This window comes from Myotis nattereri (assembly GCF_964212035.1).
Source record: "Myotis nattereri genome assembly, chromosome: 2".
NCBI classification, from domain to species: Eukaryota; Metazoa; Chordata; class Mammalia; order Chiroptera; family Vespertilionidae; genus Myotis; species Myotis nattereri.
Genome location: NC_138076.1, coordinates 149,228,146 through 149,300,234, shown reverse-complemented (window position 1 = coordinate 149,300,234; position 72,089 = coordinate 149,228,146). Strand labels below are relative to the sequence as shown.

General features: G+C 44.2%; 1 protein-coding gene across 1 annotated transcript; it reads right to left on the bottom strand.

Annotated features, from left to right (window-relative positions):
• Positions 1 to 20,626: 20,626 nt before the first annotated feature.
• Positions 20,627 to 54,640, bottom strand: BEST3 (bestrophin 3). The gene is made up of 7 exons (XM_081082403.1): positions 53,797 to 54,640; positions 44,076 to 44,230; positions 42,356 to 42,433; positions 42,100 to 42,252; positions 38,306 to 38,386; positions 35,026 to 35,177; positions 20,627 to 22,786 (listed from the first exon to the last, which is right to left on the bottom strand). Exons 1-7 carry the CDS (start codon positions 53,957 to 53,959, stop codon positions 21,868 to 21,870), a joined length of 1,701 nt encoding a protein of 566 aa, XP_080938529.1. The 5' UTR covers positions 53,960 to 54,640; the 3' UTR covers positions 20,627 to 21,867.
• Between the last annotated feature and the right edge of the window lie 17,449 nt (positions 54,641 to 72,089).

Sequence of the window (72,089 nt, the reverse complement as noted above, 5' to 3'; positions counted from 1 at the left end):
AGCCGGGGCAGGGGCCTCTGATTCCCGAAGAAGGGAGAACGGAGCCCAGACTCCTCAGCGAGGCTTACAGGACCCTCCAGGACCTGGCCCTGTGCACCGGGGACTATGGGCTTCCTCCTCTGGCTCCTGCTGGGTCACCCACAGGCCAACCTTCCTCCTCAGGGCTTCCCACATGCAGCCCCCTCCCCCACCCCCTCCCACCCCCGCCTGGATGCTCTCCCCACTCGCCACCCTCTCTCTCCTCTGGCTCATCTGTGCTGTACCCCCTCAGGTCACTTCCTGGCCCTCAGACGGAGTTAGTGACGTTACAATGTGCAGTCAGTACTTCTCTGTACACATTTGCTGGCTGCCCATCCTCCACGGGACTGTCGCCTCCAGGAGGCCAAGGTCAGCTGGGCTGCCCTCCTTTGGGACACCCTCCGTTGGGTTGGGTCGTTGGGTCTCTGCCTCAGTGCCTGGCTCCCCATAGGTCCTCAGCCAGCAGGAATAAAGGGGCTGATGCTAGTGAAGCAGGCATTTATTTACACACAGAAAATTATTTTTAAATACTTAAGGATAGCTCCAGAAACAGAAAGACCACACATTTATTGTTCCTCGTTAGTACTGCTACAGATAGTACCCTGGGCAAAAACCTAGTTTTACATATATAGTTGTACATATAATGTGACATATACTAGTAGTATATAGGTAGTTTCACACATAAAAGTTGTCTTTCATTGGGGAAAGGGGAGTAGTGATAATGTTATTTCCCCCTAAATGAAATAAACTTCTAAGCCCATAGGGAAAATTTTCCTTTAATTTGATAAAGTGGGTTGGATAGTAGAGAAATACCTCATATTACCTATACTTTTCAGCGCTTTGGCATTCTTGATTTTCCCAGATCTCCTAGGCAAGTAAAGGGTTGATCATGTAAATGCAGCTTTGGGTCTGGACCTGTGAAAAATAATTATTTTTGTTTTGTTAATCCTCACCTAAGGATATTTTCCCATTGATTTTCAGAGAGTGGAAGGGAGGGGGAGAGACACAGAGAGAGAAAGATTGATGTGAGAGAGAGAAATCGATTGGTTGCCTTCCCACGTGCCTGACCACGGGTGGGGATTGAGCCTGCAACCAAGGCACGTGTCCTTGACTGGAATTGATTCTGAACCTGGGACCCTTCAGTTCATGGACTGATGCTTAACTGCTGAGAAAACCGGCCAGGACTAGACCTGTGAAATTTGAATGGACTATAGATCTTATAAAGGACTCATTAAGTCTCTTCTAAGATGTTGGTTTTGTTGGGGGAGGGGAGGCCGCAGGGGGTGGGTGGATCTTATAATGCATTTTCCAGTGGAAACAATGCTATAAATGGTGGTATCCTGGGTTAATCTACAGGAGTTGGCATAACTGTAGGACAGCAGAAGCACAGTAATAACAGCAATTGCTGTCTTGCTGACTGCTGTGTGTAAGATGGGTTCAACAAGATAAAACTGAGCTGCAGCTCCAGCAGCAGGCCTAGTAGCTGGAGGTGATTTCAGCAGATGGTAGATACTACTAAACTGCGGCCACCTGGAGCTGGGCATGTTGCTGTCTCAGTGCAACCAGGGTCCTAGCAGCAAGGAAGAAAGGAGAGGTTCCATAGAAAACCAGCGGTTTCTGCCATGGGAGCATCTGGTGGGTGCAGCTTGGCAGGTGGTGACCTGAGGTGGCATTTTAGTTCCACTATTTCCTGCCTGTATGGCCTTGGTGAGGTTGCTGAACTTCTTGGGAAGTCCTTCAACATTTGTCAAATGAAGATAATTAACAATGTCACGGTGAGGATTAAATGACAGTAAATGCCTGGAACGCAGTGGGAGCTGAATACATGTCAGCTTTCCCCTCCCATTGTAAACGTCCACTCCTCAATACTTGCCTGAAACTACCCCACGTCTTCAAGAAATGTCAATAGTTGCCCAGACAGGCCACTAACTTGCAACGTAGAACCTCCTGGAATTGAAGGAGCAGCCTCATAACTTTGGAGACTAATGAGCCATCACAAAGCCCGGTGAGTAGTGAGTGGCCACTGGACAAGGACAGTGAGGCTTACCTTGGTGACTCGGGTGTGCCTTCAGGTCCTGGTGGCATGAAGAGCTAGCAGCGGTTCTCAACCTGTGGGTCGCGACCCCTTTGGGGTTCGAACGACCCACCTGTTCACAGGGGTCACCTGAGACCATCCTGCCTATCAGATATTTACATTACGATTCATAACAGTAGCAACATTCCAGTTATGAAGTAGCAACAAAAATAATGTTATGGTTGGGTCACAACATGAGGAACTGAATTTAAAGGGCCAGAAGGTTGAGAACCACTGAGCTAAGGGAACCATGCCACAGCCCGGTGGTGACCTCATCTCTCCTTGACGTCGCCTCTCGTTCCCCACCTGTCTCTGAGCTGATAGTGGGATGAGGTGAATTGACAGTTGGGATGGACTGACGCCACACGCTCGCTCATTCATCCCTCTCTAGCCTTTCAGAGTTTCTTTAAGCGAAGTTCAGGCCAGCAGGCCTCAGCTTGGAGAAGCAGGGACCCTGGAGGAGTTTGGGAAAGACCTCCAGCTGCAGGTTTGCTGGCCGATAGCTGTGATGCTCCCCCCAGGAAGTGCGTGTATAGGAGAGAATGACCAACGAGCAGCTACGTGATGATGTGAGTAGCATGTGAATCTGGCTTGGAAAAGCCGCAAACCACTGACTCCCCAGGGGTCCAGGATGGTCTGTGTGTCTCTCTGGTTGGAAAGTTTCTCCCATCTCCTTTGGGAGAAGGAGTGGCATTGGTTTTTACGTTGCCTTATTGCAGGTGCCTTTCCGACAGCAGGGCTCAGTCTGAACACTTCGCTGAGTCTTGCCCAGATGGAGTCACATGGATGGGGTGGGATGGTGTTGTGGGAAGAGTCCCAGACTCAGACTCTCAAGACCTGTTTGAATTTCTCTAATTGCGGTGGGAACTTGGGCCTGTTGTGTAACTTCTCCGGCTCTCCTTTTCCTCATCTGGAGACGAGAGGGTTGGACTAGGATCCGTGGTCGGCAAACTGCGGCTCGTGAGCCACATGCGGCTCTTTGGCCCCTTGAGTGTGGCTCTTCCTAAGCCTTAGGAGTACCCTAATTAAGTGAATAACAACGTACCTACCTATATAGTTTAAGTTTAAAAAATTTGGCTCTCAAAAGAAATTTCAATCGTTGTACTGTTGATATTTGGCTCTGTTGACTAATGAGTTTGCCGACCACGGGACTAGGTGGTCCCTGGGATTCCCATCAAGCTAGGCAGCAAGGACCTCCCACTGTGTGACTCTGTGTCGCCAACGTGTCACTCAGCTGCAAATGTATGTTAGGGCTGAGGCAAATGGGGAGGGGGCTGTGCTTGAGAAAAGTGTTGTTTTGTTTTAGTTTGAATTCTGGAACACTAAATTGGCAAAGGACCTTGACCCTGCCTTCCTTTTGTGTAACTCCCTCGCCCCTCCCAAAGACACTCAGAGGGGCCAGCATGACAAATGGAAAGAGAATACATGGGCTTTGGAGTTCGAAAAGTTTGAGCTTGCATATCCGCTCTGCCATTGACTAGGGCAAGTTTAACAATTTCCCTGAGCCTCAGTTCACTGTCTGCAAAATTGCAATAATAACACCCACCGCATGGGTTGTCCTGAGGTCTGTAAGATAATGTGCTTAAAGTATCTTGCATGCAAAACGTGCTTGAAAAATGGTTTCTATTATTGTTCTTTTTGTTATTAATGTTATTATTAGCTATTGGGCTGGGATTATTCCAGGGAGTTTTAATGGATGTGCAAGTGAGTTGCGCCCCGAGCCAGCTCTGGGCTGTTTCTCTCAATTCCTGGGGCCCATCTGGCCTCCTGGTTTGGGCTTGGGAGGGTCTAACACAGACCAGGCCAACGCTATATCCTTTTGGGTCACTGTCCCAACGCCCTCCCACCATGATGTATTACATCAGAACTTAATCATGTGGTGGTATTGGCTTCTTACAACAAAAAGGCCTTTTTACTGACCGTGAGGGGTCCTCTTTGACATGCTGGCTACATGCTTTCGTTTGAGCAGGACAATGTCTTATGTCTTCCTTCCTGGGGCAGAAAGCAATACCACACTGGGTACCCCAGCTGGGGAATGAGCTACCATTTTATAAATCCTTTGGTCAAATGCTTTGAATGTTGGTCCACAAACCCACAGAAAATGAGTGGAGTGACTAGATGTTCGCAGGCTGTACCTTGGGACAGAGCTGGCTGGCTCCTTGGTCAGAAGCAGGGCCTTGGAAAGAACGCCTTTCTCTAAAAATAGGGCAGTTAGAGGCATAGCTGCACCAGCAGATAGTCTCCCGGACGGCCTTGGGACAGGCCAGCTGATAAAGCCTTCTGCTCCGCGCTCCCAGATTCCTCACAGCTGTTTTCCAGACCAGAGGACCCTGGGGCTGCTGGCCTCACGCCACCCGTCAAATGCTTTTCATCAAACACTACCCAGGAGGCGGAGGCGGCTTAATCAGCCTTGAAGCCTTCCTGGCTCTAGAAAGGATTAGGGAGGGCTGGGAACCTTAGCTGTAAGCACATTCCAAACCCAGCAATCTCCTTGCTTCACTTTGCATGGGCATACTTTTTTCTTTTTTACTTCTATTAAAAGTTGGATTTCTCCTTCCATTAGAAGTTGGGGGATAGTATAGCATAGTGGTTAAAGGGGTGTGCTCTGAAGCCAAACTTCCTGGGTTAAAAGCCTGTGCTTTTTTTTCTTTTAACTAATATATTTTATTTTTTTAGAGAAGTTTTACGTTCACAGAAAAATAGAGCAGGGAGTTCCCATATACTCCTTCCCCTCCCCGCCACACACACAACCTCGCCTGCTACCGTCATTCACAGCAGTACATTCGTTACAATCAAACCTGCACGGACCCATCATTATCTCCCACAGTCCATGGCTTACTTTGGGGTTCACTCCTGGTGCTATCCATCCCATGAGCGTGAACAAGTGTGTAATGACATGTACCCCTACCGTAGTACTGCACAGAGTAATTTCCCTGCCCGAAAGCCCCCGGCTCTGCCTAATCATCTCTCCCTTCCCCTGACAGGCAACCTCCGATCTTTCACCTGTCTCCATAGTTTCCCGCCAGAATGTCATAACGTTGGAATCACACAGTGTGTAGCCTTTTCAAGTGGGCTCCTTTCACTTAGTAAAATGCATGTGTGTTTCCTCCATGTCTTTTCATAGCTTAATGGCTAATTTCCTTTTTAGCGCTGAATAATATTCCATTGCCTAGATGTACTGCAGTGTATCCATTCATGTGCCGAGGGGCATGTTGGCTGTCTCCAGGTTTGGGCAACTATGAATAAAGCTGTTATAAATACCTGTGCTCAGGCTTTTGTGTGGGCATTAAGTTTTAAACTCCTTTGGGTGAATCAAAGGAGCCTGACTGCTGGATCATTTGGGAAGAACATGTGTAGTTTTGTAAAAAACTGTCTTCCAACGTGGCCGCCCCCTTTTGCAGCGCCCGCAGCGAGGAATGGGAGCTCCTGTTGCTGCACATCCTCGCCAGCGTTGGGTGGTGTCCGCGTTCTGGATTTCTGAAGACGGTGTTTGCTTCCTCTTCGTTTTTGATGGCCTGAGGCAAGTCACCAAACCGCTCTGCCTTGGTTGCCTAGTTTGTGAAAGCTGGGAAACAGTGGCCCCTCCATTGCTGTCGTGAGAATTTAATAAAGTAACTCATGTATGGCATGTAGGACCGACGGGGAATGTGAATTCTCCATATACCTTAGCTATGATGTTTGGAGTAGGTTGGATTTCTTTTCTAAAAAAACATTTGAAATTCTTGGGCACCAAATGATGTTTAGGTTGGGGGTGGATTCCACAAATTTACTTTTATTTATTTACTTTTTTTTAAGGAAGGAATATTTATTTATTTATATTTTTTAAAATATATTTTTTTATTTATCTCAGAGATAGAAACATCAATGAGAGAGAATGATTGATTGGCTGCCTCCTGCACGCCCCCTACTGGGGATCAAGCCCACAACCTTAGCATGTACCCTTGACTGGAATTGAACCCGGAACCTTTCAGTCCTTAGGCTGATGCTCCACTAAGCCAAACTGGCCAGGGCCACAAATTTATTTATTTATTTATTTATTTTTGATAGTAACAAACAATCATTATTTTAATAGGATAGCCATTATATGCATGTGGAAGGGGTTGTTCTTTTAATCCCAAATATATATATATATATATATATATATATATATATATATATATATATTTTAATTAAATCTTTATTGTTCAGATTATTACATTTGTTCCTCTCTTCTTCCCCCCATAACTCCCCTCCTCCCAGTTCCCGCCCCACCCTCCGCCCTCACTCCCCACCCACTGTCCTCATCCATAGGTGCACGATTTTTGTCCAGTCTCTTCCCGCATCTCCCACACCCCTTTCCCCACCAAGAATAGTCTGTCCATTCCCTTTCTATGTCCCTGATTCTATTATAATTACCAGTTCATTCTGTTCATCAGATTATTTATTCACTTGATTCTTAGATTCACTTATTGATAGATGCATATTTGTTGTTCATAATTTGTATCTTTACCTTTTTCTTCCTCTTCCTCTTCTTAAAGGATACCTTTCAGCATTTCATATAATCCTGGTTTGGTGGTGATGAACTCCTTTAGCTTTTCCTTATCTGTGAAGCTCTTTATCTGACCTTCAATTCTGAATGATAGCTTTGCTGGATAAAGTAATCTTGGTTGTAGGTTCTTGGTATTCATCACTTTGAATATTTCTTGCCACTCCCTTCTGGCCTGCAAAGTTTCTGTTGAGAAATCAGCTGACAGTCGTATGGGTATTCCCTTGTAGGTAACTGAGTTTCTTTCTTTTGCTGTTTTTTAGATTCTCTCTTTGTCTTTTGCTCTTGGCATTTTAATTATGATGTGTCTTGGTGTGGTCCTCTTTGGATTCCTTTTGTTTGGGGTTCTCCGCGCTTCTTGGACCTGTAAGTCCATTTCTTTCACCAGGTGGGGGAAGTTTTCTGTCATTATTTCTTCAAATAGGTTTTCAATATCTTGCTCTCTCTCATCTTCTGGCACCCCTATAATTCTGATGTTGGTACGCTTGAAGCTGTCCCAGAGGCTCCTTACACTATCCTCGCATTTTTGGATTCTTTTTTCATTCCGCCCCTCCGGCTGGGTGTTTTTTGCTTCCTCGCATTTCAAATCATTGACTTGATTCTTGTGCTCCTCTGGTCTGCTGTCAGGAGTCTGTATAATATTCGTTATTACAGTCTGTGTATGCTTAATTTCTAGTTGGTTCCCCATCATAACATCGAGGGTCTCATTAGTTTTCTTGTAGATCTCATTAAGTTTATCGGCGGCTTCTAAACAGTTCTTGAGAGACCTTAAAAGTGTGGTTCTGAACTCTATATCTTCCATTGACAATTTTGTCCTGTTTCTTTGTCTCCGCATTTTGTTATGCTTCCTTGGTGCACCCCCTAGTGGTCTTTGTGCGCAGTCTTGTACTTAAGCCTTGATTGTTGAAGCTAATACCAGGGAGGGTTTGACCTCCAGGCCAAGTGGCTGTGAGAATCAGCTGTGTCTGCTGTGAGAGAACTTCTGTCCTCTAGGGAGGTGCTAATCTAGCCTTTGCCTGAGGCTATCCGGCAAATGCCTCTGTGCAGGGCTTGGGCGGGGCGGGTCGCACAGGATCAACAGGGTGGGCCAGAGAGAGCAGTTATGGCCGCTCTCAGTCCTGTCCCCAGGGGCTCTGCCTCTCCGAGTCCCAGCAACCGCTGCAAACCTCGGAGAGAAAGCTGCACTCGCTCTGACCAAAGCCAGACAGTCCCGCTTCTCCCATTTGAGTCTGGGTCCCTAAAGACTCGCCCGTATCTGGAGCTCAGAGTCTGCGACTCCCTCCCGATTGAAAACGCCAACCGCGCCCTCCGCCGCCAGCCGCTCCGCGCACTCCGAACCTCAGAATTTGACTTCAGCACTGCGCCTCCTCTGAGTGTCCGTATGCGTTTCTCTTTCCTCCTAGTTGTAGGACTTCCACTCAGCCAGTGTTCCTGTGGTTCTGGGTGATGTCCATTCCGTCTTTTAGTTTCACTTTTGAAGTAGTTGTTCAAGGCAGCAAACTCCGGCGTTAACCTATGTGCCATCTTGGTTCTCCCACAAATTTATTTTTAATAAGAGTTGAACCCCTGCCATTTACTGTGCTTAGGACTTCGTATGCTGTTTGATTGGAATATCACTACTGTGCTGCAGAGTAGATTCCAGCATTATTATTCATTTTTATTTTATTTTTTATTTATTTATTTATTTTTTAAATATATTTTATTGATTTTTTACAGAGAGGAAGGGAGAGAGATAGAGAATTAGAAACATCGATGAGAGAGAAACATCGATCAGCTGCCTCCTGCATATCCCTCACTGGGGATATGCCCGCAACCCAGGTACATGCCCTTGACCGGAATCGAACCCGGGACCCTTCAGGCCGCAGGCCGACGCTCTATCCACTGAGCCAAACCGGTTTCGGCTTTATCCAGTTTTAGATAAGAAAATTACAGCTCAGAGAGATCGAATTGACCTACCCAGGTCACCCGATTCCGAAGAGGTAGAGTTGGGACTTGAACCTGAATTTATGTGATACCCAAGTCCAACCGTTAGCCCCTTGTGACACTGCCTTCTAACTTGTTCTCCCTGCCAACCTGCACCTTGGGGTTGGAAATTTAGATTTAAGGGGTTATAGTCTTTCCAGGCCATTCTCTAAATAGGCAAGGAGGCAGGCCTATGCGTTAGTATTAATTGCACTTCACATTTGACATATCAAAACGACTGTGTTAAAGTTCATGTCAACTGTTTTGTTATTCTGATGGCTCAGCCAACCTCTGGTCTTTGCATATGTTGCTCCACACTTCTTCCACCTCTCCATTGGGCCCGCTCACACTCAGCCTTCGGTTCTTTGCTTAGACACTACTTCCAGCAATGAGACTTCTAGGTTAGGTGCCCCCTTTTGACCTCTTAGCGCCCTGTCTTTTCCCACCACAGCTCTTATCACCCTTTTTTGTAATTTTATGTTTGGCTCCTCTACTGCACTGAGCCAATGTGTGGAGAGACCCTATGGGTCTTGCTCACTGTTGTATGCACAGCCCACGGGACCGCCCCTGGCAGCTATGTGGGCTTAACAAATATTAGTGGAATGAATGACTGAATGACCGGCCATGAAAGGCTGGTGTTGGGCTGCAACATTGGGTTCGGTGTATTCTTCTTCCGAGCCCAGGACTGTGGCTTTATCAGCATCAGCCCTAACCTCAGGAATTCCCCATGCTGTTTAACTTGGGATTGTCCATCGTCTGGGCCCCTTTCTCCTATTGCATCAGCAAGGCAGGCAGTGGATAGGGATGATTTAACCCTTGAGTAGCCTCCTGAGCTCTAAAGCCCTTCTCCCCGACTCACTCACCCTGCAAGGACCGAATGGGCTTAATCCAGTCTGTGGTCCCCTGCATTCTTCATGGTGGTCCCACGGTGACTTTCTCGGGGTCTCAACTGGTGATAAATCCATAGGTACCTGGTGATTTGGCCATATTGATTTTAAAATGTCAACATACTTCCATATCAGTTGGTCAAGAACCCTTGCCCAGAGCCTGCTGGGCACTCTCTTCACTACCCCAGCTTCCCTGCCCCTCCCCTGGGACCTCTGACCTCCCCACGACCCAGGAACTAAGGTGGTCACACCTGATGCAACAGGAGGCTCCACGCCCTGTGTTAGCACTGCGGCTCATGGATCGCTTCAGCCTGAGTCTTTACATACTGCACTTCGAGCATTCCCCCGGTACAGTCCTTCCTGTGTTCTTGGGAAATGGCACAGGGGAGAGGGGGGAGGCGAGGAGGAGCAGGGGTGGTGCCGGGAGCAGCGGCACCTGCTCAGAACTAAGAGGAGGCAGGAGCTGTTTACACATGGCCTCCCGCTACCTGCTGCACGGACAGCTGCTCTTCACCTTTCTTCACGAGCCGTCTATGTAGAGACAGTTTCTAGAACAACAGCCACCATTCCTGAGTTCTTACCATGTGCTCAGTACTCGGCCAAATGTCCATGTACCTCTCCTAACAACTCTGAGCATGAACAACGCCTATACTGTGCCTGCTGATGAGAAATCGGGTCTGAGAGATTAAGGGGTGCCAGGCCGCGGGATCCTAAGAGGCAGAGTTGGGGGTGTGATTCAGAGGCCGCAGGCCCCCCACCTCCCGCCGGCACCACATGGGTGGGGAGTATCTTAGGGCTCAGGTAGAGGGACAGAGGCTTCAGCAGGGAGGCCCTGTCCCGGGAGAGAGCAGGAAACGGGAAGCAGCCCATGGAGAGCGCTGCCACTTAGCCCCGTCCCTCCAGCAGCCACGGGGACCTTCCCAAGAACCCTGGCCTGTGCTGACTGCCTGGGGCTCCCCACGCCGGGACCTCTGTGCGGACCTCTGTGGAAGCGAGTCAGCCACCAGTTCCTGAACGTGCCCTCTGGGACCGCCCCGGGCAGTGCTCTCCAGGGCCCTGCCTGTCCTGAGGCTTCACTTCACACTCGGTCTCCATAGCAACCCTGGCTCTCCTGGAAGCACAGAGCAGACTGAGATTTTAAGAACTCCCGGCATGGATCTATGGGTCACACTCTTTCTTCCTGGATGTCCCCAAAGCAAATTCCTGTTGTTTTAATTTTAAAAGGGTGGAAATCACGTCTAAGAATAGAAAATTCTTAAAGGAAAAACATCTTTAGGAATATTCTTCCCCTGGTGGCTCAGTTGGTTGGAGCATTGTCTCGTACACCAAAAGGTAGTGGGTTCGATTCCTGTTCAGGGCACATCCTAAATTGTGGGTTTGATCCCTAGTTGGGGTGCGTATGGGAGGCAACTGAACCATGTTTCTCTCTCACATTCATGTTTTTCTCTCTCTCTTTCTCTCTAGTCCTTCTTCTCTCTCTAAAAATGAATAGAAACATATGCTCGGGTAAGGATTAAAAAAAATAAAAAATATTCCTCTATGAAGACTTTATATTATAACTAGGTTGCAATTATGAAAAAAAGATAGAAAGGATAAAAAAGATTGGAAGGAAGCAATTTTAAAATGCTAACAGGGGTTTTGATAACAGGTAGTTTATTTTTCTTCCCATTTTTTCAAAAGGTTTATTTTTATAATGAAAAACATATATGTTTAAATTCCCCCCTTCCTCTGGGATGGCTCTTGTCTGTCCTGAGGAGTTAGAAGGGGTAGATGACCAGGAGGAGACCAGCTGATCTCCTCTCTCCTTTGTCATTCTGAGTAAGTCACCTAACTGCTTTGATCAGGTTAGGATGCTCATTTGTAAAATGGGAAATAGCAGAGCAGTGGGACTTTGTAGAGTTAGGATGAGCGTGAGATGGGATAATCTGGGTGAAGTTTTTTTTTTTTTTTTTAATATATTTTATTGACTTTTTACAGAGGGGAAGGGAGAGGAATAGAGAGTTAGAAACATCGATGAGAGAGAAACATTGATCAGCTGCCTTCTGCATGCCCCCCAGTGGGGATGTGCCCGCAACCAAGGTACATGCCCTTGACGGGAATCGAACCTGGGACCCTTGAGTTCGCAGGCCGACGCTCTATCCACGGAGCCAAACCGGTTCGGCTCTGGGTGAAGTTTTTATTACAATCTGGTTCATGATAAATGCTCACGGTGGTGCTGTCCTCATGAGCATCAGTTACTATGACCAGCAGAGAGCACTCCCGGCCAGGGCGTCCGCCCTTCCTCGGACACCAGGATTCCGTATTGTGCCCTCCGAGGTAGCCGGGTGTGAGGGGACAGCACAGAAATGCCCCTTCCTTGCATGCTGACACCTAAGTTTCCAGCCATGCGATGAGAAAGAAATGAGCTTTAGAGTTGGAAGTGGCTGACTTTCTCCAGCAATAGAAGAAGCTGATCTTGTTGCTCCCAGGAATGCACATTTGATCTTTCCTCTGGAGTTCCTACAGGTAAGGAGGGCAGGCATTCTCTCCTCAGGATGGGACGGGGTGTGTGTGTGTGTGTGTGTGTGTGTGTGTGTGTGTGTGTGGCCTCCCAGGGATGAGGGATCCAGAAGGGGAAGGTGAGTGAGCCCGAGGTCTCTGCTGCTTGGGAGGAACTGTGGGGGTGGAGGAGAGGCGGATGCTCTCTGTTCACTGTTGCTGGCTCTGACAGGCCACACGGAGAGAGGTTGGGGTCTTGGATTAGGTCAGTAGTCGGCAAACTCATTAGTCAACAGAGCCAAATATCAACAGTACAACGATTGAAATTTCTTTTGAGAGCCAAATTTTTTAAACTTAAACTATATAGGTAGGTACATTGTTATTAACTTAATTAGGGTACTCCGAAGGCTTAGGAAGAGCCACACTCAAGGGGCCAAAGAGCTGCATGTGGCTCGCGAGCCGCAGTTTGCCGACCACGGGATTAGGTGAATTCCCAGGCAAGTTAATGTAGTAAAGTGGCCTCATTCTCTGTGAGTCGGTAATCTCCCTGGAGCCCCAACCTTTCCTCTGAGCCAGACTTGTCTGCATAGCCAGTCGTCTATCTGATGTGTCTACTTGGAGGGGGTTTATATAACCAAAATAAAACTATTCCTCCACCAACACTAACTGCTACTACAACGAAAACAAAACAGAAAACAAGGCTATACTCTCAAGAAGTCATTCATTTATAAACAAACACTCCCGTGCCCACAATGGGCCAGCCCCGAAGCAGAGAGTGAAGGAGCAGGCAGGGCTCCTCCTCATGGGCCTCTAGGACTGGAGGCTGAGTGTCTGCAACAGGGAAGCTGACTGTGCTGCCCTACTGTGCACTGGCCACAAAAAACAAACTAAAAAAACGTGGGGAGCCCTGACCGGTTTTGCTCAGTGGATAGAGCGTCAGCCTGCAGACTTAAGGGTCCCGAGTTCGATTCCGGTCAAGGGCATGTACCTTGGTTGTGGGCACATCCTTGGTAGGGAGTGTGCAGGAGGCAGCTGATCGATGTTTCTCTCTCATCGATGTTTCTAACTCTCTATCCCTCTCCCTTCCTCTCTGTAAAAAATCAATAAAATATATTTTAAAAAAACCAACAACAGCAACAACAAAAAACGTGGGGAGTACTGTGCTTGCTTCTGGGTACACATTTGTGTAGGGCCGTTGTGAAATGAGGACACTCCCTCTAGGAGAAGATCAGGATGGTGAAGAGTCTGAAGATCATGAGATGGAAAGAGCTATTTGGTTCCCCCTGGCTGGTGTGGCTCAGTGGTTGAGCATTGTCCCATGCACCGAGGGGTCACTGGTCTGATTCCTGTTTAGGGCACACGCCTGGGTTGTGGGCTCCACAGAGTGTGCAGGAGGCAGCCAATCTCTCTCTCTCTCCCTCTCTCTCTCTCTCTCTCTCTCTCTCTCTCTCTCTCTCTTTCTCTCTCCCCCTCTCTCTCCAAAATAAATAAAAACTTTTTTTTTTTTTTTTTTTTAACGAACAGTTTGGTTTGGCAAGATTTGGTCTCAGGAAAAAGTGTGTGTGTGTGTGTGTGTGTGTGTGTGTCTTTTGGATGCTTACATGCTTACATTGAGGCAGCAAAATGGCATTTTTCAACCGTCTGAGGCTCGTCCTGAGTGAGGAAATGGATGGACTAAGCAGGTGCGGACCCAGAGGCGGAATGAGAGCCAGTGGGCCCGGAGGAGCTTTGGGCTCAATGTGGAGTGTGCTGTTCCGGCCCGCAGTGGTCACCGCGGGAGAGGTGAATGGTCTCTCATCGGAGTGACTCCTGCTGGGTGGGCCTTGGCAGGGAGCGTGCAGAGAGAATCCTTTCACAGGGGGACACTGAGCTGTGACGCCACAATATCCTCCCACCACCAGGTCTGGGAACTGGCCAGCGCGTGACATGGAGACACAAAGTGACTGTTCACAGCCGCCAGCTGGTCCCGGGGGCTCTCGGCAGCCTCTGAGGTCTGCAGGTGAGGAGATCTCTATTCCACAATGTCACATTGATTCAAAAGGCAGACCCGCTGGATATGAGGGGCTCAAGGTGGTGAAGGCTGAGGTCCCTTGCTCTGCTCAGACTGGTGCAGCCTTGCCTCCTGCCCCCTCCTGACCTTCCTCCTCAACCTGACTAAAGTCCCCAGGCGCTGAGCCCACCCGAAGGGCCTGTTGCATCACTTCCTTGATCTCGAATAACACACTTGTCTTTATTGCATTGTTTTCCCTCCTGATAAGACTCTTAGCTATCAATTTCTTGGATTCTCTCTTTGATGAACAACCTATTTGATAGAGATTTTAACTGTTAACAAAAGTTGTAAGGATGTGTGTATGGCTGGACTGTCCTCAGATCCAATATGGTAATGCCTTTTTCAAAAAACATATTTTTATTGACTTCAGAAAGGAAGCTAGAGGGAGACAGAGATAGAAACATCAATGACGAGAGAAAAATCATTGATTGACTGCCTCCTACAGGCCCCCAACTGGGAATCACACCCCACACTGGGGATCCAGCTTGCAACCCAGGCAAGTGCCCTGATTGGGAATCGAACCGTAACCTTCAGGTTCATAAGTCAACGCTCAACCACTGAGCCAGGCCAGCGGCTGATAATGCCTTTGGATTACAAGTGGGTGTTTGGGCTTTCTGTGCAGAATTTAAGAAGGAGGCACTGGGGTTACTGAGTGGGCCTGGGAGATTATGTGGGACACCCCTCCCAATTTCCTTTTCTCCTTTCCTCCTACTCCACCCACACTTCCTTCTTCTACTTCCCCCTTTATCATCTTAGACCCAGGATGTCAGACCCAGGCCCCCAGCAAGCCTTGCTCCCATCCTGCAGGCCCCTCCATTCTTGGAACACCATCCTCTCAAGTTTCACATATTCAAGTCCCTCTCTGGTGCTGGGACTGGTGGAGGCTGGCAATGACCTCCTGGCTGTTGATTTGTCATTGACCCACAGAATACAGCGACTGCTGCCTGCTGGAAAACACGATGGAACGGTGCGTCCTGGTCCCCAGCTCATTGTGCAGTAGCATGGTGCCTGCGTGACCCCCACTTGCTCTTTTTGATTCCAGGAGGGATGGGACTGTGTGTATCAGTAGTTTCAAGTTCTAGAGGTCGACACCCACTCTGGACAGCTCCGGATCTTAGGAGCTGTGTTTATATCCAAACTCTACCCTGTGTTGGATGGGGTAACAACAGAGTGGTGTTTGCAAAAGCCATGGGTGGAGGTGGCATTGATCCCCTTGGCCTCAGGTAAAAGAGGCGAGGCAGCTGCAGAGAACTGCCCCTGTGGCCAGAGGCCAGACCCCACCGATGCTGATGGGACAGCTGAGGAAGAGTGTCATTTCTTTCCTTTAATAAAAGATTTAGTTTTTAATTCTTTGTTTGTTTATTTGTTTGTTTGTTTGTTTTTAGAGAAAGGAAGGGAGAGGGAGAGAAACATTGATCATTGATTGGCTGCCTCTTGCACAACCCCTACCAGGGATCGAGCCTGCAACCAGGGCATGTGCTCTCACTGGGAATTGAACTGGCGACCCTTCAGTGCACAGGAGGATGCCCAGCCAACTGAGCCACCCTGGCCACTGTGAGTGTCATTTTGGGTCTGATGTTGGGCTTCCTACTGCTTATGCTCCGACTCCTCGGGGCTTCTCCCACAGGCTCTCGGAGTAGCCCTTGAAGTGTAGTCTGAGGAAAGCGACTCTGGACAGGAGTGTTCTTGCCTCTTGCAATTTGGTGTTTCACCTCAGATCAGTCTTTTATCAACTTCTGATCCTTTATGGCTTTCAGAGATTTTGTTTCCCAAGCACTGAACAAGTCTGATGTTTTTCCCAGCCGTCTCTTCCTCACACCAGCAGGGTTCACCAACTTAGCTGTTTCTTCTTCCTTTACTTACTGACTTGTCCTTTTGTTAGGAGAATGAAACTAACTTTAAAAATTTACATATTAAAAAAAATTTACATATTTTGCCCTGGCCAGTGTGGCTCAGTTGGTTGTAGCATTGTCCTGTGTACTGAAAGGTCACAGGTTCGGTCCCTGGTCGGGGCACATGTGGGAGGCAACCAATCGATGTTTCTCTCTCACATCAATGTTTCTCTCTCTCTCTTTCCCTCTCCCTCTAAAATCAATTTAAAAATTACAAATTTATTCATCTCCCCTCTCTGTGCAGCCTCCCTGCTATTCAGTGCTCCGTGCCATTTGCTCCAGAGCTGACCTCGGAGTGACTGATGGATCCCGAGGTCGATGCCTGGAAATAGCAGGCTGCGGGCCGCCTGTACTCTTGGCAAGAGACAATCAGCCTCCAGCTACCATGACCAGCGGTGGGGAGGCTCGGGTTACTCCAGTGGGAGTGACACAGACATGAATGCTGTTCCTGGGTCCTCTGGGATCCGACATCCCTGCAAGGCCTGCTGCCAATGGGGCCTGGTCAAGCGCGGCTGATTAGTGCTGGGCATCCCTGCCTCTCGAGTGAGTTGCCCTGTCATCGAGCCAGGGAGACTACGAAGACTGTACAGTTCCCCCGGAGAGGCAGGTCAGGAGGAGACAGACTCCAGGTATAGCATGTCTGAGAGGGGCTCCGACATGCTTACCATATGACTGCCAATGCGCTATGAATTTTGTATGAATGAACTCATTAAATATTCACAATAATAGGTATTACTATTATCTCCATTTTATCTGTGAGGAAACCAAGTCACGGAAAGTCACTTTGCATAGTTTAGGGAACAGAGAGTGGTTGAGGTCTCCATGGAGCTGGTGATGCTTTAGTAAAAGAATTGAGCCCTAGCCGGTTTGGCTCAGTGGATAGAGCGTCGGCTCTAGATCTAATTTGGTTAATTAATTAATTCTTTCTTTCTTTCAAGCATTCCTTCATCTAATTTTTAAAAAAAATCCTCACCCAAATATATTTTTCCATTGATTTATAGAGAGTGAAAGTGAGGGAGGAGGGAGAAAGAGAGAGATAGAAACATCGATGTGAGAGAGAGACATCGATTGGTTGACTCCCTCAGGCACCTCAATAGGGGTTGGGAAACCCACAACTGAGGTATGTGCCCTTGACCGAGAATCGAACCATTGAGTAGCCCAGCCAGAGCTCATCTAATGTTTTTTAGACGTGTCAGGCACTGTCCGAAGCTCGGAGATACCATGATTGAGCAAGACAGTGAACACAGCTTACATCCCAGCAGAGGGGCATGGCTGCCTCCTGGGACAGGAGAGCACATGCCCACCTCCACTGTACCTGTGAGAACTGCGTTACCTCGCCTGGCCCCCCTCAGCTAGACCTGGACCTTCTTCCTTGACAGAGCAGCAGGGCACACAGCCTCTGAACTGGGGCCAGGAGGAGCAGACTTGCAGAGAGGTGACCGTGTCATTCAGGAGCTTGCCGTATTCTCACTCTTTCTAGTAACAAAATTAATCAAACTCCATTTTCACTGGGGAAAAATCTGATTGGTCCTTTGGTTGAAAGTGTTTTCTAATCTCAAAAAGTGTGTTTCCCTTTGGGATTTGGAGGGTCCAAGGATCATGTGGATAAATAATGAATTTATTATGAATGTCAAGGATGCTGCCAATTTCAGAAAGCTTCATTTCCTGAGGAATAAAGAGCAGATGAGATTAAGTTCTCTTCTGAAACCATCTGCAAGTGTCCCAGGTGTGGCAGTAAACACCCAACATCCACCCATCTTTGAGCACAGCCTGTTCCAGGAGCGCAAAGACGGAGACAATGGGAAAGTCCCAGAGACGCAGGGCAGGTCTCAGCCAGCAAGAACAAGAGATGCTGGCCTCCTGGTGTGCCGCCCCCACCTCGGCTGATCCCGGGCCCTAAATATAGTTTAATGGTGGGCTCCAGCTGTCTGGATTCCATCCTGCCCTCTTCTGAGTGTTGAAGGGTCCTGCAACACCATCACTGTTCTTTAGCAAGAGCTCCGTATGTACCAGGCTTTACTCCTGCAGTTTAGGCTCAGCCTGATCACAGACAGGCCTGTTTTTAGTGGGTTTTTGCATAGAGGAAGGTAACAAGTTTACACACTCCAGGCACCGAAAGGAGGAAAAGCACCAGTTGGAAGACAAGAGAGGAGATGCATTTGGAGAAAGTTTGTATTCAGTGGGGAGGAGGTAGAATTTTATGTGGTTAAGATTCAGCTTTCTTTTATTCATTCATTCGAGGCCTGTGCCCTCTCATAATCCAGGACCCCTCAGGGGATGTCGGACTGCTGGTTTCAGCCCAATCTCCGCAGGCAGGCCGAGGGACCCCACGGGTGCACGAATCTGCATACTAGGCCTTTAGTATGCATATAAGATCTTTGGTTAATCTCTTCCTGACCTCCCCCCTCTCTCCTTCCCTCTGAGATTCATCAGTCTGTTCTATGTTTCCATGCCTGTGCATTGAGCATCTGCCCCCTGGTGGTCAGTGTGCATCATAGCACCAGTCGGTCGAACGGTTGCTTAGGCTTTTATATATATAGATACCACCCTATCTTTTAGTTCTATCAGATGCTCTTTTGTTTCATACCAGCGCATCTGATTTTCAAGAAATACATGGAACTTATAACTGGTCTTTTAATTGGAGGGGTTGTAGGGAAACCAGCTCATTCTATGGAGAAAAAGAAAACTGGATCCCTACCTAATGTTATAAAGATAATAGAAAAAATTGTAGGAGAATAATCATGACAGGGGTGGGGAAAGACTTTCTCCCCCAAAACTTCAAAAGAATAAAACAAAAAAAAAATTGATGAACTTGATTATACCAAAATTAAGGCTTTCTATTCAACAGTGAACACCACTGACACTTTTAAGAGACACACAAAGGATTGGAAAAGACTGTTGTGATGTCCAAAACCAACAGGGGCCTATTATCATTCTAAAATATAGAAGGAACTCCTGGAAACCAACAGGAGAAGTATAGATAAAAGAACTTGAAAAGGCAATTTTTAAAATAGGGGTCTCATGAGGATTAAGGAGTATATGAAGGGATGCTAAATGTCCTTAGTAAATCAGATAACTATCACACTACACAGCAACTAGTGATGTGTAATTGGCAAGTAAGTGCCAATTAAACAGTAGTTACATGTCACTTTACATTTGTTTAACTGAAAACCAGCAGTCTAGGTGATAGGCTTGTTGAACGAATCATTGTTCATTTTTTGGTGCATGGAGGAAAGGGGAGGCCACCACAGATTTTGATGAAATATCAAGGACATTAATTCCCTGCACAAAGGTGCATGAGGGATGGATGGAAGCAGAGATAAACGAACACAAAATGCATGATTCTATTTGTGTGTAATTTATCATTTGCATTTAGGGACAAAAATTAATTATATTTTAAAAGCAGCTAAGTACAAACATTTGCATTTGAACAATAGATAAAGCCAAAGAGAAGAGAGTAGAGGGCCTTCAGTTGAAACATTAAAGAGAAGGGTATTAAGAGAAGGTTAAGGTTCCTGCCTTTAAATTTTTATTTTATTTTATTTTGTTGGTTAATCCTCACTGGAGGATATTTTCTACATTGATTTTTAGAGAGAGTGGAAAGGAGTGGGAGAGACACACAGAGAGAAACATCGATGTGAAAGAGACACATCAGTTGGTTGCCTCCTGCACGCACCTACAGCCAAGGTACGTGCCCTTGACTGGAATAGGTCCCAGGACCCTTTAGTCACTGAGCCAAACCAGCTAGGGCAAGGCTTCTGCATTTTAAAAGTGTTATATTGGGGCTTGATCCCGTAGTCTGTGTAATGCTTTGGATATCAGTGCCTTCCCAGGTAGTAACACTATCAACCAACATAGAAAACCATCCATGTATAGCATTTCTTACAATAGCATTTGCTTTTAGTCCTTGGATAAAGGCCAGGTAAGGTAATTGCCATTGCTGTCGTGCAGCTGGGGTGGTCACTGGGATGCTGCAATGCCTTGTGAAAATGTGCTAATGATAGCATTGCATATCAGGAGGAGTTCGGAAGGGGACAGGGGGGCGGGGTTGCCAACTTTCTTCTTTCAGGAAAATGAAGAGGACCATGGCTGGGCCTCCAACATGGAGCAATGCCCTCTTGTATTAAAGATGCAGGTAGCCCGGCCGGCTTGGCTCAGTGGTTGAGAGTCGACCTATGAACCAGGAGGTCACGGTTCGATTCTCGGTCAGGGCACATGCCCAGGTTTCAGTCTGCAGTGTGGGGAGTGCAGGAGGCAGCCGATCAATGATTCTCTCTCATCACTGATGTTTCTATCTCTCTCTCCCTCCCTCTCTGAAATCAATTAAAAAATATATTTAAAAAAAAAAGATGCAGGTAGACTTCAGCAGGGAGGACCAAAGGAGGCCTCCAAGGCTGGAGAAACACAGGCATGGTTCTCTCAGGGCACCCTCCCTCCGGCATTCTGGGCAAATTGCTGGCAGATTCAGGGCCTTGCAGACGGCACACACAGGGAGGGAGCTCACCGGCTAAGAGTATGGGCTCCTGAGTCAGAAACCTGGGTTTGAATCGGAGCCCTGCACTTCCTGGCTGTGTGGTTTTAGTCAAATTATTTTACCTCTCCAAAGCCTCTGGTATCTTCATCTTGAAAATAGAGACGACAGTATATCAGCTCATAAGATTCCTGTGAGGATTAGTGAGGTCATCTGTGAACTTTCCGTGCTGCTGCCTGGAACACTGTGAGCACTCAGTACATGGTGGCTATTAGGGTTATTTTATTTCTTAAACCTTATGTAGTCAAGCTTCATCACATGACAGAAATAGTGAGAGCAGCACTCATAAGACATGGCTTTCCAGACAAAATTGGGAGCCCCCCACTGGCAGCCACCCCAAGAGCTCCTTGGAGTGAGTCCCAGTCCCATCCCCATGGTGCAGTCCTGGACCCCCTAAACCTCCCAGCTCCAACATCCTACCTCATCCCAAACAACCTGGCAGACACAGTAACTGGTCCCACGCTGTGACAAGGTTGGGATTTTGGCTTTAAGAGTTCGAGTTAAACACGTTCAAGCTTTGGTATTCTTTGGTTCCATAGCCTGTGGTTATTTAAGTCTCATGCCCATCTTGACTTCAGTTTTGTCCAGTGTTCCAGGCCTCAGAGTGGAGGCGGAGAGAAACGGCCATGGCTGCCCAGGGTGCAGGGTTCCATGGACTCCCACCCTCTCCGCAGAGGGGCTGGAAGTGTGTCAAGTGGATTTGTTGACATCATTCTGTGGGAGGCGTTGCCAGTGCCTCACATTTGGAAAATCACGGCAAAAAGTAAGCAACCGAGTTGGCAGGAGCAAATACTATAACCTGCAAGGTGGGTCAGAGTGGAGTATTAGGGAAGGAGCAAGACTAGGAAGAAGGGAACTAGAGAAAGACGGGAGAATAAAGTGGGAACAGAGAAAAATGAAGCGGGGAAAGGAGAAGAGGAAATGGGAGATGAAGCTGAAGCTTAAGAACGTGGAAGCGATGATGATAGGTTAGAAGGTGGGAGTGAAGTGTAGGAAAGCCTCAAACAAAAGCTCGTCATTAGAAGGCAGCGTTTGAGGCATTTTAAGAGCCATCTCCCTGTCTTTATAATTGAAGAAAAGAAGAAGAAGAAAAGGAAACAAAAGGGAGTTCTTTGTCTTCCTATTGGCAAAGCCAGGGGATTGTGCTATGATCTCTAAGGTGCTTCCCAAAGCTGACAACCTATGGGTTTATAAATCATGTATGTATTCAAGGCTCCTTATTTGGTTAAGATACATCACTGCGGTCAGGGTAGCGTCCAGGAAGCCCCGCGGTGGTGGATGATGCAGATGTGCTGGATTTTCTTAGTTGAACACGTCCGGATCATAATGCCCTTCAGAGTTTGAAATAGCTTATACAGTGTGATTGCTGTTTAGAAACTGACCGGTCCTTGGCATGTCCTGCAACTCATGCTGAACCTCCGGGAAGGGAAGGATGGAGACGAGCATTAGACTAGGTCCTGGCGCTCGCTGGCTTTCCTCCGGGCGACCCGTCCGTGCACTCGTTGTTAAATTCTACGATGTCCGTTTCCTTGGTGTCCAGAGTTTCCATCAAATACAGCAGGTCGGAGGAGGCTCGCGGGCCAGCCACGAAGTTGATGCCACTGGTCTCGGAGGACGTTTCCGGGTCGAGCAACGGAGGCGGCTCGGGGTTGGCGGGCTCCGGCACTCGGCCCTCCAGGGAGGTGTGGCTGGACTCCAGGAACCCCGGGAGGCTCCACCTTTTGGGGAACGCGTCGTTCGCAAAAGGGTCTTCCCCGGGGGCGAACGGGAACAGGTCCTGCTCAGCTGGGGCTAAGACAGTCTGGGGACTGGGGCCTCGGGGAGGCGTCCCCTCCCCCGAGGGGAACACCATCAGCCGCAGGGGGTCCCCGGGCAGCCCGGGGCCCATGGGTGGCACCCCGGTGAACTCGAAGCTCTGGATGGAGGCGGTGGAGTCCCCCAGGTCCTCGGCCACGGGCCCCGGGGCGGTGATCCGCACCTCGGGGACCTGCGGCATTTTGACGGGGGAGGCCCTCAGGCTGGGCTGCGGAGTCAGGCTCTGCAAGGTGCTGGTGCGGCTGGTCTCCCTGATGGTGGACAGCTCCCCCAGGCTGGAGTGCAGCGCGGGGCTCCCCTCGGGGGCCAGGTGCTGCCGGGCGCGGCGGGCGCCCCGGGAGGGCACGTCCAGCAGGTCCCTGGGGGGGCTGAGGTCGCCGGGCGGGAGGAAGGCGGAGCTCTCGCTGGCCTGTCGGGCATAGCGCCGGCCGCGCGTGCTGCCCGGGTGCTCGTGGGCGCTCAGGAACCGTTTGACCCTCCTGATCATGGAGTGGCGATGGCCGTGCTTCTCGTAGTCCAGCCACTCCTCGCCGGGCAAGTCGGACCCCGACAGCCTGAAAGACAGGAGGGCAGAGGTGGGCAGAGTGCCTCTGGGGCCTGTCCCGGCGCAGAGTCTCAAAGCAGAGGACACGTTGGCATTTTTGCGTTACGGATTTGGAGGTGGTCGGGAGGGTGACTTTGACTTGAAATAGTCTAGCGGAGGGTCTCAGTTTTTGGCCATGGGATCTTTTTTAAACTCTTATAAACTGGCCCAGCTCGCGTGGCTCAGTGGTTGAGCTGGGACCTATGAACCAGGAGGTCACGGTTCCATTCCAGGTCAGGGCATGGCGGGCTCCATCCCCAGTGTGAGGCGTGCAGGAGGCAGCCGATCAATGATTCTCTCTCATCACTGATGTTTTTCTCTCTCCCCCTTTCCCTTCCTTTCTGAAATAAAAAAATAAAAACAAATGATTGAGCACCCCCAAGAGATTTGTTTATGTGGGTTATAGCTATTGCTATTTACTCCATTAGAAATAGTTGAGGAATAAAAACAAAACAAAACAACAACAAAACACACGCAAGAATATACAAGCACACATTCCATTACCTGTTAAGTGATTACATCATCACCTAGCATGTAGCCTCTGGAAAATTCCACTCCACACTCATGAGAGTGAAAAAGGCAAATAACATTTTACTATTACAAAGGTGGTTTTGCAACAGCTGGCAGTGCTGTATGATATATAGGGAAATTGTTAAGAGAGTAAATCCCAAGAGTTCTCATCACAAGGAGAAAAATTTGTCCCTTTTTTCTTATTTTTTTTCCTCTTTATTGTATCTGTATAAATCAAACCATCATGCTGTGTGTTTTAAACTTATACAGTGATCTATATCAATTTAAGGACTGGGATGCTGGGCATCTGCAGGAGTCCCCAGAACACACTTTGAGAATCACTGATGTAGAGATTTGAACATTAAACAAAAAGATATAGTATGTGTTCTTTCTCCCTTATTACAGATGAACAAAGGTCATATTTTCCCAGGACACATAAAACTCCCCAAACAATGGATCATAGCTAAATTCAAGACAGTGCAAATAAGAGCTAACATTTACTGACCTCCCATGAGGTAATTAATTATCACAGGAATCATGTGGGTTGGTGTTGTTATTGCCACTCACACTTTACAGATGAGGGAGCGGGCCCAGAGAGAATCGTTAAGGCGATGTAGTAGTGAGGGCCAGACCCGGAAGTCTGACTCCAGAATCCTTGTCTTTACTCCCCTTGATACAAAGCCTGAAGAGGCAGTGTGGGCCTGTGGAAGGACTCACACTGAGGTTGGGCTCCTCATGTGATTAGTTTGACAGATTTGCTATTGTTGAGAATTTTTAACATTGAAGACACAAAAAACCTTACCCTCTTTAATCTTCTCCTCCAAGGCTGCAATAAAATGGATAATTGAGACAACAGTAAGGGCTGTAGGGTTGTAAGGCCTCTCCTGCCTCCGATTACATGGCTGTTGGTCTCACGTCTCTGTGGATTTACAGTCTTAATGAGGTTTGAAGAACTACTGAAAGCCGTGCCCTTAAACTGCCAGCGCTTGTGTTGGGCCGTCCCAGGCCAGTGTTCACAGTGACACCCATGGTGACAAGATGTTTTTCTATGCCAGGTGCATTTTATGTGACACAAGGAAAAGGTAAGGACAGCGTAATATTGGTGTAACCTGAAAGGGCAAAAGGGCAGCCAAAAGAAAACTTGGTTTCTCGTGTTGATGAATAACGAATGGGTGATTGAGATGATTAACTGGCTAAATGTCCTGGGATGGCGTCCGATTACAGCCTCGCGCTGTTATTCTAAAGCCCCAGCAGTGCCCTTGGCTACCAGATAGCCTCTGGCCCGCTCTCCACTCTGCATGGCTCAGGTTCTGTTACATTGACTTGAGAAATGCAGACTCATGCTTCAGCAGCCCTGGCGACCCGGCTGGTTGGGTTTCATTGGGTCATATCTCCAGTCACACTTCAGGAGCCCATGTCATCAGGGAGTTCTCCAGAGGAGCGACAAGCGCAGTTGTTCACTAAGATTGCCTCGCTGGATGGAGGGGCTCTGGGAATCGAGGTGGACAGGCCTCTACCCTCCATTTGGGACCTGAACTTTTTGTTCAGGATTTGTTTGCCTTAGTGCCTTCTAAACCACACAGCCTTGTAAGAATGACAAAATCTTCTACACCCAAACTTTCTTACTCTGCATTGATGTGGTGGATATGCACATTCAACTGAGGCAAAACGATTAAGGCCCTGGGTCACAAAGTGGAGAAAAATACACCAGATGGAAAAAGCAAACTGCAAAAAGGCCACTGCTCTTGCTAATGATCTACCGATTTACCAACCGACATTGAAATCTATTGCACCTTCCTGCCTCGTGAAACAGTGGTGTGGACACGTGAGATCTAGCCACTTACCCAGCCAAATTTATTGAGCACCTCCCAGGAACCAATTTGTTGCATTAAGTCCTGTATAACACTATTTAAAAGGAGGGCGAAGGCATGTGCAGCTGGCCCTCGAACAGCTTGGGGGTTAAGGGCACTGAAAATCTACCTATAACTTTGGACTCTCCAAAAACTTTACTAATGGCCCACTGTTGACCAGAAGCCTTATCGGTAACAAACACCCAATTAACACATGTTTTGTATGTTACATGAATTGCATATTATCTTCTAACAATACAGTAAGCTAGAAGAAAGAAAATGTTATTAAGAAAATTAGTTTTATGCCGAAACCGGTTTGGCTCAGTGGATAGAGCGTCGGCCTGTGGACTGAAGCGTCCCAGGTTCGATTCCGGTCAAGGGCATGTACCTGGGTTGCGGGCACATCCCCAGTGGGGGGTGTGTAGGAGGCAGCTGATCTATGTTTCTCTCTCATCGATGTTTCTAACTCTCTATCTCTCTCCCTTCCTCTCTGTAAAAAATCAATAAAAAAAAAAAAAGAAAATTATAAGGAAAATAACGTTTACTGAATAAAAGTCCCCATATAAGTGGACCCATGCAGTTCAAACCTGTGTTGTCCCAGGGCCAATTGCATATAAATAACTGAATTTGGAGCAAAGAAAGTGTTTGAGCTGGACTTTTGGTACTGAGTAGGAATCATATAGGCAGAGGAAGGACGGAGTACTCCAGGTGAAAGAAGCGACTGGGCAAACAGGGTAGCAGGAGAGTTTAGGGCAGTGCTGGCGAACCTTTTGAGCTCGGCGTGTCAGCATTTTGAAAAACCCTAACTTAACTCTGGTGCCGTGTCACATATAGAAATTTTTTGATGTTTGCAACCATAGTAAAGCAAAAATTTATATTTTTGATATTTATTTTATATATTTAAATGCCATTTAACAAAGAAAAATCAACCAAAAAAATGAGTTCACGTGTCACCTCTGACACGCGTGTCATAGGTTCGCCATCACTGGCTTGGGGTGTTTGTGAGGAACAGGAAATACTTGAGTTTGTGTGAAGCACACTGGATAGTGTCAGCATAGAGGTAGAAAGGTTGCCTCGGGCTGTGATATGAAGGGTCTTACATGACAGGGAGAGGGATTTGGAGGAGGCAGTGGAGAGCCTGGATCGTCTTTGAGAATGGACAGCAGAGCTGGAGTGTGCCATTTGGTAGCAGTGTCCAAGCGGGAACAGCTACGTGGAAAGCTGCATGGATGAGTGTTGTCAAACAGACATGGTTTGAATAAGAAACATGACTGGGGAACTTTCCAAACTGTTAGTCAGAAAATGGGTCTTCAGAAGGACACGCAGTGGTCTGTGATCGGGGGGCAGTTTTAGGAATCTCACGCTGAAGTGATGAGGGCAGCCCTGCAGGCTCTCTGCTACCAAAGAGCAGTGCGACCCCCTCCCCATGATGAATCGAACGAACCTTCTTCTAAATGACACCTTCCACGAAGGGTTCACTGCCTGCACACTATGCCCCTCTCCTGTGTCTAATAGCCAAGGTTCCCAACAGGACAGCAGAAACTATGGCTTAAGAGCAAAAGAGTTTAAGGCTTAGAGCATAGAGGATAGCATGTAACTTAACACCATCAATAGGTCCTATAACTTTAAGTGAAATGACAAGGAAACCAATTTTCCTATAGGCTAATTGATAGAAACAAGAGTTAAGTTCCCACAGCATCTCATAAACTTTATAGTAAAATGATGTTGAACGAGATGACATTCTTCAAGGACCTGCTGTACTTGAAAATATTTTTTTATTTCCCAGTTGGGAGGCTTGGGTGTATTTTTTAGGTCCATTTAGACTTTCTACTTCCCCGTATTTGATTTTTAATGTGTACCCGTAGTATAGGGTTAGTACAATTCTGAGGCCCAAATACAGTACCACTTAAAATACCCCCAAACAATTATAGCAGAAATATTATATGATAGAATGTCAGAACCCTTATTATATTGCTATATATTAGAGAAGGCCAGCTCAAAAAGCTGGGTCTTACATTCTGGAATTCACTACCACTTGGACTGAGGTAGGCAGGTAATTAGAGATAGGGGGACATTCATGGAAAGTACCATGCAGCCATTAGTGCCCAGAGGTGGAATTTGAGAACTGCCTCTGTGGTAAGAAAAATGATTTATTTTGGGACCTTGCAGATCCAGGATTGCTGTTGTCCAGGCTGTGTGACCTTGGGAGGCCCACTGAACCTCTCTGTGACTTTGGTAATCTGGTGACAGGTTTACCTTACTCTACCGGCCTTGCAGGTTGTTTAGGAGTCATCTGTATGTGGAAAAGCTTTGAAGAGTAGGACGGGTATAAAAAGAGTTCTTTCAATGACTGGCAAACCTTCAGAGGCGGTTTTCGAATCATCATTGACATCTTGCACGTGATTGGAGGAAATGATACCATCTGCTTCAAGGTCACTTCCTTTTCTCCTTCAAGCGTGTTCTTTAAAAGATGTTACTACACCTCGGAGCTGCCATCTAACAACGAACACATTAGAAGGGATGACCGTAACAGTCATTTAATAGTAAGACTAAGGCACTGGGCAAATGAAGAGGAAATACAAGGATGAGAGGAAGCTGGACTATTTGAGGGAAGGGAGATAGAACCAGTCAGGCGGGACTGCCCTAACTTTGCCTCTCAATGTTGTGTTTTGTGCCATTTGCAGACATTGCCAAACCCTGCAGCACATATTTATTGCACAATATTAATCATCCACACTGAAATATAGAAAAAGTGAGCATGGGAAAGGTTGTGCCATGTATGGTGCTATTTTTAAAAATATGTTTTTATTGATTTTTAGAAGGAGGAGTGGAGACGGATAGAGAGATAAAACATCTATGAGAGAGGAACATCATTGATCAGCTGCCTCATCATCGATGAGCTGCCTCCTGCACTGTCCCATATTGGGGACCGAATCCACAACCTGAGCATGTGCCCTGACCGGGAATCGAACCGGCAACCTCTTGGTTCCTGGGTTAATGCTCAACCATTGAGCCACATGGGCCAGGCTGGGCTATTTTTGAAAGGGACAAGAAGGCTAGGTGCAGGAGAAAGAAGAGGTGATGTTAAGCTTGTCAGGCTAGAAGGAGGGAAAGCGTCACTTATTTCTATAGGTCAGATCATGTCTGGTTGGTGTCTGCGTTCTTACTTTAATTTCAAGTGTCAAAAAAACAGCCACCCAATTTTAAAAAAAAATCTCTATTGAGCACCTACAAAACCATAAGCCCCACAGTCTTCTTTGCCAATGACAGATCTCTGAGAGCAGCAGCAGCAGCAGTTTAATGAAGGCCTCTTGCAAAGGTGCTTGGGCTGGTGAGGGGCGCAGAACACTGTCTGCCTCCTGTGGCCACAGCAAAGAGGCAGGAGACAGGCAGCCCCTTTTCAGACTGCCTGGGTGTCTCACTTGGAAAGACCAAAAACAGTGCGGATGACACTCACAGAGCGAATGCATTTTTTTTCAAAGCAAGCTTCCTTATAGGGAAATATAAGCTTCAAAAGACGGAGGGATAAAACTGGATGACGCTTAATTTTTCTCCTCTGTGCCACTGTGAAAGTGGTGTTTTGACAATTTAAATTCTAATAATAGGAGGTCATTTTAAAAGAATCAAAATGAGAAATTTAGGAAAATGATACTTCTCACTTCGGATTTATTATTTGCCAATTGCTAGTGTCCCCAAAGTCAGGCGACTGCGTTGGAGGGAGCCGATCATTTGTCTGAAAATCTGTCCGGACAGAAAGGCACAGCGTGCGGAGGAGCGTTTATTCACCGGCAAGGCGAAATGTCCTCTTCAAACCCATTAGAGGCCAAGCTGTTATTTTTAACCTTCTGCACCGCAGAGTCACCTCCAAGCTTTGTAAGCCGGGCAAGGTAACCCTCACACGGAGCTGGGAGGGGTGGGGCTGAGCATTGTGGGGACAGTCCAGCGGACGGGAGCGTGTATCTTCCCAGCCCTCCTCTCCGCTCCCCTGCTGGGGACACTTTCGAGCCAGTGGAGCATCGTGAGAGGAGCGCTTAGCTCCGAAAGCTGCCAACGGGGCTCGCCACCCTACCGCTGCCTCTCCGTTACCTCTGCTTCAAGGTCACTTTCTTTTCTCCTTCAAGCGTGTTCTTTAAAAAAATGTTACTGCACCTCGGAGCTCGCAAAATGAGAAATTTAGGAAAATGATACTTAATATGAGTTCTTCTCACTTCAGGTTTATTATTTGCCAATTGCTAGTGTCCCCAATGTCAGGGGACCAAGCATTATGGCAAATCTGGTTAAAGCATAAACATACCATGCCTGCCCTGCATTACAACTCTGGTCATGCTCCTCTGACCTCCACTGGCTGATGCAAAGAGAAATAATGGCCCCAAATAGAGGTTCACCTAATGGCCCCCACCTTTCAATACCATTGTGCTCTATAGTTTTGTTAGAGAAGAAAATTAAGCCATCTGTACCTCTCGTATCATTTAGGAAGTTAGAGCGCCAATGGTGGCCCCCATGTCGGCATATGAGAGAGCCCCCGAGTTATTTATAAAATTATAAGCTTAATGCATGTTCATCTCCTTGGGAGGTTCCGTCTCTCCTTTCTCTCTGGTGCATTAAGTGCAAATCAATGTTCCAAGAATACATTTCTGTTCAAGTTAGTAATTCAGAATTCAAGATATTCTTGGTTGTTTGTGATACACTGATGCAATATTATGTTTTTCCTTGTAAAGTGAAAAATTTTAAAACAGTTGCCTAAGAAAAGATTACCCAATAAAGCATCCATCTGGAAATATACTCAATCATCCTATATAATAAAAGCATAGTATGCAAATTGTCCCCTCTGACTGGGAGTTGTCCGGGAGATCGACTAGGGCGTGGGGCCAGCCGGGGGAGGGGAGGGAGGACCTGTCTGGTGGCAGCCGCTAGGGACCCTGCCAGTGCAGGAATTTTGTGCACTGGGCCTCTAGTACTTTAATAAAGTCTTTCTTTGCTAAAATACATATTTTGGTATATTTGAACTAATATCATTAAGAATACTTCTGATCTACTATATAATTCTAAATGCTCTGTACATATTTGTATAATTGCAAAAAGGTAATTGTATTGTTGCTACATATTCTTAGAATTTTGGAATGAATATAGAGAAGTAGAAGTCGTTATTTCTGGGTAAGTGTTTACAGTTTCACAGTAACACATAAATCTTAAATTCCTCAACTCCCAAATAGGAATAAATTTCCACAAAAATTTGAATATTTTTCCTCTTTACTAAGTGGATCCTTAATTGGCTTCATGGACACATTGCTTAAGATCACTATAAGTATGAGATGTTGACATGTTTGAGTCATGGCAGAAAGCCGAATAGAACAGACTTCCTTAAACAGGATTGCAGTCAGCAGTCTAAGGTTCACAGGCAGAGCGAGTGCTTTTAGATTCAGACAGAGTGAGCACAGCCCCAGGTGTACACCTCATACCCTCACAACACCCATGAGCAATCCATTTCATAACCAGCAACAGCCTTCTCCAGGACTTTGAATCCTTTAGTTGCTATGGTTGGGCGTTTTATTAGGGTTTACCAATGCCTTTAAGAAACTATTGCTTCTACACTGTTGGTCATTTTGATTTTTCAAGACAGGATTAAAGGGAGTTATGAGACTTCAGGTTTTTAATTTCCATATATTCCATTCCTCAGAGACTTAACAAGTTGTGCTAATGGATAATCCCAAGCATTTAAAAAATGATAAGAATTTTGGAGCAACTCGTGGCTGTATAATTGAAGACAAGCATTCTACCCCAAGCCAGCTGTGTGTTAGGCTGGGCCTGCACCTTATTTTTTGTTGTTTGTCTTAAACAGAAATTTACTTTCAGCAATGCTGGCTTGAGTTTAAGCATTCTAAGTTTGTTTTGGTGAAGTGAGGTACATGAAACAGAAGTGTTTGCTTCTGGTATATTTGGTATATTTGAACTAATATCCTTAATAATACTTCTGATCTACTATATAATTGTTTTGTTGTAAAAGAAGACCCATTTTCATTTTAGAACTTGGGTGTATTTTATGAACAACTCTTCTTTTGATTGTTTTCAGGCATTTTTAAAATCTTGGTTAATAGGGTCTCCATAGCTAAGCTAATGAAAAGATGCCTTAATTAAAACAGCAGATCAGAAAGTGTTTTACATTATGACAAAAGAATATACTAATCAGATTCAAATGATATCATCGCAGCTGTGTAATGGAAAAAGAGATCAACCAGAAAGATTTCTTTTCATTGCTCAGTTAATTCATAACATGGTTTATTAAGTGGACAGTACTGGCCAGAGAATAATCAACACTGTTTATTAGATGCTCAAGACAGGTGTATTTATGAAAATTAATATTTTTGTGATTATAATTTCTATTTTGGGTGCTCTGTTCATATTTTCAACTGGCCTTTTTTTCACTGAAAGTGGTCATTCTGAAGTTGACTTTTAATATGCCCCATACCAAGATTGGGAGATAGAAGTTCAGCATTCATATTGTGTTAGAAATTATAAAATATAGTTTTAAAACAAGCTTTTTGGCCTCAGATTGGACAGAGAAAGATGGGCCTTGCTGACACTTCCTTTGGATTAAGACATGATGGAGATCGGCTGTGGTGAGCACACAGGTTCCTGCTTCACTAGCTACAGGCACCATCTCCCAGCCCCCTCACCACATCCGGCTCCAGCTCCTTCCCTCCCGCTCAGGTGCCCAGGCCCTCTCCTGGGACCAGCCCGCCCCTGCCTTCCTGTGTTTTCTCTAGGACCTTGCTCTGTCAACCTCTGTCTCCTGTGAATTCCTTATTCTCCAGTGGATTCCTTTTGCTCAGCCTGTCTTTTTTCTTTCTTTTTTCCAGAGCAAGAATACTTATCATTTTGTTTTTTTTATTACATCTTGCTTCATATTATAAAGGATTTGAGGTGGCTTATAAAAACACAATGCAATAATGTATGAAGTTAGGCTACGATAGGAGAGCTAGAATAAGGAACAATGGCAAGATGAGACACAGCACCTAGGAAAGCAGCCCCCAAGCCTCACAGACTTTCTAAAGGTGGGCTACAAATTTGCTTTTCAGCTGTCAGCAGCCAAAGGAAAAGGAGACCATCACCAACGATAAAACTCAGAGTCTGTAACAAACAGTGGAAGGTTGCCCAGAAGAGGCAAAGCTCTCTTCTTGCCCCCTGATGTCAGAGGTAATTTTTCCCCGATGAAAGGTCTGCTAAGTTATAAAGTGGACAGTCCTACAGTAAATAGCATAAGGAGTCTTTATGGACCTGTTCAAACAAGGCATAAGGCAATTGTAAGGAACAGTGGCAGGGTGGAGGAGGCAGCTTCCCCTTTCCCACCCTGAAGTGTTATAAAACCACTAAAAAACATACCACCGCCCTTGACTTCATGAGACCAAAAAAAATCTTTTTAACTGTCAGGGAAAAACAACTAAGTAGACACTTGAACTGGAGCACTGGTAGCACCTGCAGACTGACCAGAGGCCCCCCAAGAACCCCCTGCCCGCCAGTGGGGCTGGGTTCTCTTATTCACACATTAGCTCTTCAAATACTTTGCGTTAATCAATGATGGGAGTGGAGGGGAAGGTTAAAGCATACTTAATGACCTAAAAACAAACTCACAGAAGAGCACCTATTAATTTTCAAAATTGCAAAGGTTGCCAGACATCCATGAAACTGCCACTGCAGAATGCATTAAAAATGCTGAGTAGTGCAAACAACAGGACATTTCTATCCCAGGAGACTGAGCACCTGGCTGGGGTGGGGACGAGCTCTCTGGCCTGGAAGGAGCTCTGGACAGCAGAGTCCAGGCTCAGCAGTCTCTCTGGAGGCAGGAGCTAGTCTAGCGTAGGCATCTTTCGCTAAGGTGTTCTTGAGGAAAGGGCAAATCTCCTGGCTCCTGAATGGTCTTATTATACATATACCACAGCGCCTGGCTTTCCGCTTCGTCATCCTTTCCTCTGGGTCTTGAAGGGCTTTCAGCCTCAGAGGCTCCTTGGGAGGAGCATACAAATCACAGCTTATGGGGTCAGGAGACACTCGGCTAAGAGGAAAGCCTTACAGAAATAGCACTGAAGCGAGATATCCTGATACAGTGTTAAAAACAAGACAAAGGGGTGGTGGTGGAGGAGGTAGAAGAGAGTATGGGGGATCAATGGTGATGGCAGGAGACTTGAGTTGGGGTAGTAAACCCACAATACAGTATACAGATGATATATTATAGAATTGTGCATCGGAAACCTATATAATTTTATCAACCAATGTCACCTCAATAAATGTAATAAAAAAGAAATAAAAGAAATAAAAACAAGACAACAAGCTTCAAGTTACTTATGCTAAGCCCCACATCACCAAATGGAGCCTGACATGTAGTTCTAGCTCTCGCAGAGATGGGATCTTCAACCAGTCCATCTGGACTCACCAGGAGAGCACTCGTTAGATAATCTGCCTGCTACGCCCCTGCTACCCCCTGAAGGAAACGTCACAACAACCAACCTGCTCAGCTGCCTAGAGCAAGGACTTCCTTGGTCCTGCTCCCTCTGTCTATAAAGTCAGCTCCTCGGGGCTCCTTTCTACCTGTTAGATTGAACGTTGCCTAATTCATGAATCACTGAGTAAAGCCAATAGGATCTTTAAAATGTGCTCAGTTGAATTTTGCTTTTTAAATGATAGGGAAAGAGGAGGGCTGAAAACTGGAGGGAGGGGAATGAAGGTCACAAGTGGCAACTACAAAATGCAAACCCAAGTCTGTTCCCTCGGGGAACAACAAGCCACACTTTGTCCAAAGTTACAAGAAAAATTCCACAAGTTTTTTTTCCTTTTTCTGTAATGTTTGGGAAGGCTCCTTACTTTTCTAAATTTGTCCATATTCTTTTTAAGTTACTTAGAAACTGTGGCATCTGCCTTCAGCAAAAATACTTAAACTTCCCCACTATTCACACATTTCTTAAAAATCAAATACATTATCCGATTTAATAAAATTATTCAAGAACTGTGCATGATTTACTTCAGGCCTCAGCCCATTTATTTAAAGCTTGTATATAAGGACAGATTGTTACGTTAAAACCAGGGAACAGAGATTGATTTACTATATACTAAACACAGTTGGGTTGAATTATAATCTTTTAAAAAAAAAATCCTTACCCAAGGATATGTTTATAGATTTTAGATAGAGGAAGAGAAAAAGAGAGAGGGAGAAACATGGATGTGAGAGAGAAACATCCATTGGTTACCTATTGCATGTGCCCCCGCCAGGGATCAAACCCAAAACCTAGGTATGTGCCCTGACCGGGAATCGAACTGGAAACTTTTTGGTGTACGGGATGATGCTCCAACCAACTAAGCTAGCTGACCAGGGTAGGTTGAATTATAATCTTAGGGAAAACTTTTGATAAAACTCATTTAATTCTTTAAGATTTACTTGTCTCCAAGTAGTCTAACACAGTGCCTGCACATGGTACATGCTCAATAAACATTTATTAATGCATTTAATTATGATAGAGTTAAGTAATAAAAGACTACATAATTAAACTATCTTCAAATTGCATGGGGAAAAAAAAGGATAGTTTCACAACTATTGGAAAAGTTTGCTGTGGTACAAAAGCAATGTAAAAATGCAAATTGCCCCCAAATACACACACACACACACACACACACACACACACCATATTTAAACCAGAAACTACATCTCTTTACTGTTTAACTCCCTTGGGTATATTAATTATATATAAAATTTATAAGATACTGTTAACTGAAAGTTGTAATGAAAGTAACGTCAAGAACATGGCAAAAAAATGATCACTTATTTTCTAAACAATGTTGATTTTTTTAAAAATGCACTTACGCCATTTGGACTGTTGACCCCAGAAACGAGGGTATGCAGTAGTCAGCAGCTGCCAGTGTATACGGGGGGCGAGCGGCAGAGTCGTCCCAGTAGATGTCTTTCTTCATCTTGGGTAAGCTCATGTGCATTTCATCCACAGCTAAGAGAGAGACCTGAAAGCATTGTTGCAGTGTTAGAATCACCCAGATGTGAACTGTAGAAAGAAAGAGAGGACGTTTTGGAGGGTGGACGGGAGTTGGAGTGGGATGGAGCACAACCCGGTGAGTGAAAATACAAATGTCTGTGGTTCGTATTTGCTGCAACCAGGGCCGCTGCCGAGAGTGGGGCTGCGAAACTGCCCAGACGGGGCTCAGCAAGCCACATACCTCCGAGTGGAGCTGCTTCTAACCTGGAAGAATGAGAGGCACCGTCTTCTTTGCTCAGAGTTACTACACTGCCTCTCCTGACAGCACCCACAAATCCCAGATATTGCAGGAAGCCGAAGATCCTCAATATCCCACTCTGTGGATTTCATAAACACCTTTATACTTGACTAGAGGCCTGGTGCATGAAATTCGTGCACTTGGGGGAGGGAGGGGTTCCCCAGCCTGGCCTGTGCCCTCTCACAGTGCGGGAGCCCCACGATCCATCTCCCATAAGAGGTAGGCCCCACCCACCCCTCCGGGGCTCCTTGATGGATGGCCCCAAAGAGGTCAGCCGAAGCCGGGGGTCTTGCCTCTGCACTGCGCGAAGCTGCCGGACCCGCACGCAGCCTCCTGGTGATGGACTGTTACGGCATGGGGGCATCACAGCGTGAGGGCGTGATGACCACATAGGCTTTTATTAGTATAGATATCATTTCTTATATGCCTTGAACTTTGTTTGTTTGTTTGGAAAAGTGTATCAACACCCTATCCTGCTTGGGGCTATAGTGGTCTCTTCTCTTTGACAATCTGATGCATGAGTGACTTATTAACCCTTTGGGAATCCAAGTTTTACAGAGTGAGTGGCTTAGGCTTCCTCCCTAGCAGACTGACAGTGTGATTATTGAGGGAGGCGATGGAGACGATGTGACCACCAGGTGACCCAGGAGCTGGACCTGGGCAATTGGAGGCTCCTCACCTGACTGTCCTGTCCTTGGAATGAATGTCCTGGTCACAGTGGAGCTGCTCTTAGGGATGCAGGCTGGAGAGAGCAATGTGTTGTTGAGACCATCAGAACAATATACCTGATGGCACCCAGCCAGTTAAGGCCTCTGGATAAACTTTGAAGCTTCTGCCAGGTGGGTGAGGACATATGCTGATCTGGTGATCACCCAAGGCAAGCCTCGTATGTATGTAAGTGTCCCATTGCTTATTAAACCTGCTGCCCGCCAATCTGGAGTGGCCTGCCTCTTCCTCCAGTCTCTCCTTGCCCTCCCTGCACGGGGGCCAGTTTGTGAGCCAACAGTGACTGATGGTGAAATGTTTGAACCTGGTTAAGAGCTGAGTAAGGGCTCAAAACAAATAGATGAGCTGAAGGCCTTCCACAGGCTGTGGTTCTCAGGGGAGAGAATGGTCTGAGGAGACCATTCTCCTTATGCTGGCTCTTCATGGAAAACCTCTGTGGGATAATGCTTCAGGGAAGGGGCCGAGGTCCCCTTGGTGCGATACAGGCGGATCTGAGATACGGGCCAGTGTGGTCCAGGCTCCCAGTGTCCAGCTGATGGACATCCAATGGCAGGGACCTACGTGATGTGAGTTTGGGAACTCACATCAGATTGCGTCTGGCTGTCATTATGTCACTGCTAACTTCTCTGGGTGGCAATGGAAAACAGATTAAAGAATGCATTAATATATTGTTTTGTTCTGAGGTGGAAGAGGCTGTATAACATCTATATATATATAAGCCTAATATGCAAAGTGTCCCCTTGGGAGTTAACTGACCAGAAGTTCAATTGCTTGCTATGATATGTGCTGACCACCAGGGGGCAGTGCAGAATGAAGGAAGGCTCCAGCAGGCGGCCGGCAGCCGGCAGCCACTAGGGACTCTACCCATGCACGAATTTTGTGCACTGGGCCTCTAGTTAATAATAAAACTTAAAAAAGAAAACTGGCTTGAAATTCTACTTAAAAGGGGCTACATTTCTCTGGAACTGAGATTCAGGAGCTGTGAGGTTTCAGAAGGTCCTCGGGCAACATACCAAAGGGCCAAACCCCTTTTATTTGTGGCTAATGGTTGGGCCAAAGTTCAAGGGCCTACATTCAGGATCTGTTTGGATTTAAAATGGCACAAGTAATTTACTATTAACTAAAGGCCTGGTGCATGGATTTGTGCACTGGTGGGGGGGTCCCTCAGCCTGGCCTGTGCCTTCTCTCAATCCAGGACCCCTCAGGGGATGTTGGACTGCCGGTTTCAGCCCAATCCCTGCAGGCTGGGCCGAAACTGGCAGTCTGACATCCCCCAAGAGATGTAGCAGTGCATGAAGCAACAGGCAACCAGGGAAGAGCCCGAGCCAGGGCTGGGTGCTACTCCCGCTCATCCTGGCCCCTGCTACACCTGCTGCTGCCGCTACTTGGTAGTGCTGCCACGGAGGTGGGAGAGGCTTGTGCCACTGTAGCAGCAGTGCTCGCCAGCTGTGAGCCTGGTGTCTGGTGCTTGTAGGTCAGCTGAGCATCACTCCTGCTGTGGAGCACACTGACCACCAGAGGGCAGTTCCTGCATTGAGTATCTGCCTCCTGGTGGTCAGTGCTTGTCATAGCTACCGGTCGGATGGTCACTTAGCCTTTTATATATAGAGATGACTATCCTATATAATAAAAGTCTAGGTGGCATCACATGTGACATCATCACAAGATGGCTGCCACAAGTTGGCCACCACAAGATGGCTGCCCTCATGTCATCACAAGATGGCTGCCACAAGGTGGCTGGCAGGGGAGGGCAGTTGGGTGCAAACAGGCCGGCAGGGGAGTGTAGTTGGGGGTGAATAGGCCAGTAGGTGAGGGCAGTTGGGGGCAATCAGGCCGGCAGGGAAGGGCAGTTAGGGGTCATTGGGCCGTCAGGGGAACAGTTAGGTGTCAATCAGGTTGGCAGGGAAGTGGTTAGGGGACAATCAGGCAGGCAGGCAGGTGAGCAGTTAGGAGCCAGCAGTCCCGGATTGTGAGAGGGATGTCTGGCAGTCAAACATCTGCCGAGGGGTCCCAGATTGGAGAGGGTGCAGGCTGGGCTGAAGGACAACCCCCATGCACAAATTTTGTGCACCAGGCCTCTAATATATATATATATATATATATATATATATGGAAAGGAAAGCTCATCTCACCTGCAAATTTCTGTCAATGCACCAGTTCGTTTCAAAATCATCATCATCTTCTCCAAAAGGGTTGATGAGCTGCTCAGCCACCTGCAGTAAGAACACAGACCAAGTCAGCCATGATGCTGTGAGGACTCAGAGTGAAGTTGAAGAGGATGCCTGTTTCACACTCTGCTTTCTGTTGTCCCTTCCATCAGACGAAGCCTAGAGGGGAGTGGGTTGCTGTATAAATGCAGATATTTACCAACAAACTAGACTGACTCTCAGACCTGGAATGACGCACCTGCATGGGCAGGTCCTCAGCGGATCTATTTACCTGGTGGCACTGCAGGCCTGTGCAGAGAAGCCATGGGCTGTTAGAAGGCCTATAATCGATTTTCAGGTACAAATCAAACCACTGACTACAGAAGGAGCCCTGCCAGTGTGCGAGGCACTGCACCAGGCACTTTGAGGGGTGCACAGCCTGTGCTCCTAAGGAATTTATGAAGGACCAGGTGTCAAGACAAAATGTAAACATGGGGAAGGTTCAAACAGCAAAGAAAGACAAATCACAATGAATGAAAATAGTACAAGGAGCTTTATAATTATTGGGCATAACTGTTAAATGAATGAGTCCAAGAGCTAGTAAGTCATAAAACTGGAATTTGTCTTACTTAGTTTTAGCCTAAAGGATTTAGTGAGTTAGTTTTCCCACTGGGAACAGTTTAGGAGCTTCTTATATATCTTACAATAGTTGGTCAATATTATACTTTCTTACCATGCTCCTGAATTGAATAGCCTTCTTGATGAGAGATTTAGATGCCAAATATGATTCACCTGTTAGTCTCATTTTTGAGTATTTCCCTTTGATTTTTATTATCTGGGTATGTGAGTGATTTTTCATTGGGCCTAAATGGGAAAAATTTACAAGTGTATAAAATAAAGGCACCATTGATTAGTATTTTCTAGATTCTGAGACTATTTGGTAGAAAATCTACCTACTTACTTTTTAGGATTTAAGTCTAACCACTTAGAGCAGTTGTTGTCAGCCTTAGCTGAACATCAAAACCACCTGGGGAGCTTTTAAATGAGTGATGCCTGGGTCCCCTCCCCCCAAAATTCTCATTTAATGGGTGAGAAGTTGAACCCAGACATCGGTGTTGGGTGAAGCCCCCAGGAGACTTCAATGAGTGGCCTGGGGTGAGAACCACCATCTCCCTTATTCTAAGGGACAGCCCTAGCCGGGGCCTGAATCAGTCAGCCTCATAGCAGCATCCATGTCGAGGTCCTTGACTGCAAGTTCTAAGGGACTCTCTGCCCTTTCTTGTCTGGGGGTTTCCTTAAATTACATGGGCAACTAGATGGGTCTTGAAACTATTTTTGTTATATTCAGAATTTCACTTTTATGGGATCAGTCCCACATACAATAGTAGAGTCTACATTTAACTATCAAAATGATACCATGCCTCTGAATTAACTATATCACAAAAGTACTTTTTCACTTTCTTAAAGGCTCCATTTCTAGCAAATAACTGAATAATATACTGTTCATAAGGTTAGATGAATTTTCTACACTGTGAAAAGAGTGATAAGTATTAGAATGGTGTAGACAAAACAGCTGTTTAGAAATTGAGATACAATCTGTGGTGAGAAAACTCACTTCTCTTAGGGCTGCCTCTCTCTTAATGGAGCTAAGATTGGCTTTTCATATGTATATATATTTTAAAATAAAGAATCAATTCTTTTTAAAAAAATATATTTTCATTGATTTCAGAGAGGAGGGGAGGGGGAGAGAGAGATAGAAACATCAATGATGAGAGAGAATCATTGATCGACTGCTTCATGCACACCCCTACAACCCAGGCATGTGCTCTGGGAATTGAACTGTCACCTCCTGGTTCCTAGGTTGATGCTCAACCACTGAGCCATGCCGGCCTGGCTCATATTTTTCTTTAAAAATATTTTATAAAAGAGCCCAGCTGGTGTGGCTCAGTGGTTGAGCGTTGACTTATTAACCCAGGAGGTCACAGTTTGATCCCCGGTCAGGGCACATGCCCGGGTTGCAGGGTTGATTCCCAGTAGGGGGCGTGCAGGAAGCAGTTGATCAATGATTCTCTCTCATCATTGATGTTTCTCTCTCTCTCTCCTCATTTCCTCTCTGAAATCAACAAAAATATATTGAAAAAAATTATAAAAGAAAAAGCATTAATATTTTAGAGAGACTGTCAGAAGGCAGGAACTAACTGTTTCTTGTAGGCTGGCCAAACACCTCACATGGACACAAAACAAGACTACAAATCTCAGCACTACTCAGGGGAAAGAACAGAATGATTAAACATTTGGGCCAATTTTGGTGATTTTTCTGTTTATAAAAATAGAGTCTAGCCCTGGCCAGATAGCTCAGTTGGTTGGAGCATCATCTGTACACCAAAAGGTTGGGGGTTCAATTCCCAGTTAGGGCACATACCTAGATTCTGGGTTTATTCCCCAGTCAGGGCCAGTATAAGAGGCAACTGACCGATGTTTCTCTCTCACATAGATCTCTCTCTCTCTCTCTCTCTCTCTCTCTCTCTCTCTCTCTATATATATATATATATATATATATATATATATATGGAGACTTTTGAATATATCAAAGCTCCCAATGGGATAAAATTCATCATTTTGGCAATTTTTGTATTTTGAAGAAAATTTGAGAAATACATGTAAGTCAACTTTTTAAGCATCTTGTCAGGAAGGTAACATGTGTTAGCCCTGCAGTGTAATAAAATGTGTACAAGTTTTTTTTAAAAAAAGGAATCTGTCATCTGGTTAAAAATGTTTTTGCCATTTGTAAAGAATATGCCTTTACTCTTTGGAGTATAATTTGAAATGCCAACATAATTTATTGTTTTTCTGGTTAAGATTTAAACCAATGAAAGTAAAGGCACCTGCAGGGAAAATGCTGCCACAGCCTGGAAGACCTCACCGATGCCCTCCAACAAGAGGCTGTTTGGAAAGTCAGACACCTGGAAAGTCTATGTTATTAACGCCATCTTCAAACTGTCATTAGATCTCAATTAACCTAATGCAGCCAAAGACTCCAATTTCTTTTTTCATCACATACTGTACTTCTGTTTTGGACGTTCCCCAAAGAGATGGAAGGATCAGAACTCTGATATCTACACATACCTCCAGGAGGAGTGGGAGGAGGTGCTGGTGGGAACAGTGAAAACTTGACACTGATGACTGGACAAGTCGTCTTCACTGTCCTAACCTGTTTTCAATTCACTGGCAAACCAGATGTTGTCATGAGTTCTTGTGTTTCTGGTTTTGATTTCGATGAATTCTTCTCTGAGTCTCAATTCTGGTTTTGAAAATGGGGTGCACTTAATATTGTGAGACAGCTAGTGGGATTTTAGGGAATCACAGCGAACTATTTGCAGAGTCGAGCAGAACCAAGATACAAAGCTTCTTATTTACTCTCTTCTACTGTGTAGTTGCTTACCCCAGTACAATGAAGATACAGTGACTGCTTTACTTACATTATTGTAATCCTAGTGGGAGCACACAAAGACTTAAAAAATCAATAGCCATAAAGAGTCTTCTTGTAAGCTCTTTGCATAAAGGAGCTGCTTCAGTTGCTGCAATAGGTACTCACCACATCCCTGACACTTTAATCCCTGGATGAAAGGGAATAACATCTCTGAGCCATTAAATGTTAAATCTATCTTGGACTCACGCAGGAATGACTGGCTAGAGACTCACTGAAGGATCGGCATGCAGAGTTTGGCACATGAGAGAGATTACAGAGTGGGTCTCACGACTCTGAGACCGTTGACTACCTTGAGCCATCCGGCATAGAAGAAGAATTGTAGGAGAGTAAAGATTGGAATGTAAAGATCTAAGTCATGCCCAGCGTAGCCTTCGGTGGGATCCAAAAACTGGCGTCCAATCAGGCACGCAAAAAAGAAGGTGTAGACAGCCAGAGTGACAACCTGGAATAGAGAGAAACCCAAGTGAGAGCACAGCGCTGGTGGCCCACAGCCAGTGCCAGAGGGAGCAAGCAGAAATAAAAGTCATGTGCACGGCATTTGATACCTGGGTGTAAACCAGCGGGATCCCAACCCAGTCATAACCGAATAAGAGGCTGCACCAAGAGCGGTATCGGTTCATTTCCTAAGTCAGAAACAGATGAAACATGATTTACTAAAATGACGGGTGTGGTAATCAATATTTAGTAGGATTAGGAATGTGGCCATGTCTTTTATGACTATATCTGTGAAACAAGGGGACTTTGCAAAGCTAATAAATTGGTTCTGAACACCACCCCAAAAGGAAAATTCCAAAAATAACAAGCCATGAACATCATTCAACAATGCACAAAAAGAAGTACATTTGAATATATATATATTAAATATTCAGATAAATTAGGACTTTATAGAAATATCTCCTATTCTATTGAATCCATAATTTCCAAAATGATGTTGGTCCAAAGTGGTGATGGGAAGGCAGTGGTTAATATTTTAAACTAGAGGCCCAATGCATGAATTCGTGCACCAGTGGGGTCCCTCGTCCTGGCCCATGGGATTGGGCTGAAACTGGCTCTCTGACATCCCCCATGGGGTCCCCGATTGTGAGAGGGTGAAGGCCAGGCCAAGGGGCCCCACCAATGTGCAATTGGGGCTGGGGAGGGATGCGGGAGGTTGGCCAGCTGGGGAGGGACTGCAGGAGGGCTCCAGGGCGTGTTCAGTCTGTCTTGCTCAGTCTAGACTGGCGGGACCCCAGCAGTAAGCTAACCTACCGGTTGGAGCATCTACCCCCTGGTGATCAGTTCACGTCATAGCAACTGGTTGACTGGTTGCCCCCTGGTGGTCAGTGCATGTCATAGTTAGCAGTTGAGTGGCCTTAGCATATCATTAGCATATTACGCTTTGATTGGTTGAACAGCTGACTGGTTGACTGGACACTTAGCATATTAGGCTTTTATTATATAGGATAAGTCATTTCTAGCCATTTTGGTATATTATGTGGAGATATTTTTGTTTTTCTGTTTTTAAAACATGCTTACCATAGATCTTAGAAAAAAGAAGTAAATCTATCCTAACCCTCCATCCCTGCCAAATAAGGTTGCTTATATTGACAGAAAATCTATCTTTCTTTGAAGCAGGAAGGACTGGGATCCATTGACTCCCTCCCCACCCCCCCACCCCCAACCCCCAATTGCACATAAATTATTATCTGAGACTGGAAAGAAGAGTTCACTTTCATTCAGAAGCTATTTTTAAATCATTCACTCCTCTTAGCCTAATCCAGGCAGGAGACTGTCATGGCACAAATCTATCTAGCTCTTACATTAATTTGTTCCTCAGGTGAATTCAGGGTTATTTTGTTGAATAAAAACACAATTTTGTTTCCTGGAGCATCTGAAAAGTTGGCTTAACCTTGAACTATTCCAATTTGGAGAACTGACTGGGGTGGTCCTGGAGCCAGGGATGCAAATATGCTGTGTGGGCACCAGATCCTGCAGAACCCTTGGCAGACATTGCCAATCAATCAAGGGACACTTTCCTACAGAGCACAATGCAAGCCCAATACTGTTAGCACAGAGTTTCCAAGCAACCAAATGCCAATCAACCTGAGTTAGAGCCTGTGTGCTGTCCTGTCCTGTCCTGCATGCTGAGGGTTCTGAATTAAGCAAAGCAGATTCGCCCTGGTCCAACCTGTTACATCCAGCTCCCTCTTGGTCTCTGATTAGCATCGTGTGTGTGTGTGTGTGTGTGTGTGTGTGTGTGTGTGTGACAAGTTATGATGTACTTACAGTCATCAATGATTGCAGATCAACACTGTCTCTGATTCTACCTTCCTTCCGGGCTTTCGCTGCCAGATTTCCAAACCAGATGAATGGAACCCAATATTTCAAATGAGGAGACTTGAGGTGGTCAAATAATTTTCTTTCATCTGTTGTCATAAAACCTTTGTACAAAATAAAAATAGCTGGATTATACAGACTTAGTTTAGCACTAATACATTGCCATAAGTATTTCAGTGTCTATTATGTGAGTGTATAATGGAGGAATATTTTTTTTAAATATATATATATTTTATTGATTTCAGAGAGGAAGGGAGAGGGAGAGAGAGAGAGAAACATCAATGATGAGAGAATCATCGATCAGCTGCCTCTTGCATGCCCCCTACTGGGGATCAAGCCTGCAACCCAGGCATGTGCTCTTGACAGGAATCAAACCAGGGACTCCTCAGTCCACAGGCTGATGCTCTATCCACTGAGCCAAACCAGCCCAGGCTAATGGAGGAATATTAAAGAAATATTGAGGTTCCTGTCACAAGTACTTTATACTTGTGTTAGAGATAAGGAATGTGTATGCATAAGCACACACACACACACACACACACACACACGGTGCATGAACACACAACTTATGCTTCACTACATGAGGCAATGCATGTTGGCAATCCTTGACAGAGATGGCCAGTAGGGAGTAAGGCCATATTGAATGTGGCCCAAGCATCTAGGGAAGGTTTCTTCTTTAGGTTTTGATTTACTCATCCAAAATTGGGAATGAGAATACTTAGAATTGCTAGGATTAAAAGAATAAAAGGTGATGATGTATACAAAGCATTTAGTGTAGTGTGGAAACATGGCCACATGACTCTTCCCCTGACCACTCCCTTCCCAGTCTTAATTCATCATCCTCATCTGTGAAGCCTCCCTCCCCGGCTTTCTCCACTTCAGCGCTCCCACCACCGGCTCTCTCTTGCTGTGCGTTATGGCATGTTACACAGAAATGTTTCCCCTGCAGAACTCCTTGGGAAGGACAAGAGCATATTATTTTCATCATTCTCACAACATTTTGCATCTACTTGAAAGGTGCTTCTTTAAGTGTGTGTGTGTGTGTGTGTGTGTGTGTGTGTGTGTAACACAATTTGCTTGAGTTTGCAGAGAACTCTCTAAGTCTCGGTTTTCTTATGTGTAAAAGAGAGATGAGAATATGTACTTCACTGAGATGTAGAATTACCTGAGATGATGAACACGTGTCAAGGGGCTGACAATGCTCAGCACACACTTAGCACTCAGTAAGGGCTGAAGCATAATGTACTATGTGAAACTTTAGCTACTCACCCCCTCCCATCTACACACCAAGGAAAGGAGAGATTTGAATAGTAGGAGGAATAACGTAGCAGGTTTATTTGATAAACAAACATTTATTGAATGTCTACTATGGACCAGGGTTTGTTCATACAAAGATTCACACTAAAAGCTTACAGTTTACACTTAACCTTTTATTTTTTAAAAAAGGAATAATTCAAATGGTGCAAAAACCCCAAAGGGCCAAAGGAATATTAATGGGGAAAGTGAGTCTCATTTTCCCAGCCACATAGTTTCCAGAAAAATATCATGAATTTCACATAGCCCTAATTTTTAAAAACACAAATGGATTTATATGACACACATATCTATTGTTTGCTTCTATTTTCAGTTATGTCTTGAAGATATTATTTATTAATATATAGAGAGCAGTGTCCTTATTTTTAATGGCTGCATCCTAGTTAATTGTATACAATACTTATTTAATGAGTCCTCTTTTGAATAGACTTGAAGTAGTTTTAAAATTTTTGTTATTAAAGTTAATGCTGCCATGACTATCCTTGTACTTAACCCTTTGACTTTTAAAAATATATATTTTTATTGATATCAGAAAGGAAAGGGGAGGGAGAAAGAGATAGAAACGTTAATGATGAGAGAGAATCATCCATCAGCTGCTTCCTGCACGCCCCCAACTGGGGATGGAACCCACAACCCAGGCATGTGCCCTGACGGGGAATCAAACCTTGACCTCCTGGTTCATAGGTCAAGGCTCAACCACTGAGTCACGCTGGCCAGGCACCCCTTTGGTTTTTTAAGTGGACTTTTAAATGTTCATTATGATTTAGTATAAATAATATTTTCTGAATTAAAGTTTATTTCAAAAACTGATTATTTGTGAAATAATAATTTTCCAGTTACTTTTGTCTCAGTGACGCAACCATTTACTTATGAAATTCTGATAACACATTTAGATAAAAATTTACTTTTGCCCCAATGTAACACAGTTTTATCCTTGAGCATCTCAATCCGTGTATGAATCTGGTCATCCTGTTTAAAGTAATCCTCCCTCCCAAACACGAAGGCTGAATTTTACTTAAGAGGTGTTGCTGTAGCACAAAGAAGTCAAGGGAAAAGTGAGACTTGGTCATTTTGAGAGTCACTAATTCATTGAGCTTTGGAGTTACCTAGATTTTTTATATGATCTAGGCCAGTGTGTTTGAGAATAAGATCCAGGGATCAAGGGTATCGAAAGCACCTGTGATACCTGTACGTGGAGGGAGCTGGGCCCCAGCCTCGCCCACTAAAGCACTCCATAGCGCAGTCTCACGTGGATACTTTTAGAAAATACCAATGCATTGGCCTTACCCCCAGAGCCTGATTCTAGAGCCTGATTCTAGAGTGAGGTCCAGGCATCGGCACGCTTTTCAGTCTTCCTGGGTGATTTCATGGAACTGGGCTCAGGAAGTTGCATGTTTGCCAAGCTCTACAGGAAAATCTGACACTGACCTACAGCAGTGTTTGAAAATCACTGCCCCACTGACAGAAGATTCTGTTTATTCATATTTGAAACAAACAGAGTAACAACTACAAAGCCAATATTTACTAACAGGAGACTAGTTTTAGACAATAGATTATGTATATTAGCTTAGAAGGGTTCTGCTCATGCCTGGGAAATTGGACTCTCTTCGGAGTTCAGAAATCAAAATGAGCCTGATAATTCTCTTCTCATTTCTCAGTGCATCTCAAAGCCGTTGCACGAGCCAGATAACTATGCTTTCCTTCCCACCCCGCCCAGAACTCGCAGAGCGTGATTGATTCTTATTACAAGAAGTTAATAGATGGCCTGGCCTGTGTGGATTGAGCATTGTCCCGTGCAATAGGAGGTCAAGGTTCAATTCCTGGTCAGGGCACATGCCTGGATTTCAGGCTCAATTCCCAGTATGGGGCATGCAGGAGACTCAATCAATGTTTCTATCTCTCCCTTCTTCTCTCCCTAAAAAAACCCCCCCAAAACCATTTTTTTAAAAGAAAGAATTTAATAGATGAACTTGACCTGTCTTGGTTCTATGCATCATCCTTTACCTGGAAACCTATTCTCAGACATTTCATATCAATTACTTCTCAGTTATATTCTTGGGATTACAGTGCAATTTTCAAATATATCCCCATTTGTATACTGGCTGCAATCTTTGTCATTTGACCAAGAAATAACTTTACTTTTAGTTATTTTTTTATTCAGGAATATGGATCAAATTCTGCTGGCAAGTCCTTTCTTGGCTTTTTAGCCGAAAGCAAATATGAAGAGTGAGGGTTTAGCACTGACCAGTGTCTCAGTGGTTAGAGCACCAGCCCTCTCACTGAAGGGCTGAGGGTTCGATTCCTGGTCAAGGGTACAGACATGGTTTGCAGGTTCAGTCCTGAGCCTCAGTCAGGGCTCGTGTGGAAGGCAACCAATTGATGTGTTCTCTCACATCTATGTTTCTCTATCTCCCTCCCTCCACTTTCTCTAAAAATAAATGAAAAAAATATCCTCAGATGAGGATTCACAACGGCATCAAAAAAGAGTGAGGGTTTATTTAGTGCAAACGCTAAAGCTGAAGTCAGGCCTCCCCCACCTCCCCACCATGTATCACACTTACCACTGACTGGAAGCGGTCGTGCAAAGCAAGGAAAGCTGGTGGTTTTTAATTTTAGCCCAAATATATTGAAAGATGATTAACCAGACATTAATATGTCCGCCAAGAGTGTACAGGCAGAATAATTTTTGTTATTCCCTGCGGGGTCACACACCTTAGCCAAAGCAACCCTGTCTCTGGAAATCAAGTTTTCGATCAATTGAAAGAAAATCTCTAGATTGCTGATCAAATCAATTCAAAGAGCATTTGCTATCAAAGGACGTGTTATCCTCGTCAGTACTTCAGGCCATTTTAACCAGAAACCGGTGATCTTGTTCAGAATGTGGTCTTCATCCGCATCTCTAAGGCTAAGTTAACCACAGGTATTGATTTCCTACCGTTTGGCAGCAGCATCAGTTGGCTGGTCCTCACAATCTTTGTTTCCTTCACACGTCAGTCTTCACGCCATGCTCCCGGGGCCCTATCCATACTCCTGACATTGCTATTTTATCTCGCCATTGCACCTGCCTGGAGTTTCTCTTGTTATATCTTTCCTTCTGGCTTTCTGGCTGGTATAGCTCTGCTCAGCAATTTTCCTACTGCTTATCCCAAAGAACCCTCCTTAGTATTTCAGGTCAAAGTAAATAAAAATCTACACACACACACACACACACACGCACACACACATGCACACACGCACTTATGTTTGTATTTGCTTGCAACTTGAGTTGTGGTTTGATGGAGTAAGTTCTGCTACTTCAAGGCAAATTTTATTGCCCTCAAGTCAAAGGACTAATTCAGTCCACTGACAAGCAGTATTCCAGTTGTCATAGATTTTGTCTGTACAAGTGATCTATTTTTCCTCGGTAGCAGCTGAGGCAGGTGTCTCGCCTTTAAAGCAGAGTGTGCAAATGAGGCTGTATTACCAGAAGAGCTACAAGCTCTGCATCTGAGAACCTGGAGGCAGGATGGGTTTGTTGCCAGTTCTTTCTGAAAGAGAAAGTTGTGATTCAGCAACTGAGCCCTTCCCAGAGAGATGACTTTTTCAGGAACATTGCAAAGTGCCCGGCTCATTTTCATCTTTGTATTTCCCATATGAATGGCAGGAAGCCACCAGATTCAACTACAGCTGTCCTCTAAATTCAATGGTGGAGGTTTAGAAATCCCTGCCAAGTGGGAAAATCAAGGGGAGGCGAAATGAGACTGAGATGGAGTCACGTTGTGGAGGCATTGTGTGGGGCTGTCTGTCAGACATTTTATACAACGAACCACAGTAACATATGTGTGCTTCACAAAACAATGACTGGCTCTTCTACCCGATGTTTTCCATCCCATTCCATTCCATTTAAAATGCTGGTTGTAAGCCATGCCATTAAAATGACTTAAGCCCTAGCCGGTTTGGCTCGGTGGATAGAGCGTCTGCCTGCGGACCGAAGGGTCCCAGGTTCGATTCCGGTCAAGGGCATGTCCCTTGGTTGCGGGCACATCCCCAGTAGGGGGTGTGCAGGAGGCAGCTAATCGATGTTTCTCTCTCATCGATGTTTCTGACTCTCTATCCCTCTCCCTGTCTCTCTGTAAAAAATCAATAAGATATATTTTTTTAAAAATGACTTAAGAACCCAATACTAAGTTACAACTCACGGTTTAAGCAGCTCAAAATAGGAAATGGTTGAGTAAAATCAGTTTCTGGAACAGCTAGGCTGAACAAAGACAGAGAAACTCCTCTGTGTTGCCGACATGAGTCAGCCATCGCCCCACCCCTCAATCAGTATCCTTTGTGAATCAGTAATTCACTGCCTTGCACACATGACACACAGGAACTATCACACACAATCAGTGCTCTTACCTCCTCACCTGCCCAGGTAGCCAAGAATTTCATTAGCCCTCTGTGAATAGATTTGAGACGATTTGCAGATAAAGCTGAGGAGTTAATAGATGTGCCTAGTCTAGTGCAATGGTTCCTAAAGTTTGCTACACATTAGAATGGTTTGGGAGTTTTGAAAACCACTGATGCACCCTATTCCTATTGAACCTAATTCCTTGGAGGGAGAGTCAGACACCAGTATTTTTAGAAGATCTCTCGTGATTCCAACTAGCACAAGGACCCTGAGCACGGCAAGCTGGCCATGTCAGCATTTTTGTCCGGGTCAGATCCTGCAGTGCTGCTGGGGAGCTTGTTAAAAATGCGGATTCCTAGCTCATAAACCCCAGAGATTCTGATTCTGTCCATTGCCTGGGAACCTGCCATTGAAATAAGTACCCCTGATAATTCAATGAGCATGGTCACACTGACAGTTTGAGAAACACTGAATGGGTAGCCTTGCTTTAACTCCTGAAAGAGAGCTGTGGGGAGCCTTCAGACAGTGACCAGCCGAGACTGCCCGTGCGTGGCACTGACTCAAGGAGGGCTAGCTCTCCTGTGCACTCTCTCCCCTGGGTAATGCCAGTGCACACGGGTGCGTCAGGTTTCACTCGCAGGATGACATTCTGTCTGTCTGGGCTCATCATGTGAGGCTGTAGGGAAACTGACTCAGCCTGTAAAAGTTCAGCCAATAGAGGGGAAACTGGCACAGCTGTGAATACCGCTGTCCCTTGATCATCTCTCCTGTAACGCAGAGCAGTTGGAGATTTCAGAGACCAAGGAGCCCCAGAGCCATACAATGCGCCAGGGAAAACGTGAACAGGAGACCACAGGGCAGAAAGTCAATATAACACAAAATCCATTTGGTTTTACTTAGTGAGAGAAGATCACAGATTAAATTATCTAAGTAATGCCAGCAACTCCAATGGGGCTCGCCTTCCAGCCAGTGCATCTAAAGTTAGAATCTTTATCTCACTGGCCACTTGACAATTGGGAGCTTGCTTAGTTGTATTAATGTCTGTTAACGATCAGCATTGAATGAAATTCCCTAGGGCTCTCATTAAGCTCTTTCTAGTCCTAGAAGAAGCTCAAGAAACTTCATATAAAGATTCCAGGGCTTTAAGAAAAGTAGAGTGCCCTTTCCTCAAATTTTACTCTCTTCTCACCATTCTTATGGGCACAGAAGGAAATTACTTTAGAGAAACACATCATAGAGATATGAAATTTAGCTGTACTTGTGATTGTCTCTGAAAAAGATTCATGTAAGAAAAGATTTGTAATAATTTTTACTGATCTTTGAGGACATGGGCCATATCTGTTCTTGCTTACAGCTGCACTCCAACCAACTGAGCAACCCGGCAGGGGTACAACTCAGCCTTCTTGAGCTCAAGTCTGCCAGAGGCCCCCAAACCTCTCCATCCCCAGTCATCCTGGCTTCCTCCTGATTTGCTTTTAATACGGAGATGACGCTGAGAGGAGGAGATTTGCTTTGAGAATTGCGCCTGGTGTCTGGTTCCTGTCAGAGTGCATTCTCTTCATTTCAGGGATGCATCAGGAGTAGAGAAAGATCACCTTTATCCATCTGAGTCAACTTTAGCTCTCACTCATCAGTGTGGAATGGGTCAAACCTTTCTCATTTATTTTTAGGTCTTTCTTCAGATGTGGTAATTCTTACTGCACTTGATCCTATAGATCAGTGGTTCTCAACCTTGGCTGCACATTAGAATCACTTGGGAATCTTTTTAAAATCCTGATTTCTGGGCCTCATCCTCCGGAAATTCTGTTTCTTTGTTATGGGGTGGGGCCACACCATCAGCAACAAAGAAACAGAATTTCTGGAGGATGAGGCCCAGAAATCAGGATTTTAAAAAGATTCCCAAGTGATTCTAATGTGCAGCCAAGGTTGAGAACCACTGCTATAGATGTTGGGTTAAGAAAATTAAGTTATCAAGTAGCGTTTGAAGCACTATTCACCTCTTGCATTTGGAGGGGGTGTGGCAGTTAATTTTTAAAAGTTTCTACTGGTTTTACATCTTAATATATCTGTCCATTTGCTAGGCCATTGTAACTTTCTCACATCTGTAACCCCAACAACATCCTCAGCACCCCTCCTTATTGATTTCTGCCTTGACTTTCTCAACCACCTGGTCCTTTAGTTCAAGAAGACCTAGGATGTCACACCAAACAAGTCTTCTAAAGTGGCCAAAGAGCCATGTTATGCTGTTGTACTAGTTGATTTCATTATTACTAGCAAGAACTCCTGTAACATCTACCATGTGCCAGATAGTGCTGTAGACACTTTGCAAATGCTAACTTGATTAATCCTCACAAGAAGCCAATGGGTATATGAGATAGGTGGTATTATAAATTACCATAAACTCATTTTATGGATGAGGAAACTGAAGCAAAGAAAGGTTAAGAAATGCACACAACGTCATGTAGCTAGTAAGGGGTGGAGGAAGAATTTGAACTCTTAGTCTGTGTTTTTAGTCACTATCTATATTGCCCATCTAACAAGGCAAAGCCAAACAAAACCAAAGCCCCTCCCCCCAAAAAAACCCTCCAAAAACAAACCAAAAATAGTATCCTTTAAAAAAATGTATTTTCAAGGACATTTTAGAGGAGAATAGACACAGCAACCTAATTTGAGCGCATACTCAATATAAAAATGGAATCATCTCATGATTCTTTTGTCTGGTACACATTGGTTAATCCATTCCAACAAACACTTCCATCTATTAACAAGAATCCAGCACAACAACCAATATGTATTCAGCATATGCCAACAATCATCCCATTTAATCCTCATCCCATTGAAGGCTGGTTTAACTCACAGCTTCTTCTCTAAATATTAACACACCAAAGAGAACCATCTTCCAACATAAGTTTTACTCAGCGTAGTGTATCTAGGAGCCCAGGTAGGATAATTGCATCTGCTTTGAGAAATAGCGAGACAATAGACCCACACCGAAGTGGTCTTTTACTGCAGCTCTCTGGGTCGGCCTAGATAAAACCCACACTGCTGGTTCCTACCAGAATCTCCTAATGTTTTGAGAAAAGTATCAATTTAGGAGTTCTGAGCCTGGATTACAACTGTGTGCTGTGTGATCCAGGGCAGGTCATAACCTCTCTGAGACTGTTTCCTACTTTCTCGTGTTTTTTTTAAAGTCCAAGGGAAATAATATTTATGAAAATGGATTAATTGTAAAGTGGTAGAAAATGTAAGGTAATATTATAGATGGTTTATATATTTTTATTGATTTCAGAGAGAAAGGGAGAGGGAAAGAGAGATAGAAACATCAATGATGAGAGGGAATCATCCATCAACTGCCTCCGGCGCACCCCCTACTGGGGATTGAGCCTGCAACCTGGGCCTGTGCCCTTGACCAGAATCGAACCTGGGACTCTTCATTCCCCAGGTCGACGCTCTCTCCACTGAGCCAAACCAACTGGGGCTGGATGGTTTAAATCAGTGGTTCTCAACCTTCCTAATGCCGCAACCCTTTAATACAGCTCCTCATGTTGTTGTGACCCCCAATTTCATTGTTACAAATTGAACATAATGAAAGCATAGTGATTAATCACTAAAACAATATGTAATTATATATGTGTTTTCCGATGGCCTTAGGCGACCCCTGTGAAAGGGTCGTTCGACCCCCAAAGGGGCCGCGACCCACAGGTTGAGAACCGCTGGTCTAAATAAAGATGATCATAACGATCATATTTACCTAAAGGCCACGTGACTGCTGCTGCTTCTCCTCCAAACCCTCGAGTAAACTCTTTGAGGGCCGGAGCCATGTCTTATCACGTTCCCCTCTGAAGACTGTTTCTAGCACATAGTAGTTAATCAATAAATATTTCGTGAATGAACGAACGGATAAACGGGATTTTCAAAGGCATTTTGGAGGTTCCCATCTAGATGAGAGGAGCCCGCGGGAGGAAAAGCCGTTCACAGTACCTGCTTCCACCACGTGGTCCATGGTTGGGAACCGTTTGTACACAGCGGTGCTCACCGAGCGGAAGATGAGCAGGGACGTGAGGTTGACGTAGCGCATCAGCGTCCGCCGCAGCAGGCGCCCGCGCTCGTCCCTGCCGTGCACGCTGCTGGAGATGAGGAACATCAGCCTGTCCGGCCAGGGCAGGTTCACGAACTGGTTCCACCATCGGTTCACGACCAGAGTAACATAAAACCCTGCAGAATAGCAGGAAAACGATAAAGCCCTTTCTGGGAGCAGACACGTCAACACCGATGCGTTTAGCAGAATTTTAGCCTTTTTACGGTTTGGGGTATAAAAATACGTTGTTATCCAGACCTTATGATGTTGCCCTCCAGAAAAAAAAAAACACCATCATTTGTGCCTGGCAATGCCATAGCACCCAGTAAGTGGGTATTAGAACTCAAAAATTGACAGCAAAAATGGAGGGTTAGTGAAGAGAAAGCTTCATTGTCCAATAGCAGGTCGTTACCTCACACTTGTTTGGGATTAATGCAGCGGAAGCGGCCCTGAGGGTGAACCTTACGGATGATTCTGGTTCTGTTGCAAGCGGTGGCTTTTCAGGCATGCCTTGCAGCTCAGAAACACTCCCATGCAGTCATCGGTGTCATCCTAACGGAGACAGTAGTGTGGCTGCATTCTGCGTGTGACCTATACTTACCAAGCACAAAGGTTACTGGAATTTGTTCAGCATATCTGTCACAGTAAATTGATAATTTTTCAAAGTAACGTTTTTGGGCTCCTGTAAGTAACAATCTGGAGCAAAAATAAAATGCACAGCCCTTTATATTATACTTCTGCACCTGCTTTGCAAGTGATATTCAGTGCAAACAATTAAGCACAAATAATCTTAAAATTTTTTTTCAAGGAGCAATAACTTTTTCTTTTCCACCTAAGCTGATGTATCTCAAAAGCTGAATCTTTCAAGTACGAATGTTTTTAGTACATAAATGTTATTGGCCATTAGATTTATTGAACATTTTACTTTTAAAGACTTTATATTTTAAACTTTTATATGATTAATGCATTGGATTTGGAGCACAATACCTCATAAAATAGCTTCTTTTTCAATCATTCATCAGGTGTACTCAAAGAGAAAAAAATCTTGATTAAGAGGATTACAGTTATTAAGTTATTATTGAATAATCACCCTGATTTTAACACCTTGATCTTGCTTTCTCCTGAATATGCTACTCATCACATTCTTGATTTTCTGTGTTGTATTTCAAGGGATATTATAACTTTATTTTAAAGCCTGCACTTATTTAAAATATAAAATAACAGATTTAACAATTAGAAGTGGAAATTTTTATTATTACATTTGGTGGGTTTATATTAACATAATATAAATATGTTATATTTATATTATAGATCTGACCCAAATTCACTTCATGATACTATTAGACATAAATTCATTTAATGGAATTATTATTAATAGTTGTGCTACAGGGAGGAGATGCAGAGTCAGAAGGAATGTCTCCAGGTTAATAATGATCAAAATCTGGAAAGAGAAGCAACAGAGATGGTTTGCCTCAGGGAATGAGTGTAGCTGTGCCAAAGGAGAAGGGAAGCCCTCGGAGAGGCCCATGTTAACATGCTTCAGAGGCCTGTTTGGGTCAGTGGAACTTCGATAAAGGAAGTAGAGGGATAATGAGGGAACAGTGAGCCAGCAATCAGTTCACAGATGAAGAAATGGGAGCGGCACTGACAAAGCAGGGCGCAGGGTATGGGGCGTGGGGTGGGCTTGGAGTTCTGGCCTCAGCTTTGGAAGAGGTGTCAGAAATTCTGGAGTCAGGAGAAGCTGACAAGAGAGGCATCACCTCTCTGCAGAGCCCATCAGGTCATGCTGATGGAAAGTTACAGCCAGAACGGTTTCAGATACTCCAATAGAAATGGTCAAAGAGGATTCAGTTGTGGAAAGCACAGGCCATAGGGTCAGGGGAAGCTGGGTTTGAATTCCAGATCTGCCACTTACAGGTTTGAACTTTGAGCATATTTTAAAATCTCTCTGAGCCTCTATTTTCTCATGTGTACTAGTAAATGGGGATAATAATATCTATGCATCAGGGATGTTATGAGGATTAAATAATATATAAAACAATGTAACACATGGTGTTGTACTTAATAACAAAATGATTGTTATCCTATATAATAAAAGGCTAATATGCAAATCAACCTAACAGAGGAACGACAGGTCGCTATGATGCACACTGACCACCAGGGGGCAGACGATCAATGCAGGAGCTGCCCCCTGGTGGTCAGTGCACTCCCACAGGAGGAGCACCGCTCAGCCAGAAGGCCTGAGCTGGGCTCACCCCCAAGGGCTCCCAGACTGCGAGAGGCACAGGCTGGGCTGAGGGACCACCTTCCCCCAAGTGCACGAATGTCATGCACCAGGCCTCTAGTTATTAATAATTGGCCAAAGGAAAAAATATTTAACTAATAGACACATATAGAAATTTTACTAGTTAGAAAGTACTACAGCGATTATTTTGTCAAATCCATACAAAATTAGGAAGAGATGTACTCAAATTAATGAATTCTGGCACTGTCTTATGACTTTTGCTAAGTATATTTATTTGCTTTTAATAGGATAAAAAAAACTTAGGGTCATTAGTAGACACGGGAAGAAAACTATGTCTATATCTTTCTACATGTACACTTGACATTCTTGACAAAATCAGTCTATAGTTCTTGGTGTACCTTTGATCAAGATATAAGGATCTATTTTAACAAGCTTTTACAATTGGACTTCAAAGAATGAAGAATGACTTGAACTAATGGTTATTGTTATAAGTGTAAGCACTCTTTGGTTTTTAGGAAAAATATATGCATATAATTTTGTGGGGTGTAAATAAGATATTGGAGCAAGAGTTAAAGCTCCATGGAGCATTTCTGGCTACAATGCAACCATTCTAAGGGCTATTCTATTCTAAGCAGCAGTAGCAGCAATAAATTCACATTAGTAAAAATAAACTGAGACAATCCATGTCATGTGTCTTTCATCATCTCATATTCTGAAGGATTAGGTAAGACATAAATAAGTTGTCAAAATACTATTACAAGAGATATCTGAAGAATTATTAGAGGTTTTTAATACAACATTCCATTTAAAGACATTTGGCCAAAATGTATACCAATATATACGTTTATTGAAATAGTGATTTTGATATTTAGCTACATAGGTCTTCCTATTTTACTTTTGAAAATTATCAGCCAACCAATATCCCTCTTGTTCCAGTGGGGTCCTATTGCTGCAAGGAAGAATGTAGGTGAGAGCAATGCTATACAAATGTGTTCATTTGTATGCAGAAGAAAAATAACAAACGGATGTACATAGAAAAGGTGGAAATACAGCCTCAAAAACCTTTAGCTTTTCTATTTTGTTTTAATTCCCCCCAGAGAAGAAATGTACGCAACCAATTTTAATTTTAAAAAGCTAAAAAAGCGTCTATTTTATAATACTGGTAATATTGCATTAAGACTAATTTTTAGTCATAAACGTATTTTTTGGACATAATGTTGCTCACATTTCCTGTCCATCTGACAGGCACAGGTTGTGAAATGATAAGGAAGAAACACCCCCTTTTGTAAACATAGCACGGCCTGAGCTCAGAAGATATAAAGACAATCAGTGAGTTTTCTGGCCTTTTCTTTAGTTGAAATATTGGGGAGGTTGGTGGGCTCCAGGCAAAAGGAAGGGAATTTCCTAGATTAGGTCTATATGCCCGAGAGACACCAGACACAAACACGTTCATTACCATGGTAGTTGCTATAGGCCCTCAAATCACAAATTCAAACTATGAGCGGCATAGTTGAGAGAGGCACCAGAAATTATTCATTTGTGGGCTTTGCCATTCAAAATCATTACGTAGCGAGGATCTACTAGTAAGTATAACTCTTCCATTCTGTGCCTCTAGCATCATTCTTGACACGCAACTAATGCCTCATCACGATCACTTCATGTGGGGCTGGAGTGAGAACCAGCGGAACATGACAGTGTGAGTCTATTTACTATCCTAAAAACCGTCGGTGTGGATTAAAATACCCTGTCCCGGGGAGAAGGCAACAGAGAGAATCATGCAAAGGAGAATCATTACATACGCCAAAGTCAGCAGCCACGGCAGGGCTCAGGTTTTTGAGACTGTATTCTCACGTGATACCTGATGGCCACCGCGGGAGACATGCAAAGGCAAGTACCTGTACACCAAACTTATCGCTGTGTAAAAAACAGCAAAAACAATAAACTCCCTGTACAGCAGTTTGTAGATGCTGCCTCTCCACTTGAGGAGAAGCCTGTGAAATCCAAAAAAGGTCGCGTTGGCTACTTTACTGGAGTAAGTGACAGTCATCGTGGACAGTTTTTTCCTAGAAGAGCAAGAAGACAAAATACAAGTAAGAAGCACATTGAAGACCAAGCGAAAGGCTGCATCTCAAAGGAAACCCACACCCTCAACCAGTCGGCCACCTCCCCCCTCTTTTTGCCTTTCTCAGTTGGCACAATTTGGAATTTGGACATAACCACCATCTTGGTGCTAACGTGCTTAGTAGAAAAAGGAGGGAAATCATCTCTGGAAAGAATAATATCAGCAATTGTAAGCTTGCCTTAATTTCTAAGTATTATTTTTAGATTACATAGCCATTCCTCCCTAAATATTTGAATAAATAAATGAGATATATGAGATAGGTTGTCATGTTACCTATCATATACTTTCTTAACCCACAGGAAGATTTGGGGTATTCATATGTTATCTTGATTGACATTTTCAAAAGCAGTGACCACACTTATTCTTTCGGCCTTCGTTTGCTAAAGTATGTACAGAGGTATTTATTTATTTTACCCTGAAACCTCCAAAGGGGAAGCATGGCTCTCTTTTTAGAAATCAGGAGACATTGTTAGGAAGAAGCAAGCCCCACACCACCAGTGTGGCTCAGTGGTTAAGCATCGACCTATGAACTGAGCGGTCACGGTTTAATTCCCAATCAGGGCACATGCCCGGGTTGCGGGCTTGATCCAGTGTGAGGTGTGCAGGAGGCAGCCGACCAATGATTCTCTCTCAGCACTGATGCTTCTGTCTTTCTCTCCCTCTCCCTTCCTCTCTGAAATCAATAAAAATATTTTTTTAAAAAAAGAAACAAAAAAAGAAGCAAGCCCTTGTGGGAAGTTGATTACTGGATTACTTGTGCTGGTTTTAATTGGATGTGGGTGTCTCTCTAATAGAGCTCCGAGTGCATAGCTGGCACTCTAGGTACTTTAAAAGATAGACAAAATGTTGGGCCGCAGTGATACTAACAAAGGTGTACTTCCCCGTTGAAAAATGTAGCACAAATTGCGTAGGGATGGCTCGCTTTCTGTTTGGAGCTAAAAAATTGAGGCCATTATTTAGGACTCTTTCCACTTGGAGCTGTTCCAGGGGTGTGGGTAGGATGAGAACTGGGACCCAAAACTCAGTTTTCAGTGAGTTCTTTGGAATTCCATGGCGTTTCACCAAGAGACTAAACATTCAGGTTTTGGGAAGATGGCCCAAAGCCAATCTATGAAATTCCTGCTCAACTACTCTCTAACATGGAACACAGATAAAATGAGATTTCTTTGAAACCTTTTGATTTTCTCAAAGGGATCCATGAGGAAAGTCTGAGGGAGCCACTGAGACTGAAATGATAGATCTTTTAGGCAGAATTGTGCAAGACACAAGAAATAAATCCTATAGCCAATTTCTTGTATAAAGTAGCCTATAGCACACATCTTACTATAAACAAGAAAAAGTTCTGCTTTTATTTAGAGCTGGGAAAATAATCCAATTCTAATTTGCCTGTTTCCCTGAGGAAATAAAACTCTGGGACTCCCTTCACGGTATTACTTTTTTGTTTTGGTAATCACAAACTTAAGCCTTCAATATTCCCGATTTCAATTAAAACAACAACCCGGGGCCTTTTGGCATGAGCGAGTGGCATTACGAAAGGATGGGACTCATGCCACAGCGCCGGTTTCATATTTCCACCTTTACCTTGTCTATTTGTCTGCTGTGAATACAGCCCAAATTGGGAGAGGACCGTAATAAATTCAGCCCATTTCAAAATGATTACAGTCCTTTTGAAAGAACAGTCCTCAGATAACTCTCCTTCATGGAACAGTTCAGCCTTGTCGTTAAGCTCTGCCAGAAAAACAAAGACCAGACAGAGGAGAGGTCAGAATGAAAACGCAGAGGGGTACTCTCCGGGCACTAACCTATTTATGTGATTTGGAGTCTCCGACGGGAAAGAAAATCTTCAGGCGCCCCCTGACCAGGGCCCTCCGGGTCGGCGAGGCACTCTCCGTTTCACCCTTTGCTGGTGCACAGTCAGGTTTTCTTTCTGTTTTGTGGCCACTGAGAGCACCCAGACAAGCTCAGGGGTTAAATGATTTTCCACTTGTGGAGGCCTGTTTATGCCAATTTGCCCAATGATGACAGTTATAGCCGGGAACAAACAGAAGCAGCAGCTGCTGAGGTGGCTTTTTTCTCATCTATAATTATAACTCCACCTGCCGCCCCAAGTACCCCTTTGAATGAGAAGTCGGAGGTGGCGTGAAGGAGGACGGGCCGGTTAGGTCTGTTATTTTCATTTTGACTTTGCCCTGGGATCAAGGAAGAAAGAGCCATTTTCCCCCTAAAGAGCTCTGAGGAGGCTCCCCCGGCCAAAAAAGGGAATTAGGACAGGCTGCGTGTGCTCAAAACACAGAGTGAATTCTCCTGAAGCCATAAACCGGGGCAGACAAGAATATAAACAGGATTTACACTCACTGAAGAGGTACGGGGAGTGCTCTTGCTCTTCATTAAAAGCAGCAAGCATGCATGCTTGAGAAAGACTGTCTTTTAGAAGAGCAGAGAGAATCATTGCGTGCGATGGCCCAGGGTAGTGGAAAGAGATTACGCACGGATTTGCTACCTTTGTTATCTTTTCATGGCTGGCTAGGAGGATTTTCTAGTTATTAACAATGTTTTCTCTTAGATTATGCCACATATTTTTCTTCTCATGAGAGAGAGTTCGAGAGAGCCTTCTTTAAATAATGACATCAATAATTTCAGGACCAATTCTTACAATTTTTCCAAACCTTCTAAAGCATGTGCACCAAGCACCTTAAACTTAAATAAAACAACTACAAAAACATGTATTTTTTGTGGAGAAAGATGTGGGAAAATATGCTTCTAAAATTGGGAAGACACACATTTAAAAGGGTTTCTACAGCATTCTTAAGTTCCAGACGCATTAGACTGGTGTCTTTATCAAACTATGAGCATCTTCGAGCCAAGACGGGTATAGGTGTCTGATTTCTTGCCTCATCCCTGTTCATGGTTCCAGCATGGAGGCCCGTGTGTAATGAATATTCCATAGGAACTTTTTGTCTGCTTATCATCTTATCTTCACTAAGGTACTTCTATTAGTACATTTGGGGAAATTTGTGAACATTTTAAAAACAAATATGCGGTTGTGTACATTTTATATTTGGGTTGCTGTCAAAAGTGGTAGGATAGACCTGGTGTTGCATGTATGAAGGTTTTCAAGACAGATGGAGGCTATGAAATTTTAGTAAGTCTAAAGTCAAGTGCTTATGGAATGGAAACATTGGAAGTATTATTATTTTTTTTAAATTTTCACTCTTGCATCTTTTATTGGATGTGCAGTAGCCCTGAAACCTGGCCTGATTCCTGGCGGTCCTGACTGTGTAACTGGAGACCTGACTTCCCCCGTGCACTGTGGCTGCTTTCGCCGACACGGCGATCATGTTCATCTCTCCCGTCAGGTGCTTTGACGAGTGACTAATCAAGGTTCAGATAATATTCTAAATTCAAATTAGTCAACAATGATTAGATTGAATGAGCAAACTCCCATGATTGAGCTCTGAGTCTGGTGGCTATTCCTAACTGGTATAGAAAGATGTCATTTAGAAATGAACTCATTAGAGGGGACAAGCCATGATAGCCTTTTCCAAAATATTTAACAAACACCAAATCGCAGAGTTAACTGTTCATATGACTTTTTGAAGAAAACTTTAAAGTTCATTGTTTCAAATAGACATTTTTCTAGATTCTAAAAGTGTCACATGTTTATTAAACAATAAAGAATAAAACGGCAGATGAAGAAGGGAGTGGTACTTTGTCGTACTATCCTAGAGGGGTGATAATCGACTGGCATAAAGTTCATCTTATAGACTTTTGTAGAACATATTTTAACTCATAATTAACAACAAACATTCTGATAGACACTTAGGCAATTTCAGGGCTCTGTGAAGTAACATCACCAGTCATATTTTCTTTCTTCTTTCTTTTTTAAAGAATAGATTATTGATTTTCAGAGAGAGAGGAAGGGAGAAGAGAGAAATGAGAGCGTAACATCCATCAAGCTTTTTCCTGCACAACCCAGGCAAGTGTCCTGACCAGGAATTGAACCAGCTGCCTTTGGGTGCACTGGCCGATGCCCAACCAACTAAACCGCACTGGCCAAGCACATTTTCTTTTGACAGCAAGCATCAAGCTATGTGATGCCGACCCCTTTGACTTTCAACAGTCCTGATAAACACATCTGATGCTGATTCCACTAAACCTTCAGTGACTGGACAATTCATTAAAAAGAGAAACTGATCATTTCTAAGTGATGGGAATACTGACATTCAATCCATAGGTGTCAAGAGAAATCACCTTTTGTTCCTTAAGGAAACAGAAAACAAGTTTAAGTAGCCACTAACCAGGTTATTTTATAAGCCCACATTCATTTTAAACTGATCTGCTTATGCCAAGTGGTTCTCAACCTTCTGGCCCTTTAAATACAGTTCCTCATGTTGTGACCCAACCATAAAATTGTTTTCGTTGCTACTTCATAACTGTAATGTTGCTACTGTTATGAATAGTAATGTAAATATCTGATATGCAGGATGGTCTTAGGTGACCCCTGTGAAAGGGTCGTGTGACCGCCAAAGGGGTCGCGACCCACAGGTTGAGAACCCCTGACTTATGCCATTGATGTGAGAAATCTTTTTTCAAATTTCGTTTGAGTACGTGGTTGTATGTACATAGTCATGTGTGTGTGAAACTTTGCATTCAAATATTAATCAAACACCAGAAATTGTTGTATTTTGGAGGATTTGATTCTGACTCTTGGACACTATTAGATGGGGAATAAGGAATCAGTAAACATTTCGAAGAGGAAAAGGGCTTGAGAAAGATCTGTGCTGCAGAAAGTTGAGTCTGTGAGAAGGGTGACTGATGGGCTCCAATGGGCAGGAACTATAGGAGGGAATCAGTTTGAAGACCATTAGGGTTGTTCCTGTATGAACTAGGGTGGTGGGTGAGTGGAAGCAGAGGAAGGATGGTGAGGGAGAGCCCAGAGAAAAACTACCACTGGAGGGTGGAAGACAAGAGGGAGGTAGGGGAGGAAGGGGAGGAGGAAAGAGTAGTCGGATATAACCTTTGCTTTGCCTTTTGAGCCCATTTGCTCATGAAAAACGAGAAGAGAATAAGATTTCAAATTTGTTCAGGTTACACAGTTCTTTGCAGGGTGTCGTGTAATGTGGATATTCTTTATTTGACCCTGCGAATAGAAACATTTTATCAGCAAAATTAAATCACAAGTAGGAGCTCATGTGCCCCCGAAATGAAGTTATTGAACTAAGTATGATAAGCGGATCCTCAGTTTTTCTGAGACTTACTCATTTTGCTATGTGCTGGATCTCTCTAGAAAAAAGACAGTAGTCAGTGTCCACATATCAAGAAAAATTCATAGAGTAAACTTCGAGAACATTCACTCATTAAGGTGGTCTGCTGTTTTTTTGTTTTTCCACAGCAAGATGCCTTGGTTCAGTTGGCTTGCGAACCCCTCACAGTGATATTTTCTTCCCTACAGGTGAGTTTTTATTGGCTCAGTGGGACGGTAAGTTTCTCAGGAAGGCATGCCTTACTCTTCTTGTATTTTCCTATGTACTGGTTGCCTTGATGGATCAGCAGCTGCATAACCAGCAGCTGATTGGGATAAGTCCTGTGTCCATCCAGATGTGTGGGGGTTCCTGATAATGTTGCAGAGAGAGCTCTGCCAAAAATCAAACAAAACAGTGGGAAACCCCCTCAATTAATCTTTCCTCTTTGATTTCAGGGAAGAAAGAGCGAACTCCTAGGAAAGACTATTGAGTTTCATTATAGCTGAAGCTCTAAAGTCATAAGAAACTGGATATTTGAGGAGTCATCATTACTTTCCTCACATAGAGTAATTGTCAACTCAGCAAAACAGAAATGCATTAGTTCAAATTCTGAAGGTTATCTTTTTCTAGTGGAAGGTACAGAAACTTTGTGCTATTTTAGCATAAATGCTTAAAGTCTAGAGAATTATTACTATGGTGCTTAAAGGTACCCTGCACTTTACAATCAATGATCTTTCTTAAATAGACAGTACTGCTTAGCTCAGATACATTACAGATTGCTAAAAAAGGCAACATGGAACCAATGAAAAAATCAGGTTAGCCCAGCCGGTGTGGTTCAGTGGTTGAGTGTCGACCTATGAACCAGGAGGTCGAGGTTCAATTCACGGTTGGGGCACATGCCCGGGTTGTGGGCTCGATCCTCAGTGTGGGGCATGCAGGAGGCAGCTGATCAATGATTCTCTCTCATCATTAATGTTGCTATTTCTCTCTCCCTCTCCTTTCCTCTCTGAAATCAATAAAAATAAATCTTTAAAAAATCAGTTTAATTTCCCACATGAAAAAGGCATGCAAATCTAAGTATATTGTTTATTCCAAACAGCTGTGAAATTCTGCTCCTTCATCCATTCTGGAAATGACCTTGCTGTACTGTATGGGGAAAGGGCAGATACAAGTATGGAGGAACAATTCTATGCATAAACACTTCAACAGTTCTCAAACACCGTTTCTTATGTGATAAAATGCATGTGGAAATGAAAAAACAGTTGTTGGTTCTGCTTCTCAAATATGGTGCATTGAGCATTCAGAATCTTTTTAGTTTCTTAACACATGTAACTCTTTAGTAGTGATTACTGCTGGGGAGAGTAGTGGGTTTGGAGTAAGAGAGTGAAAGAAAATCTTCATATTCCATATAATTTTGTATTTTTAAAAATAACATCTATATTTTCATATTAATCATGTGCTAATCTTATTTGATGCCACTTCCAAATTTAGACCTCCAGCCCAGAGAGTTTTCCCATATCCAGACTCAATACTTGATATTTCCATAAACATCTCAAACCCAACTTGCCTAAAACTGAACTGCTGATCTTTTCCCTGAGACGTGCTCTACCTGCAATCTTTCATCCCAGTTGAAGATTCCTTCCTCCGAAAAGGCCAAGAGCTTTGGAGTCAGCCTCAGCTCCTCTCTTTCTCTCACACCATGGTCCACACTTTCAGCAAATCCCATTGGCTCCACTTCAAAATATACTCAGAACCTGTCCCCTCACTCTCTCATCTCACATCCCCGTCCCCACCGCCCCCACCTCATCAGAACCACCGCCCTCGTGCTCCCAGCAGCCCTCCCTGCTTCTCCACCTGCCCTCTCCAGTCTGTTCTGACAAAAAGGCAAAATGATCTTATTAAAGGTAAGTCAGGTGAGTCAAGTCACTCCTCTGCTCAGAACCCCTCAGTGGCTCTTGATCTCTCTGAGCAAAAGGCACGTCCTTCCACGGTCTGCAAGGACTTGCATGACTTGTTGTCATTCCATCTCTGGTCTCATTTCCTTTCACTCTCACCTGATCTGTGGACTCCTCTGCAGCCATACTCGCCTCCTTTCCTTCCCCCAACATATCAGGTGTGGGCCCATCTTAAAGCCTTAAAATGGCCAGTCTTCCTGCCGGGAACACTCTTCCTCCAGGTCTTCAAGGGGCTGTCTCCCTCACCTCTTTCAAATCCTGCTCAAACATCTTCTCCATGAACCAATCGCCCTACTTAAAATTGCTGCTGACTGCGTTTATGAGGAGCGCTCTCACCTCATAGCATCCTGATCCCTCGTACTGCTCTACTTTTGTTTTTGTTTTTATCCACACTGCTTATCTCCTTTGAGTACAGGGTGGGGCTAAAATAGGTTCACGGTTGTTTGTATGAAAAATAACACAATCTCTCTCTCTCTCTCTCTCTCTCTCTCTCTCTCTCTCTCTCTCTATATATATATATATATATATATATATATATATATATATATATAGATAGATAGATATAGATGAGCCTAAGTGACCAGCCAACTGGCCAGTAGCTATGATGTGCAGTGATCACCAGGGGGCAGATGCTCAACACAGGAGCTACTGAGCTGTGGTCACCTGGCAGTGGTGGTTCTTGGGTAACACACCCGGAACCAGAGAATAGGGAGCCCAATTCTGGGATGCGTCACCCGAGAACCACCCACTCGCAATGCGGGACCCCTTGGGGAATATCAGAAAGCTGATTTTGGCCTGATCCCCGCAGGCCAGGCTGAGAGACCCCACTGGTGCACGAATCCATGCACCAGGCTTCTAGTAATAAATAAATAAGTAATAATAAAAAATAAACTGTGTTTCATGTACTCACAGCTGCAAACCTACTTTTGCCCCACGTTGTATATCCCATAGCTCACACAATGTTTGTGTTGACTGTCTATTTATCCCGATTAGAAGTTTCATGAGGGCAGGGGCTAGCTGTGTTGTTCACTGATGAAAACAAAAGACCTCCAGTTCAATAAATACGTATTGGATGAATTCACTTGAAAAGAGGCCAGAGAGACTTCCACTGTTTCTCATGACTGTAAGTTTGAGGAGGGCAGGTCCCATGACTTTTCTGTTCATTGCTTTATATCCATTGACCGGGAAAGCACCTGGCATTTAGTAGGCACCCTCTGAATATTTGTGGAATGAATCAGTGAACATATATTTTGAATCAGAGGTTTAGCTAATCTTTTTTTCATATAAATGGTTTTTATAGAGTTAAAAAAAAAAAAAAAAAGGACTTCATGTTTTTCCTGAGGACATGGTATAGGTTTTTCAGCACTCCGGAAAGCTAAAGACAAATATCATTTAGGTTAGGGAGCCGTGAGTCCCAACTTTGCCTTCTGTCTGTGCTGGGGAATGCGACATCTGCATTCTGTGCGGTCACCTCGCTTCTGAGTTTCTGTACCCTTCGCTAACTCAGGACTTTGAGTAGGGGTGTGAATGGTCTCTTCCAGGCAAACCATCTGTAACACTACCTCTCACTGTTTTTCTTCCGTTTTTAAAATTTTTTTTACTAACCTCAAGGAGATCCAGTATAGGAGACCACTGCACATTAAATAGCAACAAAATACTTGAAAATGGATAGAGATGGATATAAATTGATGTCTACTTCCTGTTGACTACTCCAGAGCATCATGTTGCTCTAGGCACGGGACTAAGCGCTCACTTGGCTAGTGACAAGTTCATTGCACACCCTTTAAGATAACAGTGTAATGAAAGGATGAACACAGTAAATGTTCTTTGATGATGGTCTAGGTCCGTGGTCAGCAAACCGCGGCTCACGAGCCACATGCGGCTCTTTGGCCCCTTGAGTGTGGCTCTTCCACAAAATACCACGTGCGGGCGTGCACATACAGTGCGATTGAAACTTCGTGGCCCATGCACAGAAGTCGGTATTTTGTGGAAGAGCCGGTATTTTGTGGAAGAGCCACACTCAAGGGGCCAAAGAGCCGCATGTGGCTCACAAGCCACGGTTTGCCGAGCCGCAGTTTGCCAACCACTGGTAGGTAGTGATGATATCATTCTTGTGTCTCAGAAGGGGCTTTGGGGTTCTTGACCTTCTGAGATAGGGGATATGATTCTTGATGAAGATTAAATTAGGAAAATCCTTTAGATTTTAATGGCTAAATCCCAATAGCAGACTTTATGAGAGATGTGGATATTCAGGTCCACTGTTAAAGTGGTATCTCAGAGTCCATTCTGATATACTTTAATATTTCTGTTAGATAAAAATTAAAGTCAATTGAGAATTAAGGATATCTCTTCTCTTCATTCCTTACCACCCCCTGCTTACTCTGATAGTTTTGGGATGAATCATTTTCTCTCTCATCCTGTTTTTCACCCAGATTCTTAATTGGATTAAATTAAAAACACAACATTGAGTTGTTAAAAGCACACTCATAGGACTCAACTTCTAGGAAACCTAGAAGTTGGCACCCTATAAAAACAAATCCTGCCTTTAGCAACATGAGGTGTATTTGTGTTAACAAGGCCACCATCCCTTAGTATAGCATTATCTTTTTAATAACAAGATAAGAGGAAAAGTTGTTTCATACAAGTTTTCTTCCCTTCACTCTACAAAACTAGGTGATTATTTGTCTTGGGCTTCCCTTCTGCAAATCCTTTTAGAAAAAGTTTAATTTTTTGTATTTATCCCTCTTAACTTTATCAATACCTAACACAATTAATAGCTAGTGTGTGCACTTACCTTATGACTTAGCAACCCCATTTCCAAGAATCCACTTGGAAGGATAGCTCCATAGTACAAAATACATATGTACCAAGTTATTAAATGCAGCATTATTTGCCATTGCAAAATGTTGGTAAAAACCTCAATGCCCATTCACAGGCAATTGGTTGAATAAATTATTGTCATCCACAAAATGGAGTACTATGTAGGTGCTAAAAAGAATAATCTCTATAAATTGATATGGAGTGATTTCCAGGATGTATTGAGTGGGGGAAAAATGCAAAAGAGTGTCTATAGCAAATTGGCACACAAAAAGATGCTCAACATCATTAGTCATTGGGAAGATGCGAATCAGAACCACAAGGAGATACCACTCCAGACCCACTATGATGGCTATAATTAAAACAAGCAAACATGGGAAATAATAGAAACATGGGAGGATGTGGAGAACTTGGAACCCCCCCTCGCCCCCCCCTCCCCCCCATTGCTGGTGGGAACGCCAAATGGTGCAGCTGCTGTGGAAGACAGTTTGGTTGTTCCTCACAAAGTTAAAATTACCATATGACTCAGCAATTCTACTCCTACGTATAGATCACAAAGTATTGAAAATGTACCAGATTCAAATAAAAAACTTTTACAGTGTTCACAGCAGCGCTGGTCACAATAGCCAAAAGTTGGAAAGAACCCAAATGCGTATCAACTGATGAATGAACAACATGTGGTACAGCCGTACAACAGAACGATTATGCAGCCGTTAAAAGGAATACAGTACCCGTGCCTGCTACAGTCTGGCTGGGCCTCAGAAACGTTATGCTGAGTGAAAGGAGCCAGATCCCAGAGGTCACACACACTGCATTATTCCATGTATATTAAATATCCAGAGTAGGTAAATCCACAGAGAAAGGAAACAGGGGCTATGGGCGAGGGGAAACAAGGAGTAACTTCTCAGTGGGGGTGGGGATTCCTTTTGGGGTGATGAAAATATTGGGGAGCTAAATAGAGGTGGTGATTGTATTAGCATGTGAATGTACTAAATACCAACGAATTGTACCCTTTAAAATGATAGATTTTATGTTATATGATTTGTACTTCAATAATAAAAAAGAGTGCCTATAATGTGCCCCCTTTTATGAGAAAAGGGGGAGATAACAGCATATACATGTATCTGTTCATTTGTATAAAAGACGTACAAGAAGTATTAAACCTAATGAGACTGGTTACTCAGGGTTGAGTGGGAATGGGATAGAAAAAATAAGAGCGTGGGAATGGAGCCATAAGGATTGGGGGGTCACATTTACCTGATATTTCTTTTTATATTTTTATATGGCTCTGACTCTTAGAACCATGGTAATATTTCACATGTGCGCCCCCCCCCCCACATACACTAGTTAAAATCAACCAGTATGTTGGGGGATCCAAAATTAGAATATAGCCAGAGCCGGTTTGGCTCAGTGGATAGAGCGTCGGCCTGCGGACTGAAGGGTCCCGGGTTCGATTCCGGTCAAGGGCATGTACCTTGGTTGCGGGCACATCCCCAGTGGGGAGTGTGCAGGAGGCAGCTGATCGATGTTTCTCTCTCATCGATGTTCCTATCTCTCTATCTCTCGCCTTTCCTCTCTGTAAAAACTCAATAAAATATATTTTTTTAAAAAAATTAGAATATAAATAGTAAGAAATGGATATAATTGTATTACTAGTAAATATTGTAATCATACTAAAAGAGTTGGGGAAGGACCAACTAACTCTGAAAAACAGTATTTTGATTATACAGTGTAAGGCTAAAGACAGAACTACTGGTATATCTATGCACATAATATACCCTAGCTAGTAATTTTTTTTCCTCAGCAATATGGAGTTAGCAATTCTGAAACTACTTAATATGTATACTAGGAATAAGCAAATAGGTAACAAGCTCCTTGGAGAAATGATTGATGCCAGGAAAAATATAAGATAAGCCTGAAACAGGTTATGGTGCTTGAAAGTAAGGAAGTACTGAAAAATGATGGGGTATGTAAAAATGATACAGGAATCAACTTGGAAGTAGCTCCTGAGAGCTGGGACAAGTTGAGTTAAAAAATAAAAAAATGATAGTCATGGATATAACCCAGAAAATAAAATAAGTATACCTGAGTTTATACTGATACAAATAAATAATTGACTAAATAAATAAATGGAGAGAAGAAATAGTTCTTTATGACAGAAGAAATGATCAAAGTAGAAAATCACCATAAGGCAAAGACAAGGATCAGTAATGGGCACTAAAAGAAGTGAGGGTAAAAAATGTTGAGAAATTGGATATTTACATAGTCAAAAAGTATCTTCTCCCGAGACAGTTCCAATTACAAAGAGAAAGGTAGTAACTTTATAGAGTTGAAACCTGGCCAACACTGTATAACCAAACGATCAAAGTCAACCTCACCAGTAAAAAGTCATATTGGTGTCAGGACTCTTAAAACAACACACCGAGAAGGGCATTACATCACTTCTATGATATTCTTGCCCCAAGTTCATAGCCACAATCTAATAATGAGAAAACAGACAAACATAAATTGAGGGACACTTTAAAAAACAGTACAATTCAAAAGTGTCAAGGTCATAAAAGACAAAGATTGAGGAACTGTCACACATTGGATGAGACTAAGGAAACACAACAATTGGATCTTGGACCAGAAAAAGGACATTAATGGGACAACTGGTAAAATTTGAATAAGGTCTGAACAATGTTAACAGTATTGTGTCAACGCTAACTTCCTGGTTTTGACCACGTACTGTGGTCAGGTAAGATGTTGACATTATGGGAAGTTAGGTGAAGAGTATATGGGAACTCTGCACTGATATTGCAATTTTCCTCTAAGTCTAAAATTTTTCAAAATAGTAAGTTAAAAACAAAAATGTCTTTCTCACTTAAAAACATTTTTTTGTTTATTTTGCTTTCATATTTAGTTGGACTAAGATTTTGAAAATATGTGTAGAGTGACATCATTAATTTGCCTTTTCAAAAAAAAATTTAAGGGATTAAGAAAGGAAATTGAGAATATTAAATTAAGTTGCCTCTGGTCCCTCTCCCTTCCTAGAGAAAAGATTTGATCTAAAGAGAAAAATGGTGGGGGCAGAATGTAGTAAGGGGATCCAGTAGGATGGAATGATCTGGAGAAATGTTACCATCCCCATACCAGAAAAAGAGAGGGGAGGGAGAAGGTAGCAGAACCTGGAGAGAGTAGCTGAAAGAAAAGAATGCTGGGTAGGATTTGTGACCTCAGGGGCAGACACAAGCAAAGGAGCTAGGTGAACAAATGGTCCAATCTTACTCCCCACCTGCCTTCCAAGTTCCTCCCAGGGCCTCCCATTGGCTGCACCCAATCTGAAGCTAGAGGTTAAGGGAGCCCAGTGATGCAGTTTATATATCCACCTCTAGGGGCCCAGAATGGAATGAAGTTTGCAGAGTGCATTGGGTGGTAAAAAGGAAAGATATCCGGCATTGGGATCAACTAGTCTGTTTCTCTTTTGCAGATTAAAAAAAGAAAGTCTCAAAGAAGGAACAGATTTATCCAAGGTCACAATACAAGGCAGTGGGTGGAGCTGAAGACCCATTCATTGGTCTGCAAGTTAAAGACCTAGGTTCTGGTCTTGGCTTGGCTGCTGCGTTGGGCTTCAGTTTTCCGTATCTATGAATAAATAAGGTGGACTACAGCAATGGTCTTCAAACTCGGGTACACATGCCCCTGTGTATACATCAGAATTTCCAGGAGGTAATGAGATCGATAGTTGTTTTGTTGTTGTTGTTTTTTAATTTTTATTTTAGAGAAAGAGGAAGGGAGAGGGATAGAGATGAAAACATCCATGAAAGAGAAACAT

Excerpts from the sequence above, each read along its gene's own strand:
- BEST3 (XM_081082403.1), bottom strand. The coding sequence starts at position 53,959 with ATGTTCCTCATCTCCAGCAGCGTGCACGGCAGGGACGAGCGCGGGCGC. Across the intron at positions 38,387-42,099 it reads TCTATGCCGGATGGCTCAAG|GTGGCTGAGCAGCTCATCAA; the intron begins GTAGTCAACGGT and ends TTCTTACTGCAG. Across the intron at positions 22,787-35,025 it reads GGGTCAACAGTCCAAATGGC|GCTGTCGGGGTCCGACTTGC; the intron begins GTAAGTGCATTT and ends CCTGTCTTTCAG.